This window comes from Coenobita brevimanus, chromosome 103 (genome assembly GCF_032717465.1).
Source record: "Coenobita brevimanus isolate Jiangsu-jjx chromosome 103, ASM3271746v2, whole genome shotgun sequence".
Taxonomy (NCBI): Eukaryota; Metazoa; Arthropoda; class Malacostraca; order Decapoda; family Coenobitidae; genus Coenobita; species Coenobita brevimanus.
The window spans coordinates 11,212,970-11,285,058 of NC_137056.1; the positions used below are offsets into that span (position 1 = coordinate 11,212,970).

At 40.4% G+C, this 72,089-nt stretch overlaps 2 pseudogenes; both read right to left on the minus strand.

Moving 5' to 3' along the window:
- Window positions 1–32,656: 32,656 nt before the first annotated feature.
- LOC145415790 (5S ribosomal RNA) lies at window positions 32,657–32,774 on the minus strand (annotated as a pseudogene).
- Window positions 32,775–61,019: 28,245 nt separating this feature from the next.
- On the minus strand, window positions 61,020–61,138 carry LOC145415811 (5S ribosomal RNA; annotated as a pseudogene).
- Window positions 61,139–72,089: the final 10,951 nt, after the last annotated feature.

Consider the following 72,089-nt stretch of genomic DNA (forward strand, 5'->3'; position numbering starts at 1 on the left):
ATCAGTACTGCCAATGTCCAACACTAGTCAGCACTCCTAATCTCATCTCTACTCCCATCCATTGTTGACAATTTAGCCATTTCTCCCCATTCTTGACTCCCCTCCCTACCTCCCCTCCATTACTCTATCCTCTCGCCTGCCCGGCCGTGCTACGCTAAGTAAATCTTCCCCGGAATTTTTCACTAATTTCATCCATTGAAATAAGCCCTATGCCCTATTCTTATTCCAAATAATATATACAAGAAAGAGATAAGGTAAGTTAGAGTGCCATACACCTGGAATTGGCTAATTATCACCTGACAACACCTCACGTGCACTCGTTCGCTAATTTTCGTTGTTTATTTCCCCTTGAAATATGCCGTATAATCTATTTTCGTAATAAATATACATATAAGTAGGGAAGGGAGAAGCCTAAGTGATATTTACATTCACCTGGAACTACCTAATTTATAATGTATTGTCTAGATTTCCTGCCAATCATTTCACTGTTATATATTAGCTGCTGTCAAGAGGCTAACGATGGCAGTAATACATTTCCCTAGGTAGGCCACCACCCCGGCCCACCCTTATCAGTTCACTCTCATCTTCCAATGTGGAGGTATGTCTGTATGCTCTTGCTAGCTTCAGAGACTTTTCACCCCCATGCAAAGGGCCCTGTGACCTTTACCCCCTACTAAACCTCGTGTGGAAAGAGGTAAAGGGCTGACAATTGATAAAAGAGTGACTATGATCTTTCTGTTGAGTAAAACAGTGCAAGTGGAACTGTAAATAATGTGTAAATAATGTGTAAACAGCAAGTGAAAGTAATGAATGTAAATATACGTGAAGAGTGGAAAATAGTTTTATAAGTTAGTTCAAGTGACAGTGCATAAAACAGTGTAAATAAAACAGAAATGTAAATAACGTAAATAAAATAGAGAACGTAAATAGAAATGTAAATGAGTAGTATTATAAGAATACGAGTATATACCCTAGGAGTAATGAAAGTGAAAGTTTCACTCTAGCATGTCTGAATACTATGAGTTATGAGAGTGAAGGTGAAAGTGACATTCACTCTCAATGCTAGTGTACAGGACGAGAAAGTGAATGCTACATATTTTACTGAAAGAAATTGAATCCCTACAGTGACAATAAACTAATACTACTGAAGGAAACTTATGGATAAAGACTGTAGATATATATAAGTGTTATATAGTAATAGAAATATAAAGTGTGAGGGGTTTTATGAATAATAAATGACAGAATACCAACCGCGAACTAGCGCAAGTGGGAAGGTCATACGCGCTCGTAATTTTCATTGCTTTCACAGTGGTTTTTATTTGGAGTATGGATCCCAAACTACTTGATAATCATAGAGTAGTGTTTATAGTGTTAATATCTGGCTGTGGTAATCATATAACGGGTTGTTGGGAAGTGTAAAGTGGAGACTTCGTTACCCAACTTCAGAGGTCTCCACAAGTCCTACGGTAATCGACGAAGGCTCAACAAACATCCCAGGAGAAAGCTGAAGGTATGTGCCATATGCATATGTAATTTTAATATTCTAGGAGTAATAACTGATTTTTGGCAAATATTTTTTCAGAGTCTGTCGGAGCCCGAATAACCCCGCTTGAGACGCAAAACATTGGGAAACATGCCCGCGGTGTAAGGGTTAATGAGGTTAATGTGCAGTAAGTGTACCGTACCGAAGCTTTACTCCTTGGCTTTGAATGCATAAATAATAAGTAAAGGTTTCCCTGGGGAGAGGTCCCAACCCGGGGTCCGTGACAGGAAGAAACAGAGCAAAATTCTTCCCCCCCTTTATATATATATATATATATATATATATATATATATATATATATATATATATATATATATATATATATATATATATATATCAGTAAGGTGTCCTTGACTGTAGCTCACCATGTCTGAGATTCTTATTTGATGAAGGCTGGGAACGGCTGTCCCAGAGTACTCTACAGACGTACCCGGTACCATTATGGCGTACCTTAGATTCGGTTACATAAGGTGATAGTGGTATAAAAGAATATGCTTTTTTTTTCGTATATATTGAGTTCATAAATACCCACCAAACAATGGTAAAAATGAAGACTTTATGAGATGCATGGTTATTAACATTACTTTTATTGTCGAATGTTAAGTAAAATAGATATGCGTTATACGTTATAATGATCACATTTTCTTTGAGACTTCTCAGCCATGCAACTCAGGTATTGTTGCTACCTGTAATGAATAACTGCGAGCCCTTTGGACCATTTCCTACCGGTCTTTGCTGTCTGGACCTCCCCGAGTTTCAGGATGCTCGCGAGAATGGACTGAGACTCCTTCTGTTGGCTGAAGGATCGAGTGAGCGTAACTACGAAAAATGAGCAGGCTAATAATTAATGTCGCTGTTATTAGAGTGTAATTACTCGTGTGCAGTGTAAAGGAAAATGTGTTATTACTCGCCAGTCTGTTCATCATGTGTGATGACAATAGGGTTATCATCACGCCATAAAGCGAAATAAACGTGCAGCTTACGAGATTACAGGGAACTGAAGTGTAATTAATTTCAGCAGAGGTTACCTATTCGTCCTTGGGGCGTTATTACTGGGAAATAGTTGTAACTGGCGTCTTTACCTTATAATAAAATAATCCATGGAGATCACAGACTTTGCTCCTCTGTTCAGACAGTTGTTTCGCTATTTCAGGCATGCATAATTTATTTTCAGATTAAATCTAGAGTGAAATCTGGGTGGTAACCGTATAACCTAACCATACATGTTCCCTACGTGTCAGCAAGTGGGTTGGTGGAGGGTTAGTGCCCCTCCCAGTGAAACAAATAACTCAAAAGTCAAATGGCCACCCCTTACGGGATTATGGCGTCTGGCAATAGATAGATAGATAGATAGATTTCTATTTTCATTTAGCATCTACTTTTGTTTTTCATCTTCCTGCAGAAATGTTGGCTGCCTGTTGTGCGAAATGAGATTTTTTATTATATACATCTCTTTAAGTACTTCGGCCATCTTTGTGGTATCGCGTGTCTACTCTTTGATATGGGATGCTTTTGGCCGTCCTTGCTACTCAGGGCTGTCGCGCAGCACTGTGTGCAAGGGAAAGTCCAGACTGATCTAACCCAATCCTGCCCGGTCGAACTATTAAACTTGCCACACGATCAGTTCTGACCAGTATAGATTGATTTAAGAGGCTCGGGAAAACGCGCGATTTTTTTTTCTGAATGACCGATTGCCCGAGGGAGTGGAAGATGGAGGAATATCTTGTATGCCATTTTCTTAACTTCTGTACCATAAGTCTTTATCTATTATGGCTTGTGTACTCTGTGTATCTACTGTATGATCCTGACAGTCTCTCTCTCTCTCTCTCTCTCTCTCTATCATTTTCCTTATTCCAGGGAGAGCAAAGTTCAGGGAGAGGGCCGCCTGTGTGTGTGTGTGTGTGTGTGTGTGTGTGTGTGTGTGTGTGTGTGTGTGTGTGTGTGTGTGTGCGCGCGCGCGCGCGCGCGCTTATTACACTCCTCTAATGCAAAAGTTAAGAAGAGAAACTGACAGCTGTCTGAAAGGGAAGTTTGCAAGAGGTCGTGTGTGTGTGTGTGTGTGTGTGTGTGTGTGTGTGTGTGTGTGTGTGTGAGAGAGAGAGAGAGAGAGAGGAGGGGGGAGTGTCACTACCGGTAGGAAAGTTATATTGAAACGGCCGCCAGACGATTTTCTTCCGCTTACGGCGGACCTCTCGTGCTGAAGGGGTAGTAGGTAATTTCTTTTGCGTACTTGTTTTTAGTTAATATTTTTTTTACTTTGTGTTTTTCTAGGAAGACTAAAGTACCAGTGTTGGAAAAGGGTAAAGTTGATGGAACTGGCTTGGTTTGAAAGGGGGAACTATTCTCTCTCTCTCTCTCTCTCTGCGTATAAACTGAAATGGCAGGACTGTTAGTTGATGAACGGAAGGTGGGTTGAAAGACGAGGGTGAAGGGAAGTTGAGTAAAAAACTATTCAAGAAAGAGCACTCAGAGGGCGCATTACCTGCGTCCGCCAATTGATCTAATGACCGAACATTTGTCTTTACCATGTGACCTGAACTTTGACCGATTGCTCATAAAATCAAATACTTCATTCTTGGCTGACCCTTAGCTGTTCCACCAAGTGTGTCCGAAGCTGGAACAAAACAGTGTGAGTTTACCTTGGAGAGTGTGACCTGAGATTTGGCCTTTCGTGACTTTAACCTATGACTGGCTTTTCTTAATTTCAAATCTCTGTTATTGCTTTACGCTGACCCACAAAGTCTGGTCTAAACTTTATAAGCTGACATTGTCGTGTGACCTTGACCCTTGGCCTGTTCTCTAAAGCAACAGGTTAATTAACCGCTTGGCTCAGCCTCAACCCGTTCACCATTTTTGATGCAAAATTTTTTTATCTTCTGCTCATAGACACACGGATCGAAATTTGGCCTTGCCCATTGACGTTGACCTTTGACAGATTTTTTTCTTAATCGAATCTCTTCGTTCCTACCTCACCATCAACACTTCCACTAAATTTGGTGTACAATATATTGTCTAAAAACTTTAAGTTGACATTGATAGGTCAGGATTTGCTCTATCCCTGTGACCCTGATCCTTCACCTGTTGTTTTATAAAATAAGAGTTTTACTCCTTGGCTGTCCCTCAGTCCTTCCACCAATTTGGTTAAAATTGGATGTGACACACACACATACGTACACACACACAAACGTTGAATAAAACGTAATACCCGCCCTCGCTTCGCGAGCTCGGGTATGTAAATACAATGAATAAGAGAATAGGATGAAGATGGGAATAGCAAAGTGGGTGTAGATCAGGAGCGAGAATAAAAGTTGATCAAAAGGGAAGACCGAAAATTAAGTGCGTGGAAAAAACGAAAGGCTGGTAAGAAGAGGAAAGAAGAATATATTAATTGGGAGAAGGAATGGGTGGTAAATAGGACAATAGTAAATAAAGTGAATGAGAAATGTGAAATGAAGGGAATGGGAGAGAAAGTGGTAAATAGTTAAAGATTATGACAGACCATGTTTATAGAAAACAGTAAGTGGAGACCGGTAACTTAGGAGGCACAGTAATGTAGAACATGAGTTGCTAGAAAAGGGCGACGGTACTCTATAAGTTTCATATTATTGTTATTATTATTATTATTATTATTATTATTATTATTATTATTATCAAAACAGTGATTGCATGTGTATATGTATGAGTAGTGTTATTATTTTGTAACTTTGGGGCAGGCAAATTGATATTAGCAGTATATTTGGCTGTTGCTATAAATTTACCTTCAGGTATCATGTTCCTGCAGTGTGTTGCTTACACCTGTTTTCCTGTACGGCAGATGGCCGGAGGCTGTACATGGTTGGGGAGAGCCTTCTGATGTGTTTCTGTCAGTAATTAGAAGCTAATGGCCGTACGTTCAAAACTTAATCGGGACCTTAAGTATTGACATTCTAGTTTCGTCACGTGCTTCAGAAATTTAGGTTGGAAATTGAGGTATTGTTTTTCCTTTCAAGACAGGTTTTAAACCTTTGATATCAGTGATTCCTTTTTCCCACTACATAATCTCTAAGAGTGGACAGGGAGCACCTTTGCTTCAGGTGGCAGAGGACGCGAGTGGTTCTAAAGAGGACCATTGATTAGCAACCACGAGCGTCCGGGAGCTATACAGAAGATAATTTTAGGGCTAACAATGGTAATGTTACAGAAATCTTGTTAGGGTTAAGTATGGTTTTGTGTATGTTTGCTGAGATCCTCTAAATTTCCTCCAGTCTCCTGCTGTGGAGTGGGATTGTGTAGTTTTGCAATGGTTGTTTACTACTGCTGTCTTTAAGAGCTGCGGTGGCTGGGTCGGTAGCATACTCGTTTAGCAATGCGTGTGTTCCGAATCTTGAGTTCCAGTTCAAAATCGTGCCGAACGTTTAAACAGAGGTGCTGGTATAGTATGCCCGTTGATTTTGGCTGCATTCACACCCTGCCGGCCCTAGCGGTGGCATATATAGACCCTGACACTCTCGAATATAACCATTACAAAACTCCTGTTTCACGTGCATCACTTCCTTGCAGGCACCCCTTCTCTATTCGTACTTTGCGAGCTTGGGGAAGGTTAATTCTGGATATCACTCTCTCATCAAGGAGAACGTCCGGTCTAGCAGTGGACCTAAACTGGACTGATATAGGCGACTGTCTTCATACGATTTTATTAAGCTTACGAAGGAGGTAGGAACTGAAGAGATTACATACAGCTTTCATTGCTTCCATCACTACCAGGGGCTCTGCTAAGCTGAGTAAAATCGTCTGGCAGTACAGAAAATAAACTGGAATAAGACGTTCTGAAACTGAAAGGGTAAAGCATATGGGTCTACTGCGTTATTCTGTTTAATCAGAGCCGACCAATTACAAGGGGAGAGTTGGGTCGTGTGTTCTATTCATTTGTGTAACTCTCTCTCTCTCTCTCTCTCTCTCTCTCACTGCTTCCTGCTTAGCCCGTCTTTCATCTTATCTTTTTAAAAAAGTCTTGCCTCCCTCCTCTCTCATGCATTCATTCATCTTCCCACCACTCTGTCTCCTCTCCTTTGTTTTCTCCTCTCCCTTCTTGTTCCTTCATGCCATTAGTGCCCCCCTCTCTCTCTCTCTCTCTCTCTCTCTCTCTCTCTCTCTCTCTCCCCCTCCCCCCGCACTTCTTCCTACTCTGAACTCCCCACATCTCTCCCTTGTAGTACCTCTTCTGTCTTTCTTCTTCGACATCTCTCCTCTTCCTCCCTTCTCCCCATTTTCCACTTCCCTCCCCCCTCTCTTTCTCTCCATCCTCCATCTTTTTTCTTCTCCCGCTCTGTTCTTTTCTGTATGTCTTTTTCTCCTTTCATCCTCCCTCTCTGCTGTTTTTCCTTTCTTCATCTGTCTCCCCACCTCTCTTCCTTCTGTATTCTACCTTTCTCTTCTCTCTTCTTTTTTTTCCTCTCTTCTCCCTTCTCTCCTCTCTTTTCTCTTTTTCTCCCTTCTCTCCTCTCTTTTCACCTTCCTCCCTTTTCTCTTCTCTTTTCTTCATCGCTCCCTTCTGTCCCCTCCATTTCCATTGCTCCCCCTTTCTCCTCTTTTCTCTCCCCCTTTCTTCTCCTTCCTCTTTTCTCCTTTTCTCTCTCCCCGCCCATATATTCTCCTCTCCTTCCTTCTCCTCGCTTTTCTCCATTCCTCCCTCCTCCCCAATCTTTTCGCCTTTCCTCCCTTCTCTCCTTGTTTTCTCCATCTCTCCCTCATTTTCCTTTTCTCTCCCTTCTCTCCCCCTTGTCTCCCTCTTCCTCCATCAGTCTCCCTCTGCCTGGCCCTGTCGTGTTAGGTGAGAGTGGCAGGGGCCTTGTTCACAATTACGCCCCTCCACCACACCCAGCACCCTTACTCTTTCCTTCACCCATACTCATACCTTCACCCTTACTCTTACCTTCGCCCTTACTCTTTCCTTCACCCATACTCATACCTTCACCCTGACTCTTACCTTCACCCTTACTCTTACCTTCACCCTTACTCATACCTTCACCCTTACTCTTACCTTCACCCTTACTCATACCTTCACCCTTACTCATACCTTCACCCTTACTCTTACCTTCACCCTTACTCTTACCTTCACCCTTACTCATACCTTCACCCTTACTCATACCTTCCACCTTACTCTTACATTCACCCTCATTCATACCTTCACCCTTATTCTTATTACCTTTACCTTTACTCGTATTACCTTCACCTTACTCTCACCTTCACCCTTACTCATACCTTCCACCTTACTCTTACATTCACCCTTATTCATACCTTCACCCTTATTCTTACCTTCAACCTTACTCTTATTACCTTCACTCTTACTGTTACCTTCATCCTTACTCTTATTACCTTCCCCCCAACTATTACCCTCACCCTTATTGTTACCTTCACCTATACTCTTACCGTCACCCTTACTCCTCTTACCTTCTCCCTTAACCTTCTTACTTTCAGCCTTACTCCTCTTTCCTTCACTCTTACTCTTATACCCTTACCTTTACACCTATTACCTTCACCATTACTCATGTTACCTTCACTCCTACCTTCACCCTTACTCATACCTTCACCCATAGTCTTACCTTCACCCTTACCCTTACTCTTATTACCTTCACCCTCTCTCTTATTACATTCACCCGTTCTCTTACCTTCACCCTTAGTCTTATTACCTTCACCCTTACTTTTAATACCTTCACCCTTATTCCTCTTATTCACCGTTATCAAAAGTTTGGTAATGAGTGAGAAATCAGGGGCAGGTGGGGCCGTGGGGAAACACAAGCCTTGGATCAGGTAGGTGGGATCAGGGAACAAGGAGGTCCGTGTAACAATCCCTTAGTCTTACCAGGACTGGCTGTACTGAATTATAATGTACAGTAGGTTAGAGTACGAGTTCGGTGGTGTAGTTCGTTGGGCATAAGATATATTCCTAAGACATTTATGAAGATCACAGAACAACGTACATAAGTGGATGAGTAATATTTTGAAAGAAGTTGTTCCAGGCACAGCAAACCTCGCCCGACAGCAGTTACTTTATTGCTGTTAAATACGAAATCGGTACTGCCATTACTGTCAGTAAACAGTTAAAGTCTAAGGTACTGGCGCAAATGAAATGGAACTTAATCAGTTTCTAGTTATAGTCCCGTGAACATCCGTGACCTTGAGTTTGACCTTTCGGGGCCACTTAATGGGTACGTATGTTCGGTGTTCACTGCAGGCGAGAGTGATAGTATGACTGAACCAGTAATTAAATTAAGACACAGCTGACCGTGATACAGCGGAATGAGAAGTACTGTTACAGGTAATCAGACTGAAATTAGTATCACAGGTTAACAAACTGAAACATAATAAAAGGTCGAACCCAGTCTTCTTTTTACAAAAAAATGTACTTTAATCCATTAAAGAGAATATAGGCAAAACAGTTTACTTTCAGTTTTAATTTCGCCCCAGGAAAAGGATGTACCACAAGACTGCAAACTAAGTAATGTAACAGTGTGTAAGAAAGTAGGTAGGAAACTACTGTACTTAGAAACTGCCAACCCATTAGCTTCATTGTGAAATAGTGGAGAGAGTTCTGTAAGGGATTAGGGAGTAAATATGTAGAACGGTTTAATTTCTTGTTGCATAAGTATTTTCAAGAAATTAATGCATGTCAATAATCGATATACCATTCCTTAACCCCTTCACCACGGTAACGTACTTCTCATTTTAATCAGACTATCACCAGGCGACTGAACCCAACTTAGGAAGGAGTTGTTTTAGTAAAGGGTGTAAAGGAGACTCAATTTAACTTCTTCATTTCGAAATAATTCAAAGCTGAATATAATCGTCTGGCAGCAGTAAGAAAAAAGCTACAGAAAAATGTCATCTTATTGGGGATGTAAAATATTATTACATAACTGCTTTCATGCAAACAGTACTACCGAACCCCGATTGCAATCCAATGCCATTTTTACCTCAACTTGCTGCAGATTTTCGTCCTCTGGAACTTTCACGTATCTCACTAGCATAAAAAGACAATGGAACGGTTCTGCAGCCATTCCGTAACACTTCTTTGTGACTAGCATCAAATTCAAGTTCTAATCTGTTGCTGCACCTTTGCGTTCGAGATGGAGAGACGGTATTTTTTAGTCCGAGTTAGAGTAAAAAGAGTAGCGTTGCTATCACTTATTCGAAACTGATATATTTATTGTAAAAGATAGGGTATTACTGAACGACATTTTTATTTTGTGTAAGGGTTATTTGCCTGGAATATGTATGGCCCATTTTATTAGTTTCGTTGTTGATATTTATGTAGTTCGTGTGCTCTCCTGTTCGTGGAGCTGTGTAGAATGGAAGACTATGATGAATATTTTAGTGCAGACTTGCCTGGATTTAGAGATGATTAAAAGTGTAAAGCCAGCATAATTAGGCAGCTTTGAAGGAAATTATTGTTTTATTTATTTACATTTTCTTAAATCGAAAACCATGCACTTTAAACTTAGTGTGAATTTAGTTATGACTGCAAGATTCCATGATCGGCAGTTTTATTCTTAAGATTACTTGTTACTGTTCCTGTAAAATTCCGTCAGACACTTATCCACTGCAACTTCACACTCTCTCTCTCTCTCTCTCTCTCTCTCTCTCTCTCTCTCTCTCTCTCACTTCCCCTGAGATGTTAGAGGAGAAAACAAGCCAAGGGGCCTCTCGTCGGCACACCTTTCTAATTACTTACACCACCATGCTCTCTCACATTTCTGCTTTTTTTCCCCTTACACTACCCCTCCCTCCCCCGCCTTCTCTCTCTCTCTCTCTCTCTCTCTCTCTTTCTCTCTCTCTCTCTCTGTTTTTCTTCATCCCGTTTCAGTTTCATTTCCTCATGTTCTGTTGTTGTTTTTCTCTCAGTCCTTCCCTTCTTTCCCCTTCTCCATTCTTCCTCTCTCTCTCTCTCTCTGCATGCCTTCTTGCTTTCGTAACCCCCCCCCCTTTTCTTCTCTCCATTCCTCTTTTCTTGTCCTTTCTTTACGTTTTTTCTCTTCTGTTTCTATTGTCTTCCTCTTGTCTCCTCTCTTCTTTTTCTCTTCCTCTCTTTATTCTCTCTTCTGTTTTCACCTCTTTTACTATCCTTCACTCTTTTCCCCTCAGATATCTCTCCCTTTCTGATTTTGCAAATTTCTCTTCTCTTTACACCCACCCTTTCTTTTGTAACCTTGTCCTTCATTCCTCAGTAACTTCTTTTTTCCTTACTTCCCTTTTTGCACTTCCCTTCCCTTTCATTTTCCCTGTTCTTTTTTCTTCTCCATATTCATTCTTTCCTTCTTTGTCTTTTTTTTCCATCTTCCCCTTTCCTTCTTTCCTTTCCATCTTAACTCCATTTTCCTTCTTTTTTTGCTTTCTCTTTCCCACTTCACATCTCGCTGGGTATGGGCAAGACGAGGCATGTCGCCAGGCGAATGATGATGATGATGATGATGATGATGCGCAGGAGTAGGAGGAGGAGAAGGGGGAGGAGGAGGAGGAGGAGAAGGAGGGAGAAGAACGAGGAGGAGGAGGAGGAGGAGAAGGAGAGAGAAGAGCGAGGAGGAGGAGGAGGAGGAGGAGGAGAAGGAGGAGGAGGAGGTGGCGGAAGGCGGTGATGATGATGATGATGATGATGTTCTAACGGAAAGTGTTACCGAAAACGATTTTAGGGCTAACAGTGATATTGTAAGGGAAATCTTTTTATGGCAGACTGAGGTGTTATTGGCGTTTTCAGTGCACCTGTAGGTTATAGTGTCGCCGTAGGGTAGGGCTGTCCAGTTTTGTTGTGCTTGTTCCTTCCTTTCTTCCCTTTAAATTTTTTCATTCCTTTTACTTCCATAATTTTCCCCCCATTTCATTTACTTATCCTCTTCGTCATCTTTTTTTCAGCCTTCTTTCTTTTATTCCCTTCCTCCTCCTCTTCCTCCTCCTCCTTCTCCTCCTCCTCCTCCTCCTCCTCCTCCTCCTCCTCCCTCACAAGCTTCTTGTAAGTAAAATATAAGTCCATGGAATAAAAGGAAATACGCATAAATAGTTATAAGACTGGCTTTCAGACCGAAAACAGCGAGTAATGAATGGAAAGGAATCCAAATGGCGTAATGCGATTAGTGGCGTTCCCCAGGGCTCAGTACTTGGACCGATACTTTGTGTTATCCACATAAATGAAATAGATGAGGGTCTGAATTGTAGATTATCCAAATTTGCAGACTATATTATAATCAATAAAGTAACTTCAAAGTTACAGTGGCAGCAGTTACAAAATGGCCTTAATACTTTGGCAAGCTGTGCAGAAATGTGGCAAATGAAATTCAGCATATAAAAATGCAGAGTACTTCATAATGGAAATAACAACATCCATGCGAATTACAAAATGAACAATATCGAGTTATCAAGTACAGAAAATGAAAAGGATCTTGGTATGATAATACCAAATGACCTAAAACCGAGTAAGCAGTGCACCGAGGTGATTGAAATTGCAATCAAGTTGGTGAGTTTTATTGGCAGAACTTTCGAGTTTATATCAGAAAAATTCATACTTACCTTGTACATCTAGCAAGTGCGCCCCCATCTCGAGTATTGTGTGCAGTTCTGGTCTCCGTACTACAGAAAGGACATCGAAAAACAAGTGAAAATACAGCGAAGAATCACAAAAATGATACCACGACTGAGAAACAAACCATATGAGGAACGCCTTGAAGAACTTCAATTATTTAGCCTAATGTTAAGAGGCGACCTTATTGAAGTTTTCAAAATCAAGAAGGGATATGACAACTTAGACATGAATAAAGAGTTTAAAATAGACTGGTCAAGTCATACCAGAAGTAATGGCTGCAAAATTATGGGAAAGCATTTCCAGTCCCATGAAGCCAAATACTTCTTCCTCAACAGTGTCATAAGCTGGAACGGATTACCCTCAGATACTGTCAACAGTATTTAAGTAAAGACGTTTAAAAACATAATAGACAAGTATTTGCATGAGAATCAGCAGCTGACTCCGTTTCTGTCGGAATAACTTACTTTTACTAGCAATGCGTAAGTTCATTCCCCTCCGGTCTACAAGACAGCCTGTTAACGAACCCGCACATAGTGTCATGTCGCATTATTATATATTTATCAATTTATTAACTGCAAATAAAGTAGTGTAAGCACAGACTAGGGTCTGCACAGATAGCCCTGAGTTAACGGTCACTACTCTTACTTTCGACCTGTGATGGGCTGTGGATCACTGAGGCTCCCTGAGGGTCCACGATCGAGATTTTTTAAATGTACCAGGAGTCACTGCTTCAGGAGGTAATTTGTGTGCTTGTCCTGGATGGGAAAGTTCCTTGTCTCAGTGGAGTGAACGGAGCTGGGGCCTGACTGACTGCTGCCTACCTTGAAAGCGCCAGGCAAGGCTGCCGCACAACCCTTAACATCCACTGTGCAATTTCCACGCTGTGTCTAAAGACGCCTCATTAACTCAACGTACCCGTACATAATGTCATGCCGTAGTTATTTATTTGATTATTCATTTTCCTTTATTACTTTCTCTTTCAGGTTATTCAGACTGATAGCTTATAGATAAAGGATTGTAGAATGTAACTTTTCTTTTTCAGTCTTTCCTGTGAAATTTCCGTATCAGCTTTTCCATGCTGCATGGTGGTCCTTCTCACTGTTTCTTGGAGGGTTTGGAGGCGGGGGGAGCCTTCTTGCTTTACTATCCTTATCCTTCAGCATGTAGAATTAGATCTCGTAGTCATAGTCTGCTCTGTAACAAACAGCCTCGAAAGGACCATAAGGTTTGCTGCTGCTTGCTTTCTTTTGTATTCCTTCGTATATTCATTTTCTGTTGTGTACTTTTCCGCATCGTCTTCCAGCTTGTCCTCTTCCAAAAAATCTGTCTTAACACATGTAGCAAATTTCCGTGCTGTAAGATCCAGTGTGAAATTCAGTGACAGTTAAACGCTTTCTGTGTGTGTGTGTGTGTGTGTGTGTGTGTGTGTGTGTGTGTGTGTGTGTGCGTGCGTGCGCGCGCTCGCTCGCTCGGCCGCTCGCCAAGGTTAATTATAATCGTGTGGTGGTACAAGAATAAAGAATAAAAAGTCTTCGTAGTGAAGAAGTTAGTTGACGCTTGGATAAGTATATAGTGTAGTTATTAACCCACGGTGGAATAATAGTATTAATAATAATAATAATAAAAGACGATTTTGCTCACTTGAGGACTTATCACTCGTTATCCATCTGCTTATCAGTACCTTTTCTTATATTCTTACACTCCTTTCTTAACGTTCCTTCTCTTCATATTTCCGTTTTACCTATTTTTCCCATGTCATTTGCATCCATCTCATATCTTCCTCTTTCTTCCTTTTGTTTTGGTTACGATCCTCTTTTTTCCTTCAATTCATTTGTTCTAGGTCATATTTTTTCTTTTGTTTTCCGTGTTTGGTCTACATTTGATCCATCCCTCTTCGACTTTATTTATTCTCGATTCCTGTGTGATCATCGTTTTCCACAACTTTCTTCGTCAGTTTTATCATTTTCTTTTCTGTGTCCAGTTTGTATTTGCCTTTCCTCCTTCCACTTTATCAGATTCTCGCATTTCTTTCCTCTTTTATCTCGAGTCCATTTTTCCTTCTTTTTGTCTGTTGTTTATCCAGTCCCCCTTCCATATTTTAATTTTCTCTCCACCCTCACCTCTCGAGTTTTGTCTCTCCTTGTTTACTTTCTTTATATTTTCTCTCTAATAGTGTCAGGCTCCGATGACTCAGTCCCATCCCCCACCCCCCAAAAACAACAGACCCGCTGATGTTTGCCTGAATAGAAGACTAGAGTTTTCCCGACCATGAGAGGGCTCATGGTACAGTATTAACATTCTCAGGCTCATAGGACTCACTCTCGGCTTAATGAAATCGTCTGACGTTAACCTGAAGAAAATATGAGCTGACGCGACCACCATAGGGTTACTTCCTTTAGCCCCTCCACTTTCCTCTTTTCTCTAGTTTCGTTCCTCGATGTTTACTTTCCTCTTGCCATACTTTCTCATTAATTTCTCTCCAGTTCCGTTTCTCTCTATTTTCTTCTTCCCATTCTTTAAACTCCTCCATTTGTTTCTTCACTCCAGTTGCGTTCTTTCTGTTTTCTCTCCTCTTCCCATATTTTCTCTCTAATTGCTTAAGCTCCCCCATTCACGTCTTTTCTCCAATGCTCTCGTATTTTCCTCCTTCCCCTCCTCCTCCTCCTCCTCCTCCTCTTCGCCACTTACTTGCACCTGCGTTTCCTTTCCCTTACCAAGAAAAAAACTAAGAAAGGTATTTTAAAAGCGGAACTGAGTCTATATTTATAAAACTTCTCAGCCTCGTGCTTCATTTAAGATCGTTTGTTTATGCAATTTTCATACCCCAATAAAACTACCAAACACTTCAGCATCACGCTAGAGTAAATAAAAATGTTAGAAATACACAACACAGTGATTTCAAACAATAACTGACTGACGTAGAAAACTTTATTGTACGAACTGGTTAATATCTTTGGTGAATGCGAATTCTGACTGCACGAAGGGTGGGTGGCTGGGTGGGAGGGGACACAAAAAGTTTATCCTCTCTCTCAATAGATGGCGCGCGGATACAGTTTCCCTCGCTAGTTTCTCTGGCAGACAGCTCTTTTTACAATTCTTCATCCTCTGGCCCTCTTTCTTTTTTGCCACTACTTGCAAGAATGTTGTGTGTTTACGCGAGGAAGGTGAGCGTCTAACGTCTTGCTTGCTCGTCGACTTCATTACTTGCATCCGCTCTGAATCGAGTTTCTGGATATTTTAATTTCAACTCCCGACTTCTGGAAAACACGACTGAGAAGTTGCCACATGTCTTGATATGATTGATTGACCTTTTTGTTATCGTTTTTTATACTCCACTTTTCTTTATCGTTCAGAACCAAAAGGGAAATTTTAAAAGTGTTGATTCTGTATTAGGGTCTTATCATTTCAATTGCATTATGTGCAGGACAGAAAGTGAAGGTTTTATTTTGTGAGAATCTTCTTGCGTCCAGCATTCTTTTTTGTTCCGTGTTCCTTGGATATGAGATGAGTTTTTGAGTCAGCTTTTTATCGAGTGACTCTCTCTCTCTCTCTCCTAGAACAGACACCTGCATTTCTCTTGGCTTCAAGCGCGCGCGCGCGCGCGCACACACACACACACACACACACACACACACACACACACACACACACACACACACAGGGGCAAATACATTTTTGATTTTGCAAATGTAGCATTTTCAGTTATTTGTATTGTTTTGTACTTGATAATTAGAAAATTTATGAACCATCTTATTTGATGCCTGTAGTGTGTGCAGTTGCTTCAGATACAGTTCATATATATGTTAATTAATTAAGGTAATCAACTGCATCTTTTTAAAACCCAGGCTGTCACAGTCTGCAATTAAGTCACCGTCCAGGCAACTACTTGGTAAAAAGACAAAAAAATTATAATCTGGTTTCTTTTATATTCCAGTAGGTTACCCAAAATATAAGCCGTTAATTAAACATCATTGTATCGTACACAGAACTTGTGAGTAAGCTAGAAAGATGTGGACAAGAACTGCGCTGGTATACTTCGGAGTTAGATATGTAAATGGGCAATCTCTCTCTAAGTCCTGGTGGTCTTTATTGTTGCTTTAAGAATTTATTTCAAACACATCCCTCTTGCACTGCAATTTACTACCTTTACCAGTACATCGTCAAAACCGACTCTGTGGAGGTTTGACTTCTTTATATGTATGTAGTCTTATTTATAAATCATCGTTGAAGTTTTAGTTACCTACACCATAATCGCCTTTCTTTCGTCTGACAGATCCGTAACCCCCTTTCAGCTTAGTTGGTGACCAAGCAAAGTCGGATCGCAGGGTAAATTTGACTGGTAACCAAGGAGACTCGTACGTATCTCATATTTAAGACTCCTCGACTCCGTGGCTTACAAGATGTGATATTGACCCAGATCCGTCAGATGAATACAAACGGACTATAGTAAGTAAGAAATCGAGTTTGTGTATCAGTGATGTAACGGAAAGTGAACAACTGCGATGGCATGGAGGTGTGAAGAAGATTTGGATAGCTTGGTGAGGAAAGTGGTGAGCGTGGGTGTGGATGCGAGGGTGTCCAGGGCAAGACCGAAAAGTACATGGGGTGAGGTACTGTATAACGGCCTCAGAGTAGTAGTAGTAGTGGTAGTAGGGGGAGGAGGAGGAGGAGTTGTAGCAACATCAAGTTCATATGAAACGTGAACCCGGTAGACTGCAGACTGAAGGTGTCCTCATCCTGCACTCCACCATCCACTTTTGGGGGACAGGGAGGGAGTTGAGGGACATTTGTGTAACCAAGCTGGGGAGACGCTCGGCACCACCACGTGAAGGCGTCCCTCTCCACCACCAGGCCCCTCAGAGTGATGGGTCGTAACAAGGGTGGTGCGGTGTGGAGAGCTGCCATCATGTAAAAAGGGTCGTATTCTAGGCCGCATAAAAGGTTTCGTAACACCATTTCCTTAGTAATTTATTTAGCATATTGCACTTTAACATTCTCTTTTATGTTATATATGTAGTCTCAATAGCGATATATGCAGTCTCAATAGCGACATAGTTGGCATCAGTCATATGTAGGAGGCTACTGATGTGTAATATGCAGAATGAATCGGTAATAAGAGGCGTTGCGAAATCACAGTCGCCACTACCATTACGGCCCCAAGGCTTACACGTGCTTCCATAGACACGTCATTTACTCCCTTCATACCGAGGACGTGACTCGTATATTATTCTGCAACCAAACTTAAAATATTGGAAGGTATTGGGATAGATGAAATTACACCCATCAGTTCTTAATGTCTGTCCTTAGGTGAATGAATCGCCTGGAAACAGCAAAATTGAAAGAGAAATCACGTCGTCGAACTGAAAGGGTTGAACATGAATACTAAATTTACTTGAAGTTTATTATAAAGTATATTGGCAATTGTATTGTATTTCTAACGGTGTATTTGTATAGGAATTTGTATTTGAGGATATTGGAAATGATTTGTTTGTGTTTATATTTTAACTGGCTTTGGTTTGGCTTGGTGGAGTTGTATTGTATTTGCGTTTATATTTCGCTAAGTGTGTTTGACTCGACACACACACACACACACACACACACACACACACACACACACACACACACACACACACGGCTGAATGGGTTATGGTTCGGGGAAAAAAAAAAAATCTGGTCGAATGGACACACGAAAAGGGAGAAGAGCCAACTTTATCCTTGTCTGACCCTGAACCCTTCTCCAGAGCATAGTGTATATCGGGTAAGAAATATTTAAGTTGATCATGCCATGTGACCTTGACCTTTGACGTATTGTTTTAAGTAACAGTAGGTCATCCCCTTAGCATATCCTTAACCCTTCCTCCAATATTGGTAAAAAAAAAATAAATAAATAAATAAATAAATAAATAGAAATTGGTTAGTTATTTTGTTCACAAGCAGACACACGGGTCGAACTTTGAGCTTGCCTTATGACCTTGACCTTTGATTGGTTTCAAAACCGAACCCCCATGTTCTTGCATTACCCTCAGCCCTTCCGACAAGGTCAGTCTAAATCGAATGAAAACTGTTTAAATTCAAATGCTTTGTGATGACAGTTGACATTTTGTTCTAAAAAACATTAGGTTAATTTCTTGTCTGTCCTCTGTGCCTCCATTAGTTTTGTTGAACATCGGATAAAATCTTTCCGAGTTACCTGCGCACACGCGTCTATGAAAGCAAAACCTGCTCTTGCCTCGCGAGCGTGATGGAGTAAGAGAGAGAGAGAGAGAGAGAGTCTCATATTAAAGACTGTTAAAAAAAAAAAAAAAAGCACAAAGCAAGGAAGAAGGGAGCAGATCTGGAGATGGTTCGAAATTGCACGTGGAAAAGAAAATAAACTGAATTAATGGCCATTCGAAAAAGCATGCGAGGAGGAGAGACTGCCGAGCTGAAGACGGTTCGAAAGAGGGGACGAGAAGAGGAAGAGCCGACTTGAACTTCACTCCCGAAATCACACAGGAAAGATAAAGAGCAGAGATAAAGCCGTTCGGAAAGGCATACGAGAAAGAAGAAAAAGCCGACCTGAAGAGAAGGAGGAAGAGCCAAACTGGAGACCTGTCGGAAAAGTACACAAATACGAAAAACAGAGAAAGATGTAAATAAATAACTTAACAATAAAGCAACATTAAAACTTCGAAAGGGCACACACACACACGAGAGAGAGAGAGAGAGAGAGAGAGAGAGAGAGAGAGACGAGTTAAAGACCATTAGAAGCGGTAACACGGGACAAAAAAGAAGAAAAAAAAAAAAAGACCTGAGCTTCAAGAGTGTCAGAAAAAGGTTGATCTCTTTTGGTCGTGGATTGCTGCCAGATGTTGCTTCCTGCCACAAAGACAGTTTTATTTATTTATTTTTTTCCTGGCATCCTGACGCAGCTGCTCCTTGGAATGTTTAGTGTGTGTGTGTGTGTGTGTGTGTGTGTGTGTGTGTGTGTGTGTGTGCAGTATAACAATTTGCCCTTTTTATTGTATGCGTATTGATCAAACCTGACAGATCTTGAACTCCCCTCATCATGTATATGTTCATATTCATTCGCCAGTGTAAGAACTATCCCGCTTGAAAAAAAAAAAAAATGTGAGTAGCTAGAATATAACACATAACCCGTTCAGTATTAAAACATACTGACTATTTACTCATGTATTGGCATATTCATGTTATCTAGACGATTTTACACAGCTTAGAGGTGAAGTTTGGAGTTGGAGTTGTTAGATATAGCCATTATTAACTCCTTCAAAGTTAGAAGTCCTTCCTGACTTAAATATTAATTGGTTTGTTTAGTGGTGGTCTGTGTAAAGTGAAAAATACCATCAAAATCAATTAAGCTTAGTAGGGATTGCACCTTAACTGTGCTTTTTACTCTAACCTCTAACCTGGCCCTACATCTTGAGTGCTGAGTTGTAGCAATAGACTGACACCAGAGTATAATGTTAGGTACGAAGAAGTGCTGTGGAAAGGAGGTAGAGCCGTATAGTGTTATCATTTTCTGCCACTGGATTACGTGAAATAAGCTGCAAAAGGATGAAAGTCTGGGCCAAGTTAAGATGAAAGAAGTATAGTGAATGAGAAAGGAGGTTGTATATACTAACTTTATAATTCGAACCCTTTCTCTTGTAAGGTAAATAAAGTCGTATGAAAGTAGCAAGAATAAAATAAATACATCATTGGGGTGAAGTAGTTGCGCTCGTCCGTCACAGTGCAAGAGAGAAAGCTTTTACCCCTTTAGCTGCTTAATGATTCTCTTGGTTATAACAAAAAAAAACTCGTCTGGTGTTAGTCTGAATACTATGAGAGTGATTCAGTAGCAGCGAAAGTGTTTTAAACGACTGTAGTGTACTGTACTTCCAATTTACTGGTGAAATATGTTAGTTATTGCCACAGACGCACAATGATACAGTACCTCTGCCCTTTCAAGAATACAACACACATTCACTAAGACGGTATTATTGGTTGGCACTTTATAGACTCAAGTTGATTAATATTGTATTTATTTTTATTTTTATTGTGGGTAGATTAGTAATGATAGGTGGGATTGCTCACCAACCATTCACTCGATGTAGTGCTGCCCACAGGTGTACACTGTGTGACAAGCTAAAAGGATTTCTGTAAACGTGGAAACCATTTACAACGTTTGGTGGTAACCACGTGAACAACAAATGGTGGTGGTCCAGTGGGTTAAGGTGCTCCAACCGAATGTTGAATTAGCCCATGCATTGGCAACCTCTTGCGTAACCCTTCACTGCGATGACGACCTTCATATATATTATCTTTGCTACCAACAGACGATTGTATTTTGTGCAGGAGAGACTTTTTAAACTGGTGGTGTTGGATACAGTCTTCCTAAACCTGTTCACCATAAGAGGTTGCAGCTGATAGCAATGTAATCGTATGGAGGTGGCAAGATAAACTTGACATGGTAAAAGGGTTAGGAAAGTGGCCGTCTGTGGGATCGAGAGGGGTGTGATGGTAACTCTTAAGTGGACGGACAATCACTCCGAGCTGAAGAAAATCGTCTGGCGGTAGCAGGCATATAAGAGTTCAGGATTGTCGTATCCTCAGAGAGTTACTGGATTTTTTTTTTTACATGGAGCACAAAAATCCTCTCCTAAGCTGAATATGATCAACTGACGGTACCAGGAATACAACTTAACCCTTTTTTTCGTAGATCAATGGCGTATTTTAAGTTTCATTTTTGTTACCTCCAGACGATTTTATTCAACGAAGGCAAGATGTTTGGTACTGAATGGGTTAACTAAAGCTGTGTCTAACCACTTCAGTTCGAAAATTCTCATAAGCTGAATAAAATAGTCTTGAGGCAGCAAGAACGAAGTGAATTATGCATCATCGGAGTGAAGGGGTTAAGAGTTCTCTATCCTTAGATGGTTAACCCTTTCACCACGATGATGCCTTTTGTATTTTTTTTATTCTCCATATCTGCAGGCGATTTGATTCAATATAAGAGAGATGTTGTCGAAGGGGGGATTTAGATAGAGGTGTCAGTTGACTGGAGTGGTCTCCTACGCTGAAGAAAATCGTCTGGTAGAAGGAAAATGGTTAAATAATAACAACAACAACATTATAGTAATAATAATAATAATAATAATAATAAATGAATAAAAATAAATTTTGAAAATAATATTGTCGCCGTAAAAAGCGTAGTTATTCAGTTCTGAATGTATAAATCTGAATCACATTAACTCTGTCGGGGTCTTATGACACGCTCAGCAAAAAAAAAAAAAAAAAAAAAAAAAAAAAAAAAACAGCTGGAATTTGCATACTCGAAGTGTCTGGACCATGAAACAGTTAATTTTAGTGATGATATTTGCAGTTTTAGAAAAGAGAGGTAATTGTGCAAAATACTCGTAAGCGGAAAACAGAGTTTCATAGGTACTTGTAAGTGACTGGTGCTTTGAAGGCCTTGATGAGAAGAAGAGGTCTGAGTGTGGCAGCTTTTAGAGGCATGCTTGATGGAGTTTTAGTGCTTACTCTAACATACGGATGTGGGACTGGTGTGACGTGAAAATAAAAAAAATCAAGAGTAAATGCACTGGAGATGAGACTGTTAAGGATTGTGTGTGGGGTGAGGAGAGTGGTTAGGATAAGGAGTACTGTGGTTCGTGAAATGTGTGGAGTAAGGAGGTCTGTGGATACCAGAGCTGAAGAGAGTGTGTGCTTTGATGGCGTGGTCATGTGGAGAGGATGGATGTGAATAGAGTGGTGAAAATGGTATATAAGAGTGAAATTGAAGGTGGGAGGAGATGTGGTAGGCCTAAAAGAAGGTGGATACTTACGGTAAATGAGTGTGCGAGAGAGGTTGTATGGGAGCTGTTGAGGTTTAAAAAACTTACAGGAGATCGACTTAGTTGGATAAATTTTGTGCGGAGAAGTGTATGACCTTGGTTTGGCACCCCTTTCTAACCTGACAGTCGTCGAATTTAACCTGTCGGATGGATGTGTGTGATGCTACATGCGCTTTTTTTTTTTTTTTTTTTTTCCCAAGTATGAGGTGGAGCCAGGATTCGGGACCTTGAATGGTATACGAATGGGAGTGTGGCCGATTCAACTGAACAAACAGTGGTTAATGTCTCATTCTTCCAAGTACATTCCGGCCCTCTGAACCCTATCTCACCCCACCCTGCGGTGGGAAATGAGGTTTACATAATGATGATGCTATTTGCGTGTGAAATAGAACTAACATGTCGAATCATATTAATGGTATTGGCTGTGGGATATGAATTAGTAAATACATTTCATGGTGCCAACATAGTCATGCCAGTTAGATATTAATACCCGATGTGTGCTGGATGTTGCATAGAAATTGTGTTGTTTTACCAGATACCTCTTCGTATTCTTCATGACATTTTTGAATTTTGCCATGTTTAGCATCAGTGCTTTTATGAGGAACTTGTTGAGGTCAAAGCCTCACTGAGGGATTTCGTGATGGCTACAGTCAGACGATATTATTCAACTGATAGAAACGTTTTCTTTACATAGAACCTCTCGGTTATTGATATTTCACAGTTATTGACATATATATATATGTGTGTGTGTGTGTGTGTGTGTGTGTGTTTTGTTATTGTAATGAACTTAATTGTTCATTCTTTTATCACTGTTACTCCAGTTCAGTCTTCCTCCGTCTTCATCTCATCATTTGTCATAATTCTGATTTTCATCATGTTACTGTATTCCTTCTCTGTTTCGTTAATTTTTCTTGTTTCAGCTTTCTTCACCATTCTTGACTCATTTTCCACATTTTACCACTTGTCCTTATGTTCTATCCTTCCCGCACCTTTCTCTCTCCCTTCTCACCTCATATTTCTCTCTTTAAAATCTTCTTATTTCCTCTTCTTTCATTTTCTGTCCCTCTTTTTTCTTCTGTTTTCCTTCTTTATTTTCTTTCTTCTATCCTTCTCATCCTGTTAGATATTTCCTTTCATCTCTTCACATATCGCTTGCTTCCTCTCCCATTTTCCATTTCATCTATCTTTTATCATGTTCCTTCATTTCTTCCATTATTCCTCCTTCCTTCTCCTTTAATGTTTAGCATATTCCTGCAGCCCAGTTTTTGTATATCCACATTCAGTTTCTCTCTCTCTCTCTCTCTCTCTCTCTCTCTCTCACCTGCATTATCATGGTATTCTCCCTTAATCTGATTTCCTTCTCAATATTTCTGCCTCCTTCTTTCCTCGCTCTCTGCTTCTGCACTCAGCCTTACTCTCTTCCTCCACCCTCCGTCCCTTTCACTCTCTTCCTGTTTCATATTTCCTTTCATCCTCTTCCACTCTATCCTTCCTTCTCACCATCTTTCCTTGTGTCTCTTGCTCTTTCCTACTCCTCCTTCCTTACATTTTCCTCCTGCTTCCTCTCTTCCTCCTTCCTATTCCCTTCTTTCCTCTCTCCCAGTTCCTCCTTCTTCCTCACGTCTAACTCTCTTCCTCCTTCCTTCTTTCCTCTCACCCTCTTCCTCCACCCTCCTTCCCTCCCATCCTTTCCCCCCTTCCTCTTTCCCTCTCGTTCTCTTTCATCCTTTCCTGTTACTGTATCGTCCTTCTCTCATCCATCCTCTTCCGTTTTATCCTCCTCCTCTTCCTCCTCCTCCTCCTCCTCCTCCTGCCCCACAATCTCTCTTCCTCCCATTTTCTCTCCGCTTAATTAACATGTAATCTCCATGCTTGCTTGTCTCAGATATCCCCCCCCACCCCGTCCTCCTTACCTCCTTCCCCCCGTTTCCCTCCATACCTCCTTCCCTCCCTTTCCAAGTTTTTTGTTTTTTCTTCCACCTCGCTTCCATTTCCTGTTTTCTTCCCTCGCTCCTTTCACCTCTGTCTTTCTTGGTCCTTCCTACGCTTGTAACCTCTCCTCTTCCTACAGTTCTTCGTAGCCATTTTCATTTCCTTAATATCTGTATAATTTCTTTATATTTTCTCTCAGTTTATTTTTGTCTTTTTCATTCCACTACATGCTTGCACGAGGAGTGGGCGAGACGCCTTTTTTCCAGGAAGATTGTGATGACGATGATGATGATGATGATGATGAGGAGGAGGAGGAGGAAGAGGAAGAGATTGAACCGAAAGCTTTGCCTAGCAGCTGGTACAGACACGATTTTAGGATTAAAAATGGCATTATTAAAAAAAAAAAAAACTTCAGGGCTATATATGGTATTATTTGCTTTCGCTATGAGCCTCTGCTTTGGGATGGGACGTTGTGCTCTCTCTCTCTCTCTCTCTCTCTCTCTCTCTCTCTCTCTCTCTCTCTCTCTCTCTCATTTAATGGCAAGAGGAGTGGTGTTCAATTACATAAAGATTTAAAGTACGTCTTGGAGGCAATCCTATCAGTACGTTCAGTTACAAATTAGCGGATGTAAATACCAGAAGACCAACGTGTAAATTAAAAGAAAATCTGTGAGCTGTGGGTTATTAAAGACGTTAACTCGAGACAACAGTGCAGTGAAGTATGGGAAAAAGGCTAATTAACCCCTATACTCCATTTCACCGAGTCTGGCACCACATCAGTGATGTCGTCAACACCTGTAGCACTAATAAAGGTCCTTAGTACTGGATACACCTTTTTTGTATTGCCTATATATATTGGTTCTCAAGGTAATAAGTAGAGGTTTACCTAGTGCAGGGGATTTACATCAACACTACAGGCGTTGAGGACATCACTGATGGTGCCAAACTTGGTGAAATGGAGTGTAGCTTCTATATCTAGAAGTGTGAGTCCTGTGTCTTCAGAAGTGATGTTATAAATTTATTTTGCCTTAATAAAATTACAGACTACGCAGAACACGGACCAGTTTTGGTGCCCGTATATGTTATTCTTTCTATAAAATGGATATGTTATTCTTTAGAGAATGACCGTAGAAGAAGGACAGCTTGTACACTCAGTCAAAAAACTATGTTTCCACAGGTGACCGATGGTTTCACATTGAGTGCCATTGCTTATCGTGTTTTTTTCTTTAGGCGAATATTAACTGAATGAACTGCGTACATGTTGTCTAAATTTCTGTCTACATGTCGTACTGCTTAAATTACTGGGTGTGAACAGTTACTGGAAAAGATTTTCGTACGTTTCGTCCACTGCTTCAAAATGCCAGGCGAAAGATTGTATAGATAGTTGTCTGATCGAGTAGTCAAAGTACTGGATGGATGCGGGAGCGTCAGGCCTCAATATGGGGGTTCGCTAAAGTCACTGAGCCTACGAGGGTGAAGCACCTCGTATCTGAAAACTGTTAGTGAGTGACAGACGGACAAGGTTGCTCCTGGAGATGATCTTGCATTTTAAAATAATCCACGACATTAGATTTTTTTTATGAAGGTAAATTAAGGTTAAATTTACACTCGCTAGGAGGGCGGAGAGTCATTTCTTTTTTTAAATTGAAGTGTTGAAGTGCAATTAGTTAGTACGGAAAACATGAGTAAAGAGTGAGCAGTAATGAGAGAACGTACAAAAATGGATTCAAATTAGAAATGTCCGATTCGACTGAGAACAGGGTAGGTGGTGAACGGAACCCGAGCGATGTATGTACAGTGCTGGGTCAGTAGTGTTGCATGTTAGGCTAGAATGACATATGGTTAAGGCCTGCTTCACAGTAGAGGTTTTTTACCGCTAGAGGAAAATCTCTCGGTTTAGACATATTAAAGTTCAGTGGGACCGTTCACTCGTTGCACACACAAGAAAATGCCAACACGAGAGAGACCCTTACGCGCACCGCCTAACCGCAACGTGCCTGGCGTTGTACAGTACAATAAAAGGCTGTGGAGTACTTCAGGCAGGTGTTGTGTTCCCATGCGGCTGTTGTGCTTCATCTGTGGCTGGTGCGGTTGTCCTAGTACTGTACCATTGATATTTTCTATCCGGTATGCTTTTAAAAAATGTTATATATATATATATATATATATATATATATATATATATATATATATATATATATAATATTTGCAATATTAAGAAATGTTATTATATAAAATTTATTACAGTGCATCATATTTTACCTACACATATAACCAGTTTATTTTGCAGTATATGTATAATAGGCAGATAGATAATAGTCATCGAAGTAAAATCCAAACACAATTTCTGCGATTCTCGTAACATATTAATAATACTTTAGTGCTGTTTAATGCGTGGCTCCACCATTAGCTATGTCTTTTCTTTTTTAACACCTTGTTCATTAAATATACTTATGTCACTGCCTTATATCCCCCATCACTAGCAGATGCAGGCGAACTGAGTGTGCAAAACTATTCACGCAAAAATGTTCCATCTCGCCAAGCTCCCGCACAGCAAAAAACCGTTCGTGTGAAGACATGCCTTCTGGACAAGCTCCCGTGCGGCCAAGAACCGTTCATGTGAAGCGGGCCTTAGAGCTGAAAGACGATTCTTCCTAGTCGCAAAAGCACTCCAACAGATTTATTATGATTCTTTTACCCAGGTTCCCTTGCAGTATCGAAGAATCGGGTTGTGTTCATCTGAGAGAACTCGACCCACAACTTGAATACTAAATCACAGTCCCATGAAATACGATCACAGTCCCGTGAAAGCCGATGAGCCATAGTCATTAAGTAGGTATGGCTGTCCTTGGATATTAGTCAGTTCAGCCCTGCAGTCTGACTACACTTGGCATCAACCGAGCTGAGTGGGGTTAGAAATCTTTGCCATATTAAACGCACTGTATTATGTCTTCCCATCAACCTATCATTTAAAATTTCCATACTAATTTCTCTGAGCTGTATGATATTCCCTCTTACCATTTCCTGCCAGTTTCGATTGGACGGACTGGTGTATATGGGGGAACATTCTTCGTTGTTATCCTTGTCTTATCCTCTTATCTGAATCATAACAGACGCTGCATATTGTAAACCAATTGGCATTCTGCAGTTATTTAATTATTTAATTATTTATTTTTATTGTCCTTCATGCACTTGTCCCTTCATTAGTGTTTACTCTCTCTCTCTCTCTCTCTCTCTCTGGTCATATTGCACTTGACCTCCTCTTCCTCTGTCTGCACCTTTCATATCTTCTTCGCTCTCAGCAGTCCTCTTGCACTCCTTCCTCTTATTTTCCCCTTGTTTCACTCTCATATCTTTCTCACTTACTGTTCTGATTTCTCACAATTCTCTTTTTTTCTCTCTTTTTCTCTCACACCTCTTTACCGTTTGCCATATTCCTCCAGCTACAGTTTCAGTCCCTTATCTCCCTCCTCTTCCTCTTTTATTTCGTCTTCCTGAATTTTTATCTTGCTCTTTTCTATATCTCGTACATTATTTTCGTTTTCAGGTCCTTTATTTGTCTTTATTTTGTCTTTCACTTTTCACTTAACCGTCTCTCTCTCTCTCTCTCTCTCTCTCTCTCTCTCTCTCTCTCTCTCTCTCTCTCTCTCGCAGCGGTGTCATGTGTTACTCAATAAAAGTTCAAGTCTCGCCTCTTACCTCTTATCCTTTTATTGGCGTTCCTCTTATCTCCTCTTCCTCCTCTTAACTCATCTTCCTCTTCTTCCTCCTTTCATCTCCTCTTCCTCGTCTTCTTCCTCTTGTCTCCTCCTCCTGGTCTTCTTCTTCTATCTCCTCTTCCTATTCTTCCTCTTATCTCCTGTTTCTCGTCTTCTTCCTCATATCTCTTCTTCTTAATCTTATCTCTTCTTCTGAATCTTATCTCCTCTTCCTCATCTTCTTCCTCTTACCTCCTATTCCTCTTCTTGTCCTCTTTTCTTCCTCGTCTTCATCGTCTTATCTCCTCTTCCTCATCTTCCTCTTATCTTCTCTTTCTGGTCTTCTTTCTCTTACCTCCTCTTCCTCGTCGTCTTCCTCTTATCTCCTCCTCTTCGTCTTCCTCTTATCTCCTCATCGTCTTCTTCCTCTTATATCCACTTCTACGTCTTCTTCCTCTTATCTCCTCCTACTCGGCTTCTTCCTCGTATCATCTCTTATCTAGTTTCCTTCTTTTATCTCATTTCTCATGTTTTCTTTCTTGTTCCGTCCTCTCTCTCTCTCTCTCTCTCTCTCTCTCTCTCTCTCTCTCTCTCTCTCTCTCTCTCTCTCTCACTATGTGATCCTTCTTATCACATCTTCTCTCATTCTTCATATATCTCCCTTGTTTTCTCTCCTCTCTCCTGTCTTAATCGCTACATGCTTTCTTTCTTTTTTTTTCTTCTTTTTCTTCTGGTATCAATATCGTGTCTTTTCTTCATTTTCTTTTTCTTCCCTGTTTTCCTTCCTTTATCTGTCTGTCCTCCTGTTGGTTTCTGTGTCCCTTTTATTATTCTTCTCCTCCCGTTTTTCTCTCCTTGTTTTTTCTGTTTTCCTTCCTCCTTCCTTGTCTGCTTCAATTTTCATTGGTTTCCCTTCTCTCTCTCTCTCTCTCTCTCTCTCTCTCTCTCTCTCTCTCTCCTTCCTCTGTTTATCGCCCGTTTTAATGCATATCATTCATATTTTTATCTCTTATCCCCTTCCTCCATATCATCCGTCAATTAATGTGCTCTCTCTCTCTCTCTCTCTCTCTCTCTCTGTTTATCGCCCGTTTAATTGCATATCATTCATATTTTTATCTCATATCCCCTTCCTACATATCATCCGTCATTTAATGTGCTCTCTCTCTCTCTCTCTCTCTCTCTCTCTCTCTCTCTCTCTCTCTCTCTCTCTCTCTCTCTCTCTCTCTAGTTTCCTCCTTACAGTGTTATTTGCTGAATCAAGTTGGAAATGAGACTTATTATCATGGAAATTAGGACATGCGTATTAGGAAGGGTTCAGGAAGGGAAATATATTAAACTGGCTTAGATAATGGAGAGCAAGGAGGGAAACAGAGGGTTGGTATAAAAGAAACGTGAATAGTGGGACGACTTTTGTAATACTGTAGCCTTATCTTGCTCTTGTTTGACTGCATCTGGACTACATGGCACAGTTGTGGTTAGCTTACTGTGAGAGGGATACGAGTGCGTTTGAAAGAATCAGTGTATTGAATTTGCACTTTGTAGACGGGCTAAGAGAAAAAAGAGGAAGGATAGGTGTTGAAGAGAATAAAGGGGATAATGAAGGTAGATATTAAGGTTCTGGTACTGTGAGTGGCCAGGTAAGAATGCTGTCAAGCGTACTTACATAGAGTAAATGATGCATCAGAAGAGTAAATCAGTCTAGTTTGGGGAACAGTAGGTGATGGGTGGCATAAGCTTCCGAACAACACAGTAAATGCCAGTCTGTGGTGAAATTAAGTAATGTGAAATTGATGCTGGTTGGGGAACCTGGAAGGCTAGTGTGGGGATTATTTAAAGGGATAATATGGGAAGAAACTCGGTATGAATGAATTTATTATATATATTGGAAATTCATAAATGTGGAATCCTGGTCACAAGGGATAAATAAGTTACTATAAAATAAAAATAATTATCACATTGTTCACGGGGTTTACTTAAGCAACGTAAATTTTCTTAATCTGATAACTTCTCTCTTATATAGGTTACTTATGCTATTTTCAGGCGATTTAATCACCTTAAGAAAAATCTGATACCAAAGGCGTTAATTAAGGCTGTATCTAACTCTTCAAGCTCGAAAGTCTCTCCTAAGGTGACTGAATCTGTGAAAGGAGCAAGAATAAAACAAAAAGCCTCCGTGCAGGGGTTGCATGTTGCCAATTAAAGTTCCATATCAGTTTTCCATGCCGTGTAGTGTTCCGTCTGGCTTACCCTTGTTGTGGGCTGGACGGTCTACTGATGTGGGAGGGGGGGAGGATAGATAACATTCTGCTTCGCTATACTTTTATCAATTTCGTAGTTACAGTTCGTCCACCGTAACTTGATGGCGGTAATCTCTGTTTTGCGGCATATTACCCGTATCTCGCGGCAGAAAAATGCAATACCACGTCTCCTCATCCTTTATAAAGTACTTCTTCCTGACGTGCACCATTGTCTAGTGTTACGAGTAATCCCTTGTCCCGATTCAGTGTCAGAATGAAGCGTTTTTACGGCTTTGCATCTTTTCCATAGCACTTCTTCGTGACAACCACTATATTCTGGGGTTCACCCATTGTTACAGCTCATTGGCAGAATAAGACAACAATACATCTACGAATATACATCATTTCCACAATACTGCTTAGCGACTGACACCTTGCTCTAGCGTTAATCCCTTGTTAAAGTTTAGCACTCAAGATGGAGAGATTATTGTTTCATATAATTATTGTTGTAGTTAATTCATGAACCCTGATTATATTTTTATACCATTCTATGCAGCGACAGGAACTGCATCTCTCTCTCTCTCTCTCTCTCTCTCTCTCTCTCTCTCTCTCGTTTAGTGTGTTTGTGTGTGTGTGTGTGTGTGTGTGTGTGTGTGTGTTTTTGTGAGAAAAATGTTTACACTTGTGGATGTGTGTGTGTGTGTGTGTGTGTGTGTGTGTGTGTGTGTGTGTGTGTGTGTGTGTGTGTGTGTGTGTGTGTGCTTGCGTGCGTACGTGCGTGCGTGCGTGCGTGTGTGTGTGTGTGTGTGCTTGCGTGCGTACGTGCGTGCGTGTGTGTATGTGTGTGTGTGTGTGTGTGTGTGTGTGTGTGTGTGTGTGTGTGTGTGTGTGTGTGTGTGTGAGAAAAATGTTTACACTTGTGGATGTGTACGTGAGGCCATTCGAGTTCCATTTGCTGTTTAGGTCATCACGCACAGCAAGGCTAGAGGAGGAGGAGGAGCAGAGGGAGGAGGAAAGAAACAGTGTGACGGGAGTAAATGGACCTAAAAAATAAGGGTAAGGAAAGAAGGGAAGGCGATGTAGGAAGGAGAAGAATGGGAAGAAAAAAGGGAAGTGAAGGAGGAGGAATAAGAAGTAAAGAAGGGGGAGAATGGGAAGGAGGAAGAGGACGGGAAGAAGACGTGCGAAAGGAGGAATTAACTGAAGAACGATATGGAAATTGATGATGATGATGATGATGTTGATGATGATGATGACGACGACGACGTGCCAAAGGAGGAATTAACTGACGAACGATATGAAAAGGGTGGTGGTGATGATGATGATGATGACGACGAAGAAGAGGAGGAGGAGGAGGAGGAGGAGGAGGAGGAGGAAATGGAGTAGGAGAAGGAGGGAGAGAAGTAGGAGGAGGAGGAAGAAAAGGAAGAAGAGGAGGAAAAGGAGGAGGAGAAGGGAGGGGAAAAAGAAAAATTGGTTTGAGAAAAAGATACTTCAGGAGAGAAGATAGAAGAGAATGGTAGAAGGACGTTGCAGGAGGAGGAGGAGGAGGAGGAGGAGGAGGAAAGGGATAATAGCAAGTAAATGATGCGGAAGAAGAAGAAAAGAAGAGGAAGACGAAGTGTCCCTGAAGGAGAAACAATTTAATTCCTCTCCTGGCCGTTCCTTGGGGTCTACCTTGCTCCCTCTCTCTCCTCTCTTCCTCCCGCAATTCCCTCGATACTTTCTTTTTCCTCGCCCTCATTTATTCGTCTTCTTCTACCCCTTTCCTACTTTTATTCTTCCTTGTTGTTGTTTTTTATACTTTCATTGATCATTCTCTTTTGCCCTTTTTTTCCTCCATGTTTTTTTCTTCTTTATTTTTGTTGTTGTCTTATTTTTCGTTCCTGTTTTCATTCATCCATGTTTGTTTGTTTGTTTTTTTCTCACAAATTGGTCACATCCTCTTACTGCTTTCTTTACTCCTCTTTCCTCTTCCCCACCATCTCTCCTCGATGTTGTCTTTTATCTTATTTATCCATCCTCCTCTTCTTTCCTAGTTTCATTCCTCTGGTCTTTCTTTTTCTACATCCATGTTAACTTATTGTCCTCTTATTCTTTTATATTTACTCCTCTTTCTATTCCTTTGGTTCCTTCTCAGTCCACTTTCCTTTCCCATCCTTCTTCCAATTAAGTGAATGAATTTCCCATAAGCAAATAGTGTGGATGAAATGTGGAAAATACCCGCCAATAAACTGCTTTCCACGGAGCATAAAAACAAACCACGACCTTCCTGGAAATATAATTGCAATAACAAGCCAGCCCAGACGTCTTTATAAACTGATAGAGAAAACATTATTGGTAAAAAAATGAGTACGTGAAAATAAACATCCGGATAGAAACGCAAAAGTGAAGTAAAGACAGCCGGATAGAAACGCGAAAGTGAAATAATGACAGCCGGAGAGAAGCGCAAAAGTGATATAAAGACAGCCAGAGAGAAGCGCAAAATTGATATAAAAACAGCCGGATAGAAACGCAAAAGTGAAATAAAGACAGCCGGATAGAAACGTAAAAGTGAAGTAAAGACAGCCGGATAGAAACGCAAAAGTGAAGTAAAGACAGCCGGATAGAAACGTAAAAGTGAAGTAAAGACAGCCGGATAGAAACGCAAAAGTGAAATAAAGACAGCCGGATAGAAACGCAAAAGTGAAGTAAATACAGCCGGATAGAAACGCAAAAATGAAGTAAAGACAGCCGGATAGAAACGTTTCATTCATTCATTGCCAGACGCCATGTATCCCAAACAGGGTGGCCAAGGGCTTAGAGTTAATTGTTTTACAGGGAGGGGCACTAATCCTCCACCAACCCCACTTGACACGTAGGGATGCCAACAGCATCTGTTGTTCCCAGGCGGTCACCCATCCAAGTACTAACCAGACCCAACGTTGCTTAACTTCGCTGATCGGACGGGAAGCGGTGTACTCAACGTGGTATGGTATGAAATAAAGACAGCCGTATTAGGTGATATATTAAACGCTGTCATGGTCGGAACCGCTCTATACTCAGTTTTATTTTTTATTTTTTTGTTTAAATTGAGGCGAAGATGCACTTGACAAGTTGGTGATGATTGGCTGAATGCAACATGTCCGAATAACATTTACTAACCCAAATTTCCCCCTCAGATATATGTTGTCAATTAATAATGCTAACGAGTAAAGAGACTATGAAGTATTGATGCTTTCAGCCAATCATCACCAACCTGTCAAGTGCATCATCGCCTCGATAAAAAAACAGAGTATAGTTATTTTAGTTCAGGTAACTTCAGACGATTTTGTTCAGGTGAGAGTGAGTCATAGGAGCCGGAGAATGTCAGGGACGATTGTATATAGGGATGGTATTAAAGAGTTCTGAGTTAAGCTTGGCCTAAAAATAAGAAAACTGGACAATACTGTGAACCAAAAGATTCAGATACTTCTAAGGCGAAATCTATAAAGTTTGTACCCATATATCGTGGAGTTACTGGAGGATATACGAGGTATTTCAGAATGTACTCTTCATTCTTTACCATATTTTTTTTCGTGTACCTTTTCAAATATATATATATATTTTTTTCCTTCCGTGTGTTACGTCGGAAGGTGTGGTGGGTGGGGGAGATCCTTCCTCACTGACGTCACTTTCCCACATATGGATTTGATATTTTGCCTGACTAGTTAACGCTGAAAAATAACCTCTTTGCAGGTCATTATGCTTCTTGGTATCCAAACTGGTACACACACACACACACACACACACACACACACCGCTCGCTGGTGCAGTGGTAACGTTCTCGCTTGCCATCTGGTAGACGGGAGTTCGCGCCTCGCTCAGGTTGAGAAAAGTTTCACTGACGAAGTGGGTGGTTACTGTCCCCCTTGAGCAAGGGGACGGGTGTGTGGGTGTGTGAAGGTCACAGCCTTGCCCTTAGATCGGACTATATGAGCTCTCAGCTCCCTTCCGGGAGGGTAAAAGCTGACGATCACGACCATAAAGTGATCCTGACCGACCCGGTGAATTACACACACACACACACACACACTCTCTCTCTCTCTCTCTCAGTTCTGTTTGTTGTTTTCAGTTCCTCCTCCACCTCCTCCTCCTCCTCCTCCTCCTCCTCATCATCATCATCATCATCACCACGACCATTATCTCGTGTCTCTCCTCCTCCTCCTCCTCATTATCATCATCATCATCATCATCATCACCACGACCATTATCTTGTGTCTCCCTTCTTTTCTCTAACTGCACCCACCTCCACCCCCCACCCCTACCCTCAGAGATCAGCACATCTACCTGTACAGTACTAGCCATAATCACCTCTCATTACCTTCATAGCCAAGATTAACACGCTTTTAACACCTTTACTTCTGGGATTTCAGTTTCTTTTGGATTTTGGTTTTATTTATTTTATTCAACTCAGAATTTTCAGTCATTCATTTTATTCAATCTTGTTTATTTTTCGCTAATATTCCTTCCTTCAAACGATTGTATGAAGCCCAGGAGAGACCTTTCTAACTGGAGGGGTTACTTCTAGCTTCCATTAATCCCTTTCCTTCATGGAGGTTCTCTTAAGGTGAATAAAATCGTCTAGCTGGGGTATGAATAGCACACATTACGCCCTCGCCTTGAAGGAGTTAAGGAAGACTTCGTAGAGAAAGGGTTAAAAATAGCTTCCATTAACTTTCGTAGCATTTTTTTTTTCTTTTTTAATGAAGCTATCACCAGGAGATATTGTTTAGAAGGACCATATTAAGTGCAGGGGTTGGTGAAGGCTGTATCTGACCCCTCCAGTTCCAAATGGCACCCCACAAGGTAACTGATTCGTCTTGAAACAGTATAAAGAAAGTGGAAAATATCTTTTTGTAATTAAATGGCTAACAGCTGCAGTACAATTTTTTTTTATTAAAGTGTGTTCTTGCTGCCTTCAACGGTTTGAGTAAGAGCTGGGCAACGCAGACGAAAATTCACTTCTACAAACGCAAATCCGCAAACTCAAAGCATTACCTTCTGCAACCGCAAATCCGCAAACTTCTTGAAATTTGCGGTTCAGCAAATGCAAACCATTTGTATCTCTTTCAGTACTCCGGCATCAGTTTCATTTTATTCTGGGAAGTATTATATGATTTTATTAAGTTTAGAATTATATCTTTCGTAATCAAGGAGTTAAAAATCATCTCAAGTTACTCATACACTACAATTATATCTTTATTTACCATATTCTGACTAACAATAGGTGTCATTTATGAAATCTGGAAATTGTCTGTACCACTGAATGGGATATATAAAATTATATTTACAGTAAAACTGAAATATATATTTTGAATATTATTACATTAATATATTAGTCAGTTTGTACTACAAAAGCAAGGGTAAATTATTCACTATTGTAGATAAATGAATTAAATTATTACATCTCACAGCTCACACTTGACAAATTGACACACCAGTCCACTTCTGTTCCTCGGCTCTAACCTCCTGCATCCTCACTCCTCAGTCACAGTCAGACTCCTCCAACAACTGAGACAACTCCATCTTGAGCAGGTCCGTGTTGCCCTTCATAAAAACAAACCGCTCAAAGTTCTCAGAGGTCAGGCTGGTTTGCGGGCAGATTTTGCGCTTGCAGAAGTACTTTTGCAAACGCAAAACCACAAGTTTGCGTAAAATTTGTCGCAAACGCAAATCCGCAACCGAAACCTCTCTTCCGCAATTGCGGAATTTGTGGTTTGCGGAAGTGCTTGCGGAAGTGCCCAGCTCTGGTTTGAGTCAGTTGATTGCCTATCATTTTGTTTTAGAGTATTTTTTATTTATTTATTATTATTATTACTGTTATTATTATTATTATTATTATTATTATTATTGGCCATGTGCTGGTTCCAAACTAACATAGCAGACGACACCGTTTGTCCCATAACAACATAACAAAAGGGGTTAATGCACTGTAAAAATAGTTCAAGTTACTAGTCAGATCAACCCTCCTGTCTAATTACACCTCATCTAACTACACTTGGTTTGTCTAACTACACTTGGTCTGTCTAACTGCACTTGGTCTGTCTGACTACATTTGGTCTGTCCAACAGCAGTCGGTCTGTCTAACTTCACTTCGTCTATCATACTACACTTGGCCTTTATCTGTCCCGAAAAAGGGTCAAGAATTTATCGTCAGGTTAAAACGGACGAACGGTGATGCTGAAATAATGAATTTGCGATTAACCCCTCCAGTTCCAAAAGCCTCTCGTTAGCTGAATAAAATCATCTGGAAGCATCAACAGAATGCTATAGAAGACGTCATAGTAGTGAAAGGGTTAATAACACTTAAGGTTTGGTAATGTAATGATTCAGTCCACGTATTCCCTGCTTGTCGTAAGATGGGTGAGGGAGGGGCTGGAAGCTACCCTACCTTGTAATGGGTTAAGCGCCTGGCAGAAAAAGTAGATAAATAGATAGATAGGTAGATAAATAGATAGACAGAGACATGTAGATGGATAGATAGTTAGATAGATAGATAGATAGATAGATAGACAGACACAGACAGACAGATAGACAGACACAGACAGACAAACAGACAGACAGATAAATAGATAGATAGATGGATGGAGAGAGAGAGAGAGAGACCCGCTGCACCATTTCTTCCGTACTAAAGAAGAGGATTCTATACCTGGTTCATCCCTTTTTTCCTTTGATTCACGTCCCAAGAGAGGCCAAAGATGTCTTCTCTACCCCACCCCTAGGGACCGTGGGAGGTAGGCTTTGATGATGATGATGATGATGATGATGGTCTTTCTCATCTCTTATTCATCTCTTTCAGTGCTTCTTACTTTCTCTCTCCTTCTCTTCTTTCATCTCATCCTCTTCCATCTTTCCCTCTTTCGTCTCCTCCAGTTTCTTTCTTTTCTTTCTGTCCTTTTGTTCATTCTACTCTCTCTCTCTCTCTCTCTCTCTCTCTCTCTCTCTCTCTCATATTTTCCTCCTATCTTTTATCCCCCGTTCCTAGGCGCACGTAAACAATTTTTTTGAGTTCAGTCCCGGCTGAGGGCATGATAATATTTCACTAAAGTTAATGTGTATATCATCAAGGGTGACTTATATTCCCACTTTTGAAGATAAATGTGACTAGGTGATGAAAGGAGGTAATAACATCGTAAATATAAATAAAATATCGTAACCATGAATAAAGGATCTATATCAGCCGACTTGTTGACGTGCCTGTAATGACGTCACAACATGGCCGCTGAGAGGGATAGGGAGGTTGAATGAAAACGGTAGAATGAATACGAAAGAATGTGGAATACAGTTCGTAAAGATAGCTGTGGGATCGTTTTATTGTTATTTGAAAGAAAATGAGTGGAAGTGTAGGCGCCAACCACATTTTCGCTTTATGTACCGTAGCAGTGCGAGCCTCGATTACTTCTACTGTAAACTGAATACCAAACCAAATGTTTTTCGGTATTCCAGGAAACCATTTACTGCGATGGGTGTTAGTACAGTGCGCTGTCTCCAGTCGGAGTTTATTCCTAACGTAATGCCACTCAGGGACAACCAACTGGTCACCCTTGCCTTAAACACCTGGACTGCACTGGTTAGTCCTTGGCCTATACGCTCCTGATTCGAGGGTTGTGTAAGAAATGATGGTGCGCATGTGCTCTTAAAGAATTTTACCATTTTGTAGGCCTGTGTGTAGAGCTTCAACTTGACGTCCCTGTTCCTTTTTAATGGCAGCCCTTGATATTTCCATATTCTAGTTCCTGCTTTATTTATGATGGTCTTTTTATGATGGACACAATTGACAGTATTAACCTTTTTACTGTGAGAGCGTCTTCCTTAAGCTGGTTAATAATATCAGTGGTAGAAAAAATTTAAAAAAAATCTTGAAATCGTAGGAAAACCATTAATTGAGGTAATTCTTTGTTGTTTACCACTAGCGATGTCCCTTACACTGAATAAAATAGTTTAGCCGTAGCCTGTTAGACATATTAACCTCAGTTCGATGTTCAGTTTATTCTTGCTACTGCCAGACGATTTATTCAGCTCTAAACAGACCCGATTTAGTAAAGCGGTAATAGGACATTGTTACTAGCCCTTTCAATACGAGAAATTTCCCTAAAGCGATATGAAATTGTTCAAAATTAGCAAAAATCAAACACATTAGTCAACATCCGTAAAGTGAATAATAAGAAAACTACGATTTACTAAGGTATGAGGTTAACTCTTCAGTTACTGGGAAGTCCTTTAGTTTTAATCTTTACTACTTCAGATGATTTTATTGAACTTACAAAAGATGTCTCGTAATAAAAAGGTTAATGAAAGCTGTGTCAATCTCCGGTCCGAAGTGTCTCTCAGAGGGTGAAGAACAGATTAACATCGCGTGAGGGTAATGGCAATAAGGTAGAAAAACTCAGTACTAGTTTATCATTCATTAACCCCTTCACCGCCACAGGTCTGTCCTAAGTTGGATAAAATCGTCTGATGGTAGCAAGAATATAGTACAAAGATATATCATTGGACTGAAGAGATTAGGGAACGAAACATGAAGTACGAATGGTTATATCAGTGTAGATTTACGGTTAATTCCTTCTGCCTCAAGACGATTTAAATGAACTTCGGGGCGTATCTTCTTCCTGCACACACACACACACACACACACACACACACACACACACACACACACACACACACACACACACACACACTCGTCTGAAGCTGGAAACAAAATACATGACTAGACAGATGGGTTTGTTAAATGTAAGGAAAAGTATCGTAAGAAAAATTTTATGGTATTTAATCTTAGTCTTGTAGTTGACCTGTCAGTCCGTCAGGTGGAGTACGCGAGAGAGATCCAGTTCGCTCCTAATACCCACTTTCAGGCTCTCTCTCTCTCTCTCTCTCTCTCTCTCTCTCTCTCTCTCTCTCTCTCTCTCTCGTACCCTCCCTTTCATCCTACCATCCCTCATCTTTCATCCCTTATCCCACCCTCTCTTTGAATTTCCTCACCTCAGTCAGTGCAGCGCAAAGGCTATAAAGTATTCACTGAGAGAGAGAGAGAGAGAGAGAGAGAGAGAGTTATTATTTGTCACTCTTTCAGGCTACGATGTCTTTTGTTGTCTCCAGGCGATTTTATTTAGTTTAGAGGATAGTTTTTTTTCTTTTAAAGTTGGGGATTTAGACAGCCTTCAGTAATCTCTTCAGTATGAGAGGCCTTTTCTTAGTTGAATATAAATCGTTCGAAGGCAGCAAGAAAAACTAGTCCTATCTTTTTTAATGAGACCTGAAAATATTGTGAGTACAAAAAATCGCCTAGGAAAAAAATAAATTATACGAATACAGTATATATTAAAGCATAATCTTGTAGGAAACTAGGTTGATCATTAAGTCCATGTTTATTTTGGTACCCTTGTTATGGTAAGAGTGGGCGGCCATGTTGTGACGTCACAAACAAGTACGAGCGTAAACACTTCTCAGACTCCAGGCTCCATATTTACAGACGTTCTTGAGCTGAAATTGTGTGTAAGATTTCTTTTTTTTATATACCATTGTCGTCAGTTTCAGAGCTCAACCAAACCAGAGTAACCATCAGTGTGAAAACGATCCGAAAAAAAAACAAAACGATTCCTGGTAAAAGTAAGCTGTCATGTAGGATTGCTTAATAGTGAAAATTGGTTAAGATTCTTGATAAATACGAACCCAGAGATTACAGGGCCCAGGGGTGAGGCATTTACAGCCTCTTCTTTCCATCCTTCCGTCCTCCATTTAGTATTTTTTCCCCCTCCCAATCGCTCCATGTTTTAGTTTTGTACAGTCAGGGACAAGAGTTCGTTTACTGTTCCACTGCGTCTACTTCATACTTAACCCCTTCAATCCGATGAGTGCTTTTCGTTTCATTTTCGTACGTTCAGACTGCTTTCTTCAATTTAGAGGATTTTTCACGCTGGAGGGGTTAGATATATCCTTAATCAGCATCTTCCATACTAGAAGTGAATTATAGAAGTGAATATCGTCTGTTGGTTGACTGAACAAAATAAATAAGTAAACAAAATGAAAAGGACGTCGTGACCTATCTCCTTGACCTGTCGTATCATGGAGCATCATCTACGTCTATTGAAACATACCAAGCCTCCCTCCGTTTAAGACTAGTGTAAGCCAGCAAAGGAGAGTGAGGAGAGGTGAACAATAACTCTCTGAATCGGACGACGTATTTTATTATTTTTTTTTTTAAGCCATTCTCTTAACTATCAGACCATTTTATTCAAAGGCCTCCTACTGAAGTGGTTGTTAAGGACTGCATCTAACCCTACCAGCTGAAAAAGTCCATCATAAAGCTGAAACAATTACCTGGACATAACTAGAATGAAATATAAGATACAAACACAGACGGAAGTTTCTTCACCATGACCGATGTAAAATGAAACAGGCGGATCATTTTGCACCCGTTGCCACACATTCTTTTGGTCAGTGGGTGTCCCTGCGTAGATAATGGCTTCAGTTTTACGTGCGGCATGGCTGATCGAAACTCAGGAATTGTAACGCCTCTCTTATGTGAATCATGTTAGCAGTATTTACCTCGCAAGTAATTAATTCATAGTCGCTGTCCGAGATCACAGGACGCATACATGGAAAGACTACAAAACCAGGCAGCTAATGGGAGGTGCCATGATAGCGTTGAATAAGAATGTTGTGCATACAAACAGTTAAAGGTTCTATGCTTTTCCACCCCCGTTGGAGTTTTACCGGCTTGTGATGTATCATTAGTGTGGAAATAATAGATGTGTGCGAAAGAATCCGATAAATAAATTAGCCATAGATAAAATCAGGGGTGATTCAAAGAAAGGAGGTATAGTAATGCTACCATGGAGAGAGAGAGAGAGAGAGAGAGAGAGAGAGAGAGAGAGAGAGAGATTTTTACCCTTTTGAGGGTAATCATCTAACACCCTATTACACATCTTTGCATTGTTTGGGTCCTAGAAGTTAGAATGTAGTTTACCTAATGTAGGACTTGTGTATACATTTTATTGTCCATATTGTTTATTTCGTCTTAGTAGGCCGTAGGATATACAGTAGTTTCTGTATCCATTTTAATTTTTGCAATAATTATATTAAAACATACATGGTTAGGAGACTGGTCGAATGATTTGGAATTGTGAATACAAACGTAATGATGATGGAAAGGTTTTCAGAAAGAGCTTAGCGTTCAGGACCTTACGCGAAAATGTTACACGAGTTGGAAAGTAATTATAAATAGTATTACCACAGTTTCACACTTCTATAGAACGAACTGGCAACTACAGTCCATGATCTCTTAGGCCTGCCAACCCTTTAAATAAATACTTGCGTCGAGGGTTGCATGTGTTCGTCATTTTTAAGGAAAATAGTTCCGTCTGCGTCTGTACGTCCTGGCGATGAAGGGATTTAGCAAACTTTTGTTCCAGACTTTACTCGGTACCTGGCTTTCCCTTCATATTCTCTCCCTTTCCAAAAATATTTTCGTGCTATTGTTGTTGCGTTGATACTGTTTTCCGTACTTCTAAAAATCATAATTTGAAGGCATGAAGTTAATTTGTTATAACTTTTTCGTACATTTTAACCTTGCCAAACTTAATTTTTTTGTGTCACTTTCATGAAATTAGTATTAGGTATTTCTTTAATCTCCAGTCCTGTATGAGAGAGCCCTAAGATGTATTCAGTATGGACGATGGGTGTTAGCGTCGAAGTGGTGACATGTGGAGGTGTGTAGGAAGACAGGGTCTTGGGATAGGCCCTGAAACCTTTGCCCAGAGTCGGACACGGTAAAAAAATAAAAAATAAAAAATACAGTGGAGACCATACCACATTGCTCAGTTTTTCATGATTTTTTCAAACATCAGTTTGATTCCTTCATTTCTACACCAGTGGACTTGTTCCTTGGCCATATACTGCTGGACACTGAATATTTTGGATTTAGGCCGTATAGAGGATATTAATGGGTCATAGGTAAGCCAGTATAAACATAATTTTAGTGAAATGTCAACATTAATCCGTAGACCGTACATATTTTTGCAAGGAGCGGTGAGGATAGACATCTGTTTCATTGTTAGAGATTTTCCGGGGAGCCCTGAATTCTTGAATGTTCACTGTCATGGCAGTTTCCACACATACCTGTAAGTAGTTCCAATGGATACACAGAATTTTTTTTTTTTTTTTTATTAAAACAGTGCAAGACAAGAATAAATGTTTTGAATTCCTCTTTGTATATGGCTAGTGTTAAATTGCAGTCAGTTTACAGAATATTACCATACTACTTAAACTGTCGTATGTCATTTCACCTCTCTGTACTGTAGCTGTGTGGAGACCATCTTGTATTTCCTTGGGAATGTTGGCAATCTTTAAGTTTGTTTTCGAAACCTGGTGAATACTTCGCCAAGACTATAATAATTTCTATAATATCCTATTGTGGTTATATAATTTTGATCTTAATTAGGTATGGCACCTGATTCCTAATATTGATGCTGTGTATCATTCTCTCTCTCTCTCTCCCTCCCTCCCTTTCGGCCTTAAAAATATAAGTTAGGGCTATTCGGTCATCGTATTTTAATAGTTTCTTACTCACAGCCGGAACTACTCCAATAACACAATTTTTCACGTCCAGTTTTTTCCCTACACTCCAAACATCTTTCACTCCTGTCCCTGTGTGTGTAGCAGTGAAGGCGGGTCGTTTTTTCTAGTGACAGATCCATTCCCTTCAGGACCTGTACGACACGGCTTGAACGTGTATAGTAGAACGGCCCGCCCATGTCAGGCGTGTACGAGCCGCGCGCTAACATACATTCATTCCTTTCCCTCCGTCCCCTCCTCTGGTCTCTCCTTCACGTCTCTCCGCACCTTCCCTCTTCTTTCTTCCTCTTTCTCTTCCTTTTTCTCCCATTCTCTTTCTCTCTTTTCCTCTTTCTCTCTCATCCTTCTTACTCCTTCTTCATCCTCATCCAGTTTCTTCTCTATAATATCCTCTGGATCTGTGTATCAATTGACAAAAATTCGCTCAATATTTCAGGTAAATTCACTCTCCTCTGTTGGCTTGTATTGATGAAATGAAAGTGGCATGGTATGTGTCTTTGTCCATAGAATATTCTCTCTTCATATGTGTTAGGGAGAAAAGTAGCGGGCACGCCTTAAATTTGAGTAGACGCAATGAAAAGCAGCGTACTTTTATCCGGAACTGCACAAGCTACTCGCTGATATATATTCGTACACCTGTTCCATCCGTCATCGTCCTTCTTTTGCCTCATCTTTCTCCTTCCCTTTTTTGTCGAACCTCCCCTTCCTTTCTCCTCCTTCTCCTCCTTCCTTTTCCACTTTCTGTTCGTCCTCCCTGTTCCACTTTCTTCCCCTCCACTTCCCCCTTCTTTCTGTTTATTCCTCCTCCCTCTCATCATCATCATCATCATCATCATCATCATCATCCTCTTACCCCTTCCCCCTCATTCACATTCTTTCCCTCCCTCCTTTTTTCCTCCTGTTTTTCCTTCTTTCTTCTTAGCTTACTCCTCCGCCTTGTCATTCAGCTCCGTTTCTCGTCTTTCCACACTGTCTCTTCTCCTCTTTTTTCTTACTGCTTCTCATTCTTCTTACTCCTTCTCTTCCTTCTTACTTCTGTTTCAGCTAGTTGTTCCTCTTTTCTACCCTTCCATTCTCGTCCTCTTCCTTCTTATTCTTCCTCCTCCTCCTTCTTCGTCCGCTTCTCTTTAATTTGATGTAGAGTATAGATATATTTCGCAAACAGTTCTATGTATTCACAAAGAGAATCTCCTGAGTGTATTTCTTCACGATGTTCACTAATTTGCAATATATATAGGTTTCCACGGCAGACGACCATTATCAGAGTAGTTTTGAGTCTGGGTAATTTCACTGATTTCGCTTCAGTATCCCTCTAGTGTGGTTGTGAAGTGCATGGTAGTTATGGGAATGAAAACGAAAGTATATACAGGCAGAGCACTGTAAGTGGTTGATGCACACACACACACACACACACACACACACACACACACACACACACACACACACACACCACGTATATATATATATATATATATATATATATATATATATATATATATATATATATATAATTTTTGCTCACCCAAAGATTTTCTTCAGACTAGCAGAAGAGTTAATGAAGGCTACCTGTCTTTCCAGTTAGGATAATCTCTGGACTAGAATGTTATCGTCTGGTGGTAGTAAAAAATTCGCTAAGTATTGGGTGCTCGGACTGAAGGGAAACAAATCGAAAAAGAATGTAAATATGGTGCAGTACCAGACCCCTGCTGTGCGTCACATTTTGAAACACAGGACGAATACCTGACACCTTCAGTCCGATGACATTTTGTATTTTGTTCTTGCAGCTGCCAGACGATTTTATTCATCTTGGGTTAGAGCCCCAGTACAGAAGGTATTGATGAGGTCCATATCTAACCCCCTTCAGTACGAAAATTGTTTCCTTAGCCGAATAAGCTCTTTGGATGGTTGCAAGAATAAATGTACGTTATCAAATCGAGGAGCTTTTTGAACTAATGACTAATATATCCCACTTCAGTAACTGTTTATTTTGATCTGATGTCAGTCTTTAACACTGTTATGGTGGCGTCTTATCCTGTTTCATTCCAGCAGACCCCAGGCGATTTAAATAACTAAAGAATGAGTGAAGGGAGCAGCAGGGTGCTAATACTGTCACCATCAGTCTTCACATGGTCGGGGAAACTCTGGTATTCTGTTCCAACTAAAACCATTCTTGTTCAACTGAAAATAAGTCATATGAACCTGTGTGTTAATGTAAAATATTGAACTATGTGTACATTGTGCTTTGAGTAACCCATTTCTTATGATAACTGAGAAACTGAAGGTGAGTGGATGAGGTGCTGTCCTCTTGTATTTCGGCGCTACCTCTCTGGAGCAGGTAAAAACAAGCATATATTATACAAAGGACATCAACCTTAGTTCATAGGTACTCCAAATTACCAAAGGCACTGAAACATATATCACTTAACCTCTTTAGTCATAGTAGTTCACTTGCTATCAGATGGTACTGAGGAGAGCCCCTAATACAGAAGAGGTTAATGAGGCATCCCTGTAGTTTGAAAGATCTGTCCCAGTGTGAACATAATCGTCTGGAGACATCAGGAATAAAGTATAAGAACCTTCATGGGACTAAAAAGGTTAAGGTCAATATCGTGCAGCATAAGGGTGTCTTGATATATGCTTGGCTTAGTGTAGATAGAAAGTTACTGAAATTCTTGTTACTTGAGTAAGGAGTTGCATTGTATTAAAACACGATAATATTTTGGAAGATGCTTTATTATGTAGAATGATTACTTAGTTCTTGCAAATGTCCGTTTAGTTGTACGGTTATATCGTTAATTTCAAGTTCATTAAGGAGATGCTAATTGCGTTGTATTTTGTAGAGTAATTAAAGCAAGGCATCTCAGGTTAAACACACACACACACACACACACACACACACACACACACACACACACACACACACACACACACACACACAAGGCATCTCTCTGGTTACAGGAGGGTACATAGTAGTTCGCTGGTCATTTTTTTAACTTACACCCCACCCTTCACTGTCTCATCTCGTTTTCTCTCATCCAATCTCTTAATAGCTCAGTAGCAGCCAGACTTCCGCAAATGAAGTCCACGAAACGATACCAGAATCATCATCATCATCATCATCATCATCATCATCATCATCATCAGTAGGTAGTTTCTCTTAAGGTAAATAGGGCAAGGCATTTCTCAGGTACAGTGTTGGTTCGTCATGTGTTCCATCTCATCCTTACTGAGTTCATCTCGTTTCATCTCATTCCGTCTCATTATTGTTATTTACTTGCTCCACTCTTACGCAGATAAACACCAGGCAGTAATAGTACATCATCATCATCAGTACTATATCATTATCAGTGTCATCATTATTATCGTTGATATCGTCATTCATCACCAATATTGCCATCACCATCATCACCTTTACTATTAACTTGGATACGCACATATAGATGGCTTTAAAAATCTGCTGTAGAATATGATCAATTGATCTTACTTGACCATATGAATCATAGAGGACAGGAACCTCTTCTTTGACAACCCTCTCTTGCCCGTGTGAATTATAAGGCTGTACATACGTGTTGAGCGTTGGGGTCGTTTCATCGTCGCAGGGTGAAGTTATGAAAGATGTGCTTTTGACTTTTTTTTTCCAGATTTTGTTCACTTTGGGATAGACGTTTCGAACAGGAGGGAGAAATGGAGAAATGAATTCCCCGAGCTAGACCTTGATCGATCATATAGCCCCGCTAGGTGACGGGAGAGCGTTGCCTCTCCCAACAGGGCAGCTACCCGGGCGGGGCGCGAATTCTCAACCCTTTGGTCTTGAGTCAGGCGCTCTACCACTGAGCCACCCTGCCCCCTCGAACAGGACTAGGTGTAGTTTCGTTAATCCCCTTTCTACTAAAGGTCCATCGTCTGTAGGTAGCAATTACAGTAAAGGCCAAGATCATGGTGGTAAAGGGGTTGTGGTATTAATCGTTGAGCGGAGGGTTGCCTAAGGCAGGTCCGTCGCCATGGTAACCGTGGCGTCCGTGAAGACCATCCAGTCACCCCTTAATTACATACGTATCGGGTATCAGTTTGTGTGATGGCACTGTTTGTTGCGATGTTGGCGACCACAGTTTGTCTTAGGGATGTATACTCGTCGGCTTAGGATTTCTGTCGCAACCTCTAGTTTATTTCTACATGTGACACGGTAATGTTGACTTATTTATAGCTACTGCGTCCATCCAATGTAAAAAGATGTAAATGGCACAAAATGAATGTTGATACGGAATAGGTGTCAAATAAATAGCTAAAGAAATGCTAGAGAGTCTCCGAAACCTGCGAAAATACGGAGCTCCACTACAAAATTTCTGCAGCAAGAAAAACTCCGAGAATGAATTTACTCTGTCCACTTTATCTTGGCCTAATATTGCTGTCTCCTCATCTAAATTGCTTACTGTAACAAGAAATTAACTTTAGAATATGATGTTGGTCACGAAGAAGTGTTACGGAATTTATATAGACCCGTAGTATTGTCCTGTTCTGCCATTGAGTTACAGTATAAGGTGGAAAAGGACAATGCTTTCCGCCAGCTGAAGGTGGACCAAATATAGAAGAGTGTATGAATGAGGTGGTGTGGACGAGGAGACCAACAATAAGGTGGAGAAGTAGGGTGCGAGAGCTGTGTATACGAGGGAGGGTTGTGTGTTGTGAGGAAAGTGGCTTGGAATGAGTGGGGTAAAAATAACTGGAGAATGTATGGTCATCACCACCTGTCAGAGGTTGCAGCGTCAGGCAGTTGACAGATGGATAATTAAATCAGTAGATAGATAAATGTATATATAGGTAAATTGGTACTTATATAGATAGATAGATGACCAGATGGAATCAGATAGACAAAAAATTTACGGTCAGATAGACGGACTCATATATATATAGATAGATGGACAGATAGAAAGATTGACCTATAAAGTTATAAAGGTAGATAGGCAAATAGATAGACAGGGGGGATAGGTTGGTTGACAGATCGATAAAAACACAAAAGTTATAAACCCAGTTCATGCTTTTACTAAAACCGCTATCCCCCAGCTCGTCTCTTTTTTTTTTTTTTTTTTTTTTTTTTTTCCCACTGTCTGTGTACAAATATTTGATATTGTGGGTTGAGATGGTGTTGTTTGGGCTGGAATAACGGCAGTGATATCTGGGAGTCAGGCGGCAACGGATGCTGTTACATTTAGAATGGGGGACTGAGCTCAGAGGTGAATGAGTTAGTGTTATTGTTATTATTATTGTTGTTTTTTGTTATAATAATACAAATATTTTTATTATTAGTTGTAGTAGTAGTAGTAGTAGTAGTAGTAGCAGAAACAGTAGCAGCAGTAGTAGTAGTTGTAGTAGTGATAGTAGTATCCTGCTCCTCGTCATCGTCATCATCATCATCATCATCATCATCATCATCGTCGTCGTCGTCGTCGTCATAATCATCAGTCATCAGTAATCGTCATCAGCATTATCAGTCATCATCATCATCATGATGGATTCCAATATCTGTCAACACGTAGAGAAGAAAAAACTTAAGTCCAAGCTTGTATGATGATCGATATCCCCCCAATACTGTGTTGTTAAGCCTGTATGGATCAGTATTGTGGGTGTAGATGGCGTGGGTGGCAGCTGAAATATCGCTGGTGTGTCACGTCTGGCAGGAGTGATGACCAGGAATACTTTGTTATTATTCGTAGTTTATATATATAAACCAGGAATACTTTGTTATTATTCATAGTTTATATATATATATATATATATATATATATATATATATATATATATATACACAGTATATACCTGTATAATGTGTGTGTGTGTGTGTGTGTGTGTGTGTGTGTGTGTGTGTGTGTGTTATTGGTATTCATATCTCCTCTCTATATATATAATTTCTTGTGATATCCTGTTCGTACATTTTCTTGCTATTAAAATATTTTTTCTGCTTTCTTGGCGTTCAGATTTTCTCTCTGTACCGGTGCATTCTCTTTTTCTTCACTTTTCCTCTACATTTTCTTGCTAATCAGATTCCCCCCGTCTTTTTCGTTTTTGGTATTCAAATTTCCTCTCTTTATTATTCTGTGTCATTGAAATTTCCTCTTGGCACATTTTCGCTTCATGGCAAATTTACCAAAGTCTCCAAAAACTGGTGAGTGAAGTGACAGGCTGTGACGGGAACATCTTGATAAATTAATTTTTGACGGTGACAGGCTGAAGAGTCATGAGAGAGAGAGAGAGAGAGAGAGAGAGAGAGAGAGAGAAACAAGAATGGCCAGATATATTAAAAAAAAAAAAAACACGGAGGAGACATGCAGGAAATAATGACTATAGATAATGGCAATCTCTTCCCACCGAGAATGTTGACTTACTATATTCTTACACTCTCCACATATTTTTTTTTTTTCAGTATAATTTGCCTTTCGGAGTGATGGAGTTATACATCATAGCATGCATCATCTTCAACCGTATTATCGTAGGTTAAGGAAGCTCCCTAACACCTTTTCCTTAGCGATTTATTTTGCGTTTTACACCCTACTGTCCTATTCTTTCTTAATTAAATCCTTCAATCACCGCCAAACTCTGCATAAATAACGTACTAAAAATAAATACCCTACAAAAAAATAACGTACAAAAAAAAAGCCATACCCAAAAATAAATCGCAAAGGTAGAGGTGCTAGGGAGCTGCCTTACCTGACGAGAATACGGGCCCGTGGAGACCAGGTGTTTCCAAAGCTGAATGAAATTGTCTCTAGCTAGCAAAAGAGAGAGAGAGAGAGAGAAGGAATGATTGACAGTGGTGAAGGCTGAATGTCACTGGAGGAAGCGTGGGGTAAGGAATATTTCTCTCTCTGCTTGTACTTTCATCAGAATATAAGTCTTCAGTTAAATTGTCTCCTTTAACCTGGGGACTCTCTCTCTCTCTCTCTCTCTCTCTCTCTCTCTCTGTCAACAGATATTTTACCCATCACATAGAGAAAATAAACTGGTAAAGATGAGGTGTTAGGGAGAGAATACCGGGCTGAGAGAACGTGAAAGTACCACCAGGGGTTATTGTTGTATTTACCCGTGTTTTAAATTGACTTAAAAAAAAAAAAAAAGTGCCAGACTGGATCCAAGGTGTCCTCTCACCCCCTTTGTACTTCCTCCCTGATTCCTCCCAGTTTACTTCTCTCCCTGAAATTTTCAAATTTGAGACTCACGTTTTTTTGGCTTTTATGTCTTTTGGTACATGTCCTCCATATGCTCCTTGATTCCCTCAGTTTCTTTGTCTTTACTTCTCTGTGTGTCTGTCTGTCTGTGTCTGTGTTTATGTCTGTGTGTCTGTCTGTCTTCCTTCTCCCATTTTCTCGCTCCTTCCTTCCATTTTATTTTGTTTCTCTTCCCTACTTTCGTTAAGATGGGAAAAAGTGTGATGATGATGATGATGATGATGAGGAGGAGGAGGAGGATGAGGAGGAGGAGGAGGAGGAGGGTGAGGAGGAGAGTGGTGGCGGTGGTGGTGATGGTGGTATAAGACAGTGAAATGAGGAATAAAATGGATATGCACGAAGGTAATGTGAAAGAAAAACAAATGAAAAAAAATGAACAATGGAAAGCTTGATATAGAGAGGGAAACAATAGAAAAAGAATAGGGATAAGATATACTTCGCAGATTTGACAGCAGAAATGAAAGAAAAAAGAAATATGAAAGAAAGAAATTAAATAGAGACCAGATGTGAAAATATGTAAAACGAGAAAAGAAAGCTAAAAGGAAGGAAGGAAGAGAATGAAAAAAAAAAGACGAACGTTTACAGAAAGAGGCGAAGGAAATATAAATACACAGAAAGAATAATGGAAACAGAATCAACAGACAAACAGAAAAAGAAGCTAAGAAAATATAACTGAGAAGAAATTAAACAAAGAAGGGGTCAAGAGGGAGAGGGGAAAAAAGTAAAGGCGAAGGAAAGAATGGTAAGAAAATGAAGAGGAAGCAGAGGATAGAGAAGCTGAAATAAACTGAAAAGTAAGAGAGAGAGAGAGAGAGAGAGAGAGGAAATGAAAACCAACAGAAAAAAGAAAGTAAAGGGATAAATGAAAAAAAAAAAAAATGGGAGAAAGGGAGAGAATAAATGAGAAGAAGATAGAATGTAGATAGCGAGAGAGAGAAAAAAGCTCAAATAAAGACAAAAGAGGAAATTGGAAAGTATAAAACGAAGTGAAAGAAAGTGAGCAAGGGAGGGGTCAAGAAAGAAAGAAAAGGAGAACCAATTAGAGTGAAGGAAGAAGAGAAGTGAAAATACAGAAAGGCAAAGAAACAGAAAAAACGAGATAAAAGAAATAAGAGTGAAAGAAGGCATGGGAGAGAAAGGAAGGATAGAGAAACATACTGGAAATGAGAGAGGAAATGAAACGAGGACAAACATTAAGAGAAGAATAGAAAGAAAAGATGACAGTAAAAGTAGAGACAACACGTACGGGATGGAAGGGAAACAAATTGGGAGGATGGGGGAAGCATTTGAAAGTCGCCAGAGAAACACGGGAGAGAGAGAGAGAGAGAGAGAGAGAGAGAGAGAGAGAGAGAGAGAAAGAAAGAGAGTTTGAGGAAGGAATTGGGAAATTAAAACAGGCTCTAAGACTGCCAGTATTACCAAAGGAATGCAGGACACTCCACGGAAAATAATAAATAAATATAATAAATAAATGAATGAATATCCAGGTAATTCTCTTGTAATCAAAAGACTTCGTCGCAAAAGTTAGTAAATTACGGATTCGTGGTACCCTTTTTCATTTTTCTATATGGGTTGACCTGTTATCCCCCCCCAAAAAAAAAAAAAAAAAAAAAAACTTTAGAAGACACACATAAAGTATAGTTTTGTATTTCCTCAGGAACACGTGAACCAAGATTGAGGTGACCTGGTGAAGAAATGAGGGAATTACTCCCAGTTTGAAAAGTGTTCGGAAGAAAGGGAGAAAGAAGAAAGAATTTTAGCAAATACATTATGGTCTCCACCATTATAAAATTATATGAGAGAGAGAGAGAGAGAGAGAGAGAGAGAGAGAGAGAGAGAGAGAAAGAGGGGGTATGGAAGCACGGTAAAAAGAGGAAACCAAGGCTGAAATAAAAACATATAATCTGGGACAGAAAGACAGAAAAACTATGTGGGGAAGAAAGAAAAGGAAACAGTACAAGAAATAAAATAAGGAAGGAAAAGAATTACGAAGGGGGGTTAGAGAAAAGGTAATGAAGAGAGAAATAAAGCAAAATAAAAAAATAAAAAACTACTCTGGGAGAGAAAAAGAAGGAAAAAAAAAGGAGTATGAAGGAGGAAGGACGTGGGAAAAGGAAGGAAATGAAGAAGGGAAGTAAAAGAAAATGAACATAAATAAATAAAGGTGTTTGGGGAGGCTGGAAGAGAAGAGAAACAGACTGGGAAGAAGGAAGAAAAAAGTGATTAAAAAAAGAATGAAAAAAGTGGGCGTAGGAGGGAAAAGCAGGAAGGAAAAAACTGGGAAGGCCAGAGGAAATGGAAACGGGGAGAGAAATTAAGAGAGACAAAAGGTATTTTGGAACGAGAAAGAAACTGGGAAAGAGAGAGAGAGAGAGAGAGAGAGAGAGAGAGAGAGAGGGAGAGAGAGAGACAGACAGACAGACAGACAGACAGAGACAGACAGAGAAACAAAACAAATGAAAGCACTGCAGGAAAAGAAAGAGACTGGAAGCAAGGCGAAAAAAGGAAACTGTGTGTGTGTGTGTGTGTGTGTGTGTGTGTGTGTGTGTGTGTGTGTGTGAGTGAGAGAGAGAGAGAGAGAGAGAGAGAGAGAGAGCTAATGTAAGTACCGCAGAAAAAAAATCAGGAGACAGAAGCAAGGCTGAAAAAAAGAAAAAAGAAGTGTGGGAGAGGAAAGGAGAGGCGAGGAACAAGCTGGGAGGAATCAGGGAAGAAATAAAAGAGCCTGAGACGACAGCGTGGATCCAGGGTGGCAAGTTTTTTCTTTTGTTCATTTTAAAGCACAGGAAAATACAGGATGCCTAACCCATGGAGGTATTTTTGACTTTCTGCGGATGGTTTTGACTTTCTGGAGGTGTTTTATGACTTTCTGGAGGTATTTTTGACTTTCCGGAGGGTTTTTTTGACTTTCTGGAGGTGGTTTTGACTTTCCGGAAGGTTTTTTGACTTTCTGGAGGTGTTTTTGACTTTCTGGAGGTGTTTTTTACTTTCTGGAGGTATTTTTGACTTTCTGGAGGTGCTTTTGACTTTCTGGAGATATTTTGATATTCTGGAGGTACGTATTTTTGACTTTGGAGTTGTTGTTTTTTTTTATTTTTGGTGGGTATTTGGACTTATTTTGACTCTCTAAGGGTATTCTGACGTATTGTGTCTTTCTGGGGTATTTTGACTCATATGTTGACTTTCTGGGGGTATTTTGACTTATTATGATTTTTTTTTTTTTGTACGTATTTGGACTTTCTGGGGTATTTTGACTCGACTTTCCGGGGGTATTTTGACTTATTTTCACTTACCGGGGATATTTTGACTCTTGATTTCCTTGAGTATTGACCCTTATTTTGACTTTCTGGGGGTATTTTGACATACTTTGATATTCCGGGGTATTTTGACTTATTTTGATTTTCTGGGGATATTTTGACTCTCTTAACATCTTCAGCAGAGGGACGTGTTTTTAATTTAGTTGTTGCTGCCACTAGAATTTTTTTTTAGCATAGGGAGAGAAATTTGATTGAGTGAAATGGGACTTTGTTACCCCGATAGTACAAGTAATTCTCTGTCTGTCTGTCTGTCTCTCTCTCTCTCTCTCTCTCTCTCTCTCTCTCTCTCTCTCTCTCTCTGTCTCTCTCTCTCTCTCTCTCTCTCTCTCTCTCTCTCTCTCTCTCTCATGTTGAACAAAATCTTGTGGGGGTAGCAAAATTTTACCCATGAAATCCGCCACCTAATTGAAGAGATTTATCTGACCCCATCGACCTCAGCATTTTAATCCGGCATCCCACAGACGATTTCTTTCACCTGAGACAATCCCTACGTAGCTGAAGGGTTGACAGCCGTCTCTATAACCATCTCACAGCTATGATCGAATCTGAATTGCCATAATCCCTTTCAAGACAGACGATTTTCCTCAGCTAACAGAACCCCCTAGGCAAGTAAAGTGTTCAGTGATGTGACTCCTTATTCTGATTAACCACTTTATTGCACTGATGTATTTAGTATTTAGTTCCTGTTGTTATTATTACATCCAGACGAGGTTATTAATGTTGTGGGAGGATTTTTGTACCGATGGTGATAGACATTGCATTCTCTGACCACCTTCTGTACTGTAGGCTGTTCTAAGTATATAAATAAGTCATGTGATGCCGTCTGACCCTCATGATTTTCACTTCACAACAAACATCATCGTGGCAAAGGGGTTAAACACTGCGGTTGCTTCCCATCATATTTCACTGTTCTGTAGCTGATAACTCAAAATGAATCGATTTTTTTTTTTTTTTAAATTACATGCAGTTACGTTATTTAGGTAGTTTTTGTAGGTCTGTAGATTTGCAGTTATATGTTAACCCCTCAGCCAGAGGACGTCATTTATTATATTTCTTGCTGTTACTGTATGATTTTGTTCAGTTTAGGAGAGGCCTTAGTGAGAAGTTAGTGATGAACTCTTCTAGGTCGATAAAATGTATGCCGGTTTATACAGAAGCGTCAGGAGATAGCAAGAATATGATGAAAAATCCGTCATCGAAGTGAAACGTAGTAAAATATGAACTAGCCTCACGTAAAGAATATCTGAAACTTCTTAGATAGCCTAGTTGTAACCATGTGAAGAACTGTCCTATGACTCACGGGTTTAGACAGTACTGTACAGTTTTTAGATTAGCTTGTGGATCCAGTAATAAGGTATGGAGTTTAATAGCAGTGACTTGTAATTTGAATAATTATTATTATTATTTATGCAGTACTTTATTATACTTTATTATCTTACAGCTATGTGGAGTCTAACACGCAGGAATGAACTATGCCAATACTGTTCTGTTGTCTACTTTAACTTCTGTGTGTGATGTGAAACTAACTCCAGCATATGAACTGCTACCTATATTGCGCTAATGCATTACGGTATATAACAACAAGAATTAAAATGCAGGACTCAATACAGGATTACTCTGATTAGTTGCTTGTGATAAGTGTTCTGGCGGCATCCATCTTAGTGTCAGTAGCAGAGGAAATTGAATATTCCTTGAGGGCTCGAGATTTTGGGGTGGTGCTCTCTTTACCACGGCCTTGGGGCATTTGGAAATTTGTGTATATGATTCATTTCAAAACAGTGATAGCTATACGATACTTGTAAACATGCAGGGGTAATATTTGTAGTTTATAACACTGCGTTTATCTTCAGTAATTTGTAACAGCATTCGCTTCAGAATTTAATGAAGTAAATTTTGAGCCGTAAATATGGGGATTGTTGTAAAACACTATTTGGTGTAAGTTTATTAGTAGTATGAATTTATATCATTACTAGATATTTCCCTTTGTACAGCTCACACACACACACACACACACACACACACACACACACACACACACACACACACACACACACACACACACACACACACACACACACACACACACACACACACACACACACACACACACACACACACACACACACACACAACTTGATATATCTCTTACCCATCATTATTAAATGCTTCTTCATGTGATCCTTCCATATAAGCAATGCACATACCTACTTTCGGTTTTGATTGTCGATTGATATTGCAAGTTTTGTATGTATGGAATAGTGATGTCTCGATCATAACTGTTAGTATATTTACTAGTGCAGGACCAGTTCCAAAAGTCCGTAAGATTTGTAAACATATAAATGTGATATGTCCCTGCAACTGGTCGTTGTTGGTCTAGTTCATCTTGTGGCATTCGAGGTTGTAACATTTACGTAAGTTATTATTGTGTTTTTCTCGTAAGGTGCAAAGTACTGAATTTTACCCGTCATTTAAATACCTGCAGCTTCGGTGAAAAAGTTATACAATATTTTATTCTTATTTTACAGGTAAAGATGTAGGAGGCTGCTGTAAGCTAAGCGCCGACGGCAAGCACTTCACGAAGAAATGTGAGTAATTTTATATTGTAACGTTGCGATTGTTATGACTGTCATTTATACATATCTGTAAGTAAAATGAGAGCATCTTGTCTGGAGACACCTGTGTTGATGTGGCAAGTATTTCCATACGCTGTGCAGGGTGTTCAAACCCTTAGCCCCCCCACCCCTGTCCAGACGAAAATATAACCCAGGCAATGATGCTACCTATACAGGATGATTATGTATCTTTTTGACATCTCACATGTCAAATCTTATGTTCATTAACATTACCTCAACCGTTCTGACGTCTTTGTCAAATGAAATTGCAACCTGGCAACTCAAATTGCAGAACAATAATCTGTGTCTCTTTAAGCGATGCGGAAAGTAATTGCTGTGATGCGTTACATCCATCGATTCTTCTCACTTTCACCCGCCCACATCACTTCAGAAAAACCCGATCAGAAACAAAAGAAAATGATTAATCCCCACAAGATTTTACCTGTTAGATATCAAATGAGTATAGGCCTGCAGTCATCTTGTACTGTATAGGTAGCATCATTGCCTGGATTCTCACTTCGTCTCGGCAGAGGTTGGGGGCGTTAAGGTTTCTGATTCAACATTTTATATACTGTAGTACAAATATGTTTCATGTTTTTCATACTGTGGATTTGTGGTAATATTTCCATGCCAGAATGAAAGCTGATGTTCAGATATATACCCATGTTTTGCCGTTTAATAGTGGAATTCCCCGATAATCTGGTTTGCTCGTGTAATGTGATAATGTGTTGCCATTACATTGGAACACAGGCCGGCATTCGCACACATACAGTAAACAATGGCGTTGGCTGATTTGCTTTCCCGCGCCACATACCCACTCCCTGGTTCTGATAATTATTGCCTCATAACGAAGATCAGCGTAAATGATAAGCCTTTGTTGTGTGTGTGTGTGTGTGTGTGTGTGTGTGTGTGTGTGTGTGTCTGTCTGTAAGAGAGAGAGGGAGAGAGAGAGAGAGAGAGAGAGAGAGAGAGAGAGAGAGAGAGAGAGAGAGAGAGAGAGAGAGAGAGAGAGAGAGAGAGAGAGAATTAAGACGAGTGTTTACAATACCTACTTACATCTGTGTTTTATGTGGAGATACTAAAGATGGTACAATTGGATGCTGCGACCTGCACAAATTTTAGTAGTAACTGCCTTAGTCTAAAAAACAGAAGGGTAATAGACGGCATAAATAATAAGCACAGAGGTAAATTTGTGCGGAGGTGGAAGGAAGACGGTGCTACCTTTTCACTGCCCTCTAGAATCCTGCAGTGTTAGGTAGAGATGCCTAAGACTGTGACGTATTTGAGTTGATATTTTCATAATTCTGTAGATATGACTCTGATTATGCTAGTTATTTCGTGTCTTTCGTATCAATTCACCAATATTTAGTGGTCTGAATTTAGTTGCTGTTAATCAAACGTTGATCGGATACACCATAAAAACACGCTCAGGACAGAGGACGGGGAAGGATGTCTCCACAGAAAACTAATTTACACTCCGTTTAATGCAACTTCAGAGGTGATTTTTGTTGATTCAATAGCGTACGATTACATGGGGTGGTGCAAAACTCTGGACCAATAGGTCTTGTGTAAACCGAGTACAAAAGTGTTAAGAAGAGGTGGGCGTCAGTTCGAACACTTACTGTAAATTTGAAGTGGAACTGATTTAAAAATGGTTTAGTCATTGGTGTATGGCTAATTAAAAATCATTTTATATCAAACCTTATTTCCATTATGAACCACCTATAGGTCCAGATTTTTGCACCACCCTGTATATAGAAGCAAGTGATGTATTATAGGCAATAAAGCTTTCCTACTGGACACAAACAATCGAAATTATGTCTGGGGCACTGGCACTCCTTATTTATTCCACGGCGTGGGCTTCATAACCCTGCCATCTGTCGGGAATATTCTGCATCCATTATCATTTTACTCAGGTTCCCCAACACAGCGCTCCAGGAGTTACCGTTAGCTGATATAAAACGCCCGTGTTTGGCCTAATGTATGCCGTGACGCTGGGGGAATGGAGGGGGGGGGGGCTTTGGGGAAGGGAATGGAGGGAAGGAGAATTGGGGAAAGGAATGGAGGAAGGAATGGGAGGGAGGACGCGGAGAGGAGTGGAGAGATGAATCAAGAGAGAGGAAATGGAGAGAGAAGTGAGAGTGAAGTGATAAATGGAAGGGAGGAAGTGGAGAGAGGTATAGGAGGTAGAAAGTGGAGAGAAGAATGTAGAGGAAGTGAAGAGGAATGGAAGAGAGGAAGTGGAGAGGAATGGGAGGGAGGATGTGGAGAGGGGAATAGGAGGGAGGAAGTGGAGAGAAGAATGGGAGGAAGGAAGTGGAGAGAAGAATGGGAGGGAAGAAGTGGAGAGAGGAATGGGAGGGAGGAATGTGGAGGAAGAAGTGGAGAGAGGAATGTGGAGGAGGAAGTGGAGAGAGGAATGGGAGGGAGGAAGTGGAGAGAGGAATGGGAGGGAGGAAGTGGAGAGAAGAATGGGAGGGAGGAAGTGGAGAGAAAAGTGGTAGGGAAGAAGTGGAGAGAGGATTGGGAGAGAAGAAGTGGAGAGAGGAGTGGGAGGAAAGAAGTGGAGAGAGGATTTGGAGAGAAGAACTGGCGAGAAGGCGTGGGAGGAAAGAAGTGGAGAGAGGATTGGAGGAAGGAAACAGAGAGGGAAATGGAAGGGCTGGAGAGAGGAATGGAGGGAGGAATGTGAGAGATGAATAAAGAGGAATATGGAGAGAGAGAGAGAGAGAGAGAGAGAGAGAGAGAGAGAGAGAGAAATGGAGATGAATGGGAGAGAAGATTGGGAGGAAGCGAAGAGAGCAATGAGAAGTGGAGAGAGAATTAGGAGCGAGTTGCCCAGAAAAGATATATGAAGATGGAGGGACGGAGATAAAAATGTGGAGGAAAGGAACGAAGATTTGGAGAGAGGAGGAAGTGATAAAGAGAAACTGAGAGGCTGAACTTTTAAGAGAGAGAGAGAGAGAGAGAGAGAGAGAGAGAAGTGTGGGGAATGAAAGGTGAATTCCCCCTGTGAAATACCGACTCTGCATTTAATAACGGCGAACATCATACAGTTTAACTATGATCAAGAGAAACCTGGGGCACAAGATTAAAGAAAAAAATAAACTATAAACTGCTGTGTAGGCTGAGGAAAAAAGGACCGCATATTTTATTTCACTTTACGGCGGACAATATTATATATCTAAATGAAAGAAGTCAGGCAAAGGATTAAAAACTGTCTTGATTAACTCTGAAACCTGTGCAGGCAACTTACATATTTATTCTTATAAATGTCAGACAATTGCACGTGCCACTGGAAAACATCTCGAGGTGTAATGGGTAAGGGCAAGAATACCGGGAATGAGGCAGACTCCTTGGTTATCAGAGAAGCAGGATAACTGGTTTTTAATAAATCTTTATAAAAATGTGCATTAGTCAGACAAAAAAGAAATGCTACAGATATCTGGAAATATCATGTTTGTGTATGTTTCATGTAATGCAGTCTCCAATATTCTTTTCAGTGAGCTGTATAATGTATTGTTGTATTACATACTGGGATTTAAGTAGTGAGTACGGGAACAGTGACCAAGTGACAAAGTGTAATATCAGTTAAACAAACATGTTGATGGGGTAAATATATATATATATATATATATATATATATATATATATATATATAGAGAGAGAGAGAGAGAGAGAGAGAGAGAGAGAGAGAGAGAGAGAGAGAGAGAGAGAGAGAGAGAGAAAGAGAGGATGGAAGTAATGCGAGTGTAAGTGGCTGGGGGAATGGCTGGGAGAATGAGGGAGGTGAGAAGACAGGAAGAAATCAGTAGGATAGAAGTTGTGGAAGCAATGAAGAAAGTTAAATCGGGGAAAGCCCCAGGAATTGATGGAGTGTGTGGTGAAATGCTGAAGCATGGGGGAGAGATAGTAGTAGAATGGATGTGGAAGATGTGCAGATTGGCCTGGGAGGAAGGTAGAGTCCCGGAGGATTGGAAGTCAGATATAATTATTCCCTTGTACAAAGGAAAAGGGGAAAAAGAAGTGTGTGGTAACCATAGGGGCATTTGTCTTCTTAGTATAATAGGAAAAGTGTATGGTAGGATACTCATAGACGGAGTTAGAGAAAGAACAGAGAAATTAGTTGGAGAAGAACAGGGAGGGTTTAGGAAGGGAAGAGGTTGTGTAGATCAGATATTCATTCTTAGATCTTTAGTGGAAAAGTTTCTAGAGAAGGGAAAGAAGTTGTATGCGGCTTTCATGGATTTGGAGAAAGCATATGACAGGGTGGATAGACAAGGATTGTGGAAAGTGTTAAGAATATATGGAGTAGATGGGAAGTTGTTGAATGCTGTGAAGAGTATGTACGATGGTGCGAAGGCTGCAGTGCGTGTGGATGGTGAACTAAGTAAATTTTTCTCTTTGAAAGTTGGTTTGAAACAGGGATGTGTCATGTCTCCATGGTTGTTCAATCTGTACATGGATGGGGTAATAAAAGAGGTACAAGGTAGGGTAGTGGATGTTGGAGTGTCCCTGGTGAGAGAGGATAGTGTTTGGAAACTCCCTGTACTGTTGTTTGCAGATGATACTGTGTTGTTGAGTGAAGACGAAGGGGAGCTGCAAGGCTTGGTGGATGAGTTTGAGAGAGTGTGTAAGAAACGGAATCTAAAGGTGAATGTAGGGAAGAGTAAAGTGATGGTCTGTGAGAGAGGTGAAGTTAGTGAATGTACAGTGAGGTTGGATGGTGAGGAATTGGAAAATGTGAGTACTTTTAAGTACTTGGGTAGTGTGATGATTAAGGATGGAGGTTTGGAGGGTGAAGTGCTTGAAAGGGTACAGCAGGGAAGAAAGGTTGCTGGTTCTTTGAAAGCAGTGATAAGAAACAGGGAAGTGAGCATGGAAGTGAAAAAGTTACTACATGACAGTATTGTGATACCAACTCTAACGTACGGAAGTGAAGCTTGGACGTTATTGGAAGGACACAAGTAAAGAGTGAGAGCAGTGAAAATGAGTTATTTAAGAGGAGCCTGTGGAGTCACGTGGAGAGACAGGCTGACGAAAGAGGATATAAAGGAGCGTTGTGGTGTTGCTGTGGATGTGATAGGAAGCGTTATGAGGAACACACTGAGGTGGTTTGGCCATGTGGAGAGGATGGAGGGTGAAAGACTGACGAAGAGAGTGTATGTGAGTGAGGTGGAGGGGGGAAGAGGGAGGGGGAGGCCGAGGATGAGATGGAGGGATGGGGTGGAGAGGTATATGAGAGAGGGGGGTGTGAGTTGGGAGCAGGGCAGTGAAATGGCGGGGGACAGGGCGACTTGGAGGCGATTTGTTTGTGGCCACCCCAAACGGGATTGAGGCGTCTGGCAATATATATATGTATATATATTCATTCATTCATTGCCAGACGCCATGTATCCCAAACGGGGTGGCCGAGGGCTTAGAGTTAATTGTTTTACAGGGAGGGGCACTAATCCTCCACCAACCCCACATGACACTTAGGGAGAACGTTATGCCAACAGCCTAGGCGGTCACCCATCCAAGTACTAACCAGACCCAGCGTTGCTTAACTTCGCTGATCGGACGGGAAGCGGTGTACTCAACGTGGTATGGCCGTTGGCATATATATATATATATATATATATATATATATATATATATATATCCTGTGTAAGTTTTATTTCTTGCTAGTTTAAAATATTCAAGCGATTCACTACTTTCTGTACAACAGTTAATTAACCCTTTTCGTTCGGGGCAACTCTAGTATTTTGTTCCAATTGAAAACCAGACTGTTTTATTCACCATGGAGTGAATCACAGTAGCCTGAGAGTAAAGAGTTACCATTGTCACCATTAATCTTCTGATGGTAATAAACAACTTGTGTGTTCTGCTCCAGTTAACGTCACACTGTTATAGTAATATTCATCTGAAAGAAAGTTATTGGAGACTGAGAGTTAAATAGATTCATTGATTGGGGCCACAGATTGACTGATCTCATATAATGAATACTTGTTAAAAAGTCAAAATATTTTCGTCTCATTAAGTCCCCTCCTCCCACTGATTCCCTTCAACCTCTTCCTTTTCACGTCAGTGTTACGTCTTTTTCTCTTAGCTCTTGCTGTCATGAATTGTCACTGCCCTTCTGAACTGTCTCTCCACCAGTCCTGCGGAAGTATAGTTCCAGTCTGGTAGCACCACGCTTTCTCAGTTTAGTTCTTTAAGAGTATACCGATACTCTCTGTCCTTCATGTATCCAACTGGTCAGAATTTGGAATTTTCTTTCACAGTCTGCATTTCCATCTGTCCATACCACCCAGTCTTTTAAACACAGTGTTCCCAGACATCTCGAGATGAATGGGTCTTGAATTTGGCTTTCATATGCCTTTTTGGGGGGAGTAAAGTAATATCGCCGGATTTTAACCTTATTTTTTCTGTGTATAAAATATATAACAGAAATTTCATGAATTATGGGTTTGAAATTATATGGCGATTGACAAAACTCTGTAATGCAGTTAATTAATTCTTTCGTATATCAAGACAACTCATTATTTATTGTAGTTAGTGCCACATAGTATCATTTAGAACAGAGTGAGTCATAGGCGCCTTAAGAGTATTAAAACCGGCACCATTAAGCCTTTCATGAGCCTAAAACTCCAGGATTTGAATTTAGTTGATGCCAGACCATGTTATTCGTCTGAGTGTCAGTCACGAGTGTTAAAGAAATAATTGATGGATGTTACAAATTTCCAACAAAAGTAAGAACTTGTGGTATATATCAGTAAAGTTTGGTAAAAAGTGGACTAAAATGTTTTTGGTGGATTCACGGCAGTCTGTACATCAGTTAATTAACTAGGACACAGCCTGGTAGCTTAATGATGAAACTTTTGGTGCCGCCTGTAGTATCACAAAGCCCAGGGAATAGATTACACTTGCAGGCTAAAAGTGTGCCGTGTGGTTGTTGCTTTTGACTGGCAGTTAGCGGGCTTAGCTCTTAATGACACCCCCATAATTACCTCACCTGGGCGTATGCTTTGACATGCGGGCTATCTGGGGAAATCCTCAGCTTTGCACGTCATCTGTCGGAAGTGTTTTGAAACCTGTAAGCCGCTTACCAACAACAGGCTTGTACGGTATTTCCTTTGCAGGTTGTTAAAAGGATTCAGGATCAAGGGCAGTTCGCATTTTTGCAAATAGAATTTCTGTCCACATTATAATTATATAATCTTTAATGGGTTTTGCACAGCTCTTCCTTGGCTTAGGTAAGAGCTGTGTAAGAGCTGTCTAGTCTGGTTTGGGGCTTAGTCCATCTTTAATGAAATTGCGTATATTTTACAGGATTATTAAATTATATTTATTTACTATGTGTATACAGTATACCGCAGGCCATTGTTTGCATCGTAAGGTCTTGTATTTATTTATTATATTTTTTACGCTAATACACTTGTTCTTACGATGAAGCCTTCCCTGGTGGAGTCAGTACAGCTAGTTCTCACCAGTCTTCCTCGTTTGGGGTTAATCCTGCCTGGGAGTGGGCCATTATGGCATTTGAGAGGGTGTGGAAGGCTGTCCTTTCATATGTTCTGACATGTTCGTACCTTGTCGAGATTCCTTCAGTAACATACACAGGCTGTCACCCACAAACACAGACACACCGATACAATATTCACGTGCACTCTCACCTTACGCTCCAAATCCCACTTCCCAATACAGTACCCGTGCGTAGAACATTGGGAGGGGCGGGTTACTTCTCCAGTGACGGAAAGTGGTGTTCACGTTAGTTGGGCTTGAATGTGTATAGCAGAGCTGCCCTACCGTACCAGGCGTGTGCTGCAAGCCGGCCATTACAATACGTGCGTTGGATTTCAGTGCCGTTAAATACCCGTAGCCTATAGCTCTTCCGCATTAACTTCGTCCAGATTTTCGTCCTTTGCAACTTATTTCACGTACCTCAGTGTCAGAAAAGGACAAGGCTTCAGTTCAACATCCTTCTCATTGCACTTCTTCCTGACCAGCCTCAGACGCTGGTGTTAATCAGTTGCAACAATTCACATTCATGACGGAAAGATGGCAACTTTGGGGCAAGTTAGAGTAAAAGCATTAGAGTCATTGTACAGAAACGTGTCGCAGTATCAGATAATAATGAATGTACTGTTGACTGTTGCTCTGTATTTTTACAGTTTATCATCGATTTATTCTTTTAGTTGTACGAGTATTATCCCATTATATGAGTCATTCGTGAAGTTACAGCCTTTTTTTTTTTTTTAATAACAGAGCGGAGGAAGGAAAAACAAATGAATTAAAAAAAAATCCATACACCAGATTACTGGCGTCCTCCGTTACTAACTTACAAAACTAGGTGATTTTTAGCCACAACCAGAGTGTCTCTAACCTTTTAAAATCAATGTCGCCTTGTTTTGGTTCATATTTGCTGTATTTAGGTGATTTTATTCAGCTTTTATGGAATCATGTACAAACTGAAGACCATATCCATCTCCTCTAGTGCAGAATCTCAACGTTGAATAAAATCGTTCGGTGGTAGCACGAATAAGAAAAAAAGACGATCGGATCCATGAATATTTTTGAGCTGTTGTGCAGATCACTTTCCTACGTATAATGAGAGTTTACCCCACCCTTTCCCTCAGCCGACTAAGAAATGTTTATCAGCGGAGAGAGAGAGAGAGAGAGAGAGAGAGAGAGAGAGAGAGAGAGAGAGAGATTTATGCTATTTTGTATTGCAGGAAGGAAAACCAAAGTGAATATATCACCTTTCCATGTGACTAGTTCTTCATGCAAAAAACAGATGTAAATTACGAGAAGACATCAGTAGTAAATGTCCAAGGATCCTGTGTGTGTGTGTGTGTGTGTGTGTGTGTGTGTGTGTGTGTGTGTGTGATAAACCAGAGATGACTTCCGAACAATGTAGGCAGAGCTCCTAGACTCATCTTTGATATTTACTGTCTTCGTACTGAAGGAGTTATTTTCATCTGATACCGTTACAGGTCCATGTTTCCCTTCCATATAATTTGAATTCATGACTTTCGTATGGCCTTATAGTTAACCTGTGTGTGTGTGTGTGTGTGTGTGTGTGTGTGTGTGTGTGTGTGTGTGTGTGTGTGTTTGAGAAAGAATATATACCCTTGCTAAGACTTTTCATATACAGTATCGTTTATCAGAATATTAACCCATTCACTGTGATGACAATTTATTTTAGCTACCTTCAGACAATTTTATGTAGATTTAGAGCTTTCGAACTGAAGGGGTTATTATGCAGCCTTGAATAACCCCTTCAGCCTGAGAGATCGTTCCTAAATTTAGTATAAACCTCTAAAGACAGCAAGAATAAACAGTGATATGACATTGCCGTGTTGAAGAAGGTAGGAAGTGTAGGTCCTTGGTGGAAAACACCGAAAAGGCTGACTAATTGTTGTTCAAGGCTTACGCTGCACATCGTAAAATCCGCTTATTTCGAACCTGTTATGGGAACCTGTGTAAAATAATTTGTATCCTGAGTGGAGTTCGAATGCAGTCCAGCTCACCAACAGTTTGAAATCATAAATCTGCATCATATTATAGTTTATTGTATTGGGTATCAGTATACATGCACATAATTGACGTTCACGCGTCATGAAGCATACACGAATATAGTGAGGGAAGCAAACACGTGTGGTTTAGCCAGGGAACTAAAGACGCATGATCTTGTAAGTAAAGCTTTGAGGTAAAGTGGACACTGCATTGCTCTACACATACTTATTCCCTCTGCGTATGGATTATTGTAATGTTCAGCACACACACACACACACACACACACACACACACACACACACACACACACACACACACACACACACACACACACACACACACACACACAGAGTCTCAGTTCTTATTAAATTTGGAGTCCAGACTGTAGGGACATTATAAAAACAGCCACTATGTTCACACCACAAAAATGAGATGAAACATAGCCACAGCTGTTGCCCTGTTGGAGTTAATTAAAGCTTTATATTAGCCCTCTTGTCTGAAATGTCTCTTCACTGCTGAATATAATCGTTCGGTGATAGGAACAAATTAATCACCGTAGTGGGGATATAGACACACTGACCTTCATTTTTCTCATTTGTCAACCTGGATGTGAGTCTAGAGTGAATGTTGTGCTTTTACGCAGCTTCAGGCATTACAGCTCTTTGTTTCCATATATTGTAAGATTTTGGATATGGGTAGTGAACAGTTTTAATGACTTTCCTTGATAGTCATTACCAGTTACAAAAATCTCTCTCTCTCTCTCTCTCTCTCTCTCTCTCTCTGCTTTTTATTTTACCGGGTAAGTCTTCATTCAGATGACTTATGTCGACCATTTTGTCAGTTCGCTGAATTTTAGTAAAGAATTTTATTTCCTAGAAAGTATACTCGCACGTGTTGTCCCCCCCCCCCTTACTTTTTTTTCCTACGATATTTAACACTACGCTGGAACAGGAGGGTGTGCAGTATGGGGAGGAGGGATTGAAAGGAGAGGCAGACCAAGAACGAGCAGAGGGACAAGATAGGGAAAGTATTAAGGGGAGGGTGTATGAACTGGGTTGCAATAAGAGCGAGATGGAGGGAGAAGGTAAATATAATGGGGAGGGGTGTACGAACTGGGAGGTCATAAGAACAAGAAAGAGGTGGAGGGTCGAGGCGAGGAAGTTTGTAGGGGAAGGTGGATTCGTATCGCAGTTGGAAGAAAGGAAGGAAGGAAAGAAAGAAGGAGGAGGAGGAGGAGGAAGAAGAAGAAGACGAAGAAGAAGAAGAGGAGGAGGAGGAGGAAGAAGGGGAAGAGGAGGAGGAGGAGGAAAATTTGTTGGGGAGAGTGTATTCGTGTCGTAGTTGGAGGCAGATGAGATACACCAGGTATGAGATGGATGGACAAGGTGGGGGAGTATGAGATGGAGGATAGTGCATACTGGGAGGAGAGATCGTTGATGAGCAGGGATAAGTGCGTGGATATTCTGTATTTGCGGCCATACCTGGGGCGTTGTTGTGTCGACCAGAAAAGTATCCGCCATCTTACCAAACGTATCATTCTGAGACACGGACGAAACATTGTGATATATGGGGCATCTTGTAATTATAAGTACAAATATCGTCCTTGGTGATTATTAAGACTTGAAATTGCATAAATCGTCACATATTGGATGTTTCTTTTTTTTTCTTTCTTTTTTCGAGGCAATTCATGTGCGTCTGCAAAACTCGCTCATTTTCACAGTCATCGATCTCCAGGTGTGCGGTGCTTTTTGGTTGACTATACGCCCTGCATTATTGTTTGAGTCCGTTTTATTTGTCCATCATCATTACCTCCATCTTCCTGGTCATACTGTCAGGCAGCAGATGAATACTGTCACGCACTGTGGCTCCTATGCCTCACTAAGGTAAATAAAACCTTATGGTAACATTTGGAGTGGATTATTGTCGAACATGGGAGGCTAAAGGGTGACAGTATAACACTCAGGCACCTTTACTCAGCAAAATAAAATTGTTTGATGTTAGCTGGAAGAGAATATTGGAGTTGTTCCGATCGTGAGATGGTTGGTAAGGAAAATATTTTTATGATAACAGTAGAGATAGGTTTTAATTAAAAGCCTCTATAATAAGCGTCTGTATAGTGTAATCGAATTACTTTGTTCAAAATATTGGACCCTAAAAATATTTGATTGTGTCCCAACTAATCGGGTTTTCATGGCAGCTTCATATTCCTGGAATTTGGAAGAAAATAATGATTTTTTTTTTTTTTTTTTAGCGTTTGCTCCGGAGAGAGCCGGCTCTACTTTATTGATGTATATATATATATATATATATATATATATATATATATATATATATATATATATGTGTGTGTGTGTGTGTGTGTGTGTGTGTGTGTGTGTGTGTGAATGTATATATATAATTACAGCGAACTCCATAAGATATTATGTGACAGTGAGTACAGGAGCCTGAGAGTGTTAATACAGGTACCATTATCCCTTCCATGGTTGCATCTTCACACGTATTTTAATTGCAGCTTATTCTAGGGGGCTTTTTTAAAGCTGAAAATACATCATACAAGCCTGAGTGTTAGGTACGGTCAAAGTGGCGGCTAGAGAACGGAGAAAAAAAATTAGCCCTTTCAGTCCGGCGACGTTTCATTTCTCCTTTCGCACATTCCTCTAAAATTTCCACTCCAGTTTTCTTTACAGTGTGGTGTTCCTGCTGACTTTTTCCTGTCGGTTTTGGCTGGGAGATTTGGCGGGCTGGGGAGATCCTTCTTGTTTGCTTGCCCTGTCATATTCTAGCAGTTTAGTCACACAATATTAGGAGCTGCCTAGCATTGGCCTGCTGGTCTACTGCAGTTATCCTCTCTTCTTATTTTCTATGTTGTTTTTATACACGTCCTTGCGAAGCGAGAGCGAGTATTATGCTTTGCCCTCCGTGTGTGTGTGTGTGTGTGTGTGTGTGTGTGTGTGTGTGTGTGCGAACAAAATAATTCATGCAGTTTTTGTATTATTTTAAGTAAACTTGGTGGAGAGTTGGGTAGCCACGGGATTTACTTATTGTTTCTTAGAGCAACAGATCAACATTCAGAGTCACAGGGCCAGGTCAGACTTTGACCCAGGAAGGTTTACTTATATAGTTTTAACCAAATTTGCACCAAACTTGGTGGAAGGGTTAAGAGTAAGCAGGAAGGGATGTGATTTTCCAGAGACTCAGTCAAACTTAAGTTCACAGAGTAAGATTAAAGATGGACTTATGCGTATGTCCGGCAACAGTTTTGTTTTGATCTGATTTCGACCATACTTGGTGGAAGGGTTGAGGATCAGCCAAAGGATTGACTTCTCAATTTCTAGATCAGTTGGTCAAAGGTTATGGTCAATTGGTACGATCAACTAAAACTTCTTTTATCCGATTTAGGCAAAATTTAAGAAAGGGTTCAGGGTAAGACACGGATAAAGGAATTGGATTTTCAGAAGAGTTAAAAATTAGTCACAAGACAGGGTCAACTCAGTTTTGATCTGATTTGGACCAAAGCTTGGTGGAAGAGTTATGAGCCAGGCATGAATGAAGTGATTCGACTTTGAGAGGAATATGTCGAAGGTCAGGGTCAAAGGGCGATGTCAGATGTTCGGTCCTTAAAGTAATAGACTTAATTGATGGGCACACCTGTGTACTCTTAGTACTCCCCTTTTTTTATATCTTTCTATCTGTTTATCTACACACACATACACACACACACACACACACACACACACACACACACACACACACACACACACACACACCTATTATCTCTAGATGATTTTACTTATTTTTTTTTTTTTTTTTTTTTTTTTTTTTTTTTTGAGCAGGAGGTATGAGATACAGGCTTCATTAATTCCTTCGTTGTTAAGACACTATCACATACTGAGTATATATTATGTCTGGCAACAGCAGGCAGTTAGACATATTTAAGCTCTCACTGACACCATCACTAGTAGTCCTGAGTTGAATAAAATAATCTGTCGGTAGCAGTAATAAAATATAAAAATAAGTTAGCAAATGGAAGGAGGTACGAGACATCTGGTAGTGAAGAGATTACAAAGAACATAACTCCAGCCACTACGATTATTTTTTTGTCTCAGCCTTCTTACTCGTGGATGGGAGGAAGAACTGAGGTAGGTGGTAAAGTACTGCACAATATGGTACAGTAAAACAGTGGCGTGTAACAAGGCCGGGGCAGGGTTGTTAGCTTAGGGATATAGAGAGCACAGGCTGTTCGCTGTGTCCGATTGGTTGCATGGTATCTGTGTCAGGGATTTGCACCAATCACCAGAGGGCTTACTCTGTGTGTGTGTGTGTGTGTGTGTGTGTGTGTGTGTGTGTGTGTGTGTGTGTGTGTGTGTGTGTGTGTGTGTGTGTGTGTAGAGAGAGAGAAAAAAAAATGAGGTGTCTAAGCTTTCAGTGCATTTTGATTGCCACAGCTAAATAAAATTGCCTGTCGATAGCCAAAAGAAAATAATTGAATTAGGAAAAAATCACTCGGAATAGGAAGCGGTGTACGATTTAATTACATCGTCCAAAGATAGCAAGAATTGATCAGTAGAATACGTCACCTACTTCAAGGACTCAAAGTAATGAGGTAAAATCATCTAAAGGCAGCGGTGGCTTGTGAAGGTGTATGCTGCTGCTGGCCCTTAGGGAACGGATTGCTAAGCCTATGCCCAGAGTCAAGTGGTGGCACCGATATCATTATGCGGCTCAAATTGGCTGTACAAATATCCCCCATCTACTTCCCTATACCCCGAAAGGAGGACGGTGGAGTACAGGAGAAGGGAACTTAAGCCTGCAGGCCACCGAGTTCCCGTTACATACGAATCTAGGGCCATAATAATAATAGACCTGTGATAGTATTTTAACCTATACTTGCACCGTTTTGCTTATATTTGTTGGTAATATTTCATCGCAGTTTACAGGTGTTCCCCTGCCATGGTTTATTTCCACTCCCTAATTACCCTCTAACAGGCCTTAATTGTTTGTTCGAGGGGACGGCCTGTTGCACAATTTACGGGTAACACTTTTATCATGCTAGCTCGTTTGTTGTTGTAGGTGCTATTTGACTGCGATTTTTAGTAAAGGCAAAATATTTTAGTTTAGCATCAACAATGACAGTGTGTAGGCAGGTGTGACGGTGAGCAAGCGAGTGTGGCAGACACGTTGATGGACGGATGGATTGCGTGTAGTCAGTTTATTATCACTTGACAAAACTGAATCAAGACCCAACATGAATGCCAGCCTTGATTGGGTGATGATAAATGGACAGTGAGACTTAACACTAAATATAATGAATTGAATTGGTGAAAACCCGTAACATTATCTTACCTGCATTAATATCAACCAGTCACATACAACGGGAGAGGACATCGTCTTAAAACTTAACACTGAGTATATATTTCCTGTATATAAGGAAAATAGGCGAATGTATATTACGTTAGGTATGTTTAAACGTTAAATTTGTATCAGCCGCTATGTGTAATGTAATTAGATGATTCAAGACTGATATTCTACCTGGCAGGAAGCGTCCACTGAGGAGGTGTAAGCCATATCTCTTCATTCCTGCTTATCACAGGTTGGTATAGGAGCTGACATTTACAAGAGAGGGATACATGTCTGAGCTACGTTATAAGGGAGAGACTCGAACCTTGGGATGTACTGTACATATTGTCTAGTAGGCTTCTGATTTGTGCGGACACTTATACGGATAAAGACTGTGGGCATACTCGTGTGCTTGTTCTGTATGCCATCATCATCATCATCATCATCTCTATTAGCCTGCGACAGTCCACTGCAGGATACAGGCCTCCGCCATCATTCTACACTCCCACCTATTGACAGTTAGCTTGCTTCATTCAGTCCTGTTAAATTTTCGAATTTCGTCTCTCTGTTGTGTCTTCCTCTTCCTGTCACTTCCTCTCTGGGTTGTCACTGAGTTATTGTGGCTGTTCGTGTGTTACCCACTAAGGATTTGACCCATCCACATCTATTTCTGATTCTTAATTATGGTGAGAATACACTCGGCTGGAACCCTTACCTATGAAGCTGTCTCATTATCCTTCCATGTGATGCCTTACATCATCATTTCAGTTCCTCGCTGAACAGTCTTAAATTTACTTTCTAAAGATATTGTTAGACTGCAGGTGTTCCCTCCAATAGTTAGAACATGAAGGACACATCAGTCTGTCTGTCCGTCTGTTTAAGGTGTAACGTTTGACACCCTTGACCTAAAAACCTCATTTATATTGGGCAGGTATTCACTGGTCTTAGACCACCTGCACTGATTTTATTGTATATCCCATTCCTTATCGACGTAGAGGCATATCCTTGTTATCCATGATGTTATTTTGCTTACCAAAAGCTCGCCAACCTACATTTATTTTTCACCTAACTGCGTTGCCATGAACTGAGTTGGTACTGTCTGGACTCTACTTAGCCTTTATAAGTAAATTTGGAGTATTGTGTGTGTGTGTGTGTGTGTGTGTGTGTGTGTGTGTGTGTGTGTGTGTGTGTGTGTGTGTGTGTGTGTGTGTCATGAACTGAATCGGTACTGTCTGGTTAATCCTAAGCCTTTATAAGTAAATTTGGAGTATTGTGTGTGTGTGTGTGTGTGTGTGTGTGTGTGTGTGTGTGTGTGTGTGTGTGTGTGCGTGTGTGTGTGTAAGCCATAGGAGGTGAGCTGCATCTGTCACTTATCTCACATTCGCTCAGGCTTTCATATTCACGTTCATCTTCACATTCATTTTAACCCTCATTAAATTAACTTTCATACTCCCTTTGATCTTTGCATTTATCCCAGTTCGCGGTAATATGACTTTTATAGTCACTTCTTATGAACTCCCTTAAATATATATGACACACTTTCATCTCTTTTTCTTATACCTTTTCTACGAACTCAGTTTCATCCCGTGTATATATATTATTCTCTCAACTTTGATCTCATTATTAAACTCTTTATTTCCATAATTCTCTCAACTTTGATCTCATTATTAAACTCTTTATTTCCATGCTGACTTAACACATTTCACAGTCTTT